The sequence below is a fragment of the Mytilus trossulus genome, unplaced genomic scaffold (assembly GCF_036588685.1).
Source record: "Mytilus trossulus isolate FHL-02 unplaced genomic scaffold, PNRI_Mtr1.1.1.hap1 h1tg000211l__unscaffolded, whole genome shotgun sequence".
Taxonomy (NCBI): domain Eukaryota; kingdom Metazoa; phylum Mollusca; class Bivalvia; order Mytilida; family Mytilidae; genus Mytilus; species Mytilus trossulus.
In genome coordinates, this window is record NW_026963311.1 from 780,515 (window position 1) to 852,400 (window position 71,886).

At 33.1% G+C, this 71,886-nt stretch overlaps 3 protein-coding genes across 3 annotated transcripts; all 3 read right to left on the bottom strand.

Annotated features, from left to right (window-relative positions):
• Positions 1-21,290: 21,290 nt before the first annotated feature.
• LOC134701068 (stress response protein NhaX-like) lies at positions 21,291-34,313 on the bottom strand. The gene is made up of 5 exons (XM_063562214.1): positions 33,763-34,313; positions 25,576-25,656; positions 25,063-25,095; positions 24,263-24,369; positions 21,291-22,980 (listed from the first exon to the last, which is right to left on the bottom strand). The coding sequence occupies exons 1-5, from the start codon at positions 33,866-33,868 to the stop codon at positions 22,735-22,737; spliced, it is 573 nt and encodes a 190-aa protein (XP_063418284.1). The 5' UTR covers positions 33,869-34,313; the 3' UTR covers positions 21,291-22,734.
• A 4,457-nt stretch (positions 34,314-38,770) lies between these two features.
• Positions 38,771-48,691, bottom strand: LOC134701054 (universal stress protein Sll1388-like). The gene is made up of 4 exons (XM_063562196.1): positions 48,235-48,691; positions 41,552-41,632; positions 40,527-40,633; positions 38,771-39,213 (listed from the first exon to the last, which is right to left on the bottom strand). The coding sequence occupies exons 1-4, from the start codon at positions 48,344-48,346 to the stop codon at positions 38,989-38,991; spliced, it is 525 nt and encodes a 174-aa protein (XP_063418266.1). The 5' UTR covers positions 48,347-48,691; the 3' UTR covers positions 38,771-38,988.
• A 3,537-nt stretch (positions 48,692-52,228) lies between these two features.
• Positions 52,229-56,134, bottom strand: LOC134701047 (universal stress protein Sll1388-like). Its single transcript, XM_063562189.1, has 4 exons — positions 56,080-56,134; positions 55,507-55,539; positions 54,183-54,289; positions 52,229-53,194 (listed from the first exon to the last, which is right to left on the bottom strand). Exons 1-4 carry the CDS (start codon positions 56,132-56,134, stop codon positions 52,967-52,969), a joined length of 423 nt encoding a protein of 140 aa, XP_063418259.1. The 3' UTR covers positions 52,229-52,966.
• Between the last annotated feature and the right edge of the window lie 15,752 nt (positions 56,135-71,886).

The window sequence follows — 71,886 nt, forward strand, 5'->3', positions numbered from 1 at the left end:
AGTTTTTTCATCATGGATCTATTAGAGGGCGTTATATATATGATCCCATAGGCGTTCCATAGGATCCATTGTGGTTTAATAATTGTGTATCTGCTATAGGGCATTCTATTGGATCCCCGGGGCGGTCAATAGGATCCCCTGTTGGTTGTGCATCATGTATCTATAATAGGTTGTTGTATACGATCCCCTGGGCGGTCTATAGGATCCTGTTTTGTTTAATAATCGCGCATATTCTATAGTGCGTTCTATATGATCCCCGGGTCTATCTATAGAATCCCCTATTGCATTGTTTAATTACCTTGCATCTGATATAGAGCGTTCTATGGTATCCCTTTTCTGATTTATAGTCTTACCTGTCTGAAAGTTTCAAAGCCATTGTCCCAGTAGAAATCCAAATATATGCATTTTCTCAATGTCGGATATTTTTATTGACTGTACAATCGCTTGCACGTTTACTGTAATATCACTCGGAGCCTTCCTGTACAATCACTTTGAGCTTTCTTGTAGAATTGCTTGGCCAAATATATTATTGCATTGGTTGTTTCTTGCTGTCCTATTATAGTTATGCGTTTGCTTTTCTACATTGGCTGGAGGTATAGGGGAGGGTTGAGATATCATAAACATGTTTAACCCCGCCGCATTTTTGGGCATGTCCCAAGTTAGGAGCCTCTGGTCTTTGTTAGTCTTGTATTATTTTAATTTTAGTTTCTTGTGTACAATTTGGAAATTAGTATGGCGTTCATTATCACTGAACTAGTATATAATGTGTAGGGGCCAGCTGAAGGACGCCTCCGAGTTCGGGTATTTCTCGTTACATTGAAGACTTGTTGGTGACCTTCTGCTGTTGTTTTTTCTATAGTCGGGTTGTTGTCTTTTTGATACATTCCCCATTTCCATTCTCAATTTTATCTATGGTATTTGAAGTGAAAATAAGCACAAAACCAGTCATTTTGACAATTAAGATTCTATCAAGGAACCCTTTTAAGGTGACCATATCAGAGGCAAAAACAAAATGTGTACAATAGATATAAAAAAAGGTGTTGTATGATTGCAGAGAGACAACTTTCCAAAAAAGTCCAAAAAGACACAGAAACTACCAACTATATGTCACCGTGCGGTCGTCAACAATGAACAAAGCCCATACCGCATAGTCAGCTATAAAATGCCCCGAAATAACAATGCAAATCGAGAAAACAAACGGCTTATTTATGTACAAAAAATGAACGAAAAACAAATACGTAACACCTAAGCAAACAACCACTGAATACATATACAAGACAAAAGAAAAGGACAGTACAAAATATGTTAAGAATCTAATCTTAAATAAAAATGAAAATAATCCTCGTAAAAAAATAAATTTTTATATATACCGACAGGTGACTAGATTCTAAAAGAGTAATTCGCATATTTTGAATTTTACTTAATATATTATTTACCAGCAATTTAAAAAAAGATAATAAATACATATTTGAACAATAAAACAAAGAATTTTTTATTAAATGATCGGGATATTGTAACTTGATAAAGGAATTCGAATGTGAAATGGTTGTAGCTAACCACTGATCCAAGAAAAGACACGTATATGTAAATAAACATGATATTAAAATGAAAAGATGTGGTATAATTTCAAATGAGATGTCTGTTTATTACAAGCTATAGCAACTGGTAGAAAAAGCTCCACTAAATCAAATTTTATCTAGGATGGGAGAGGACTTGATATCTGAAAGACAGAGAAAACACAAAATCCTTCAACATGATTTTTTTTATATCAATGTCATGATTCGGAAACCTTTCAATATTCTGCAACTATATAGCATCCGACAAAGGAACGAAACAGTTTTTGTTTTTTAGTGAGAATAACATTTTATCAAACCTCATTTATATTTTCAATATAAAAATAAGGAGATGTGATATAATTGTCAAATTTCCAAAAAATAAATAGATGTAAGCAGTTATAGTCGGCTATAAAATGTCCCAACATGAAAAATAACAATCAATACCTTTCGAATTTAACTGACGGTCTAATTCATAATAAACCAATTTACGAGAAACATATATGACAGACATGAACCATGTAACGACAACCACTGAACTACGGGCTCTTGACTTGGAACAGGTACATAAAGAAATTGGCAGGACGTCCTCAAAATAAAAAAAAAATCGAAAAAAATGGGGTTTCAACCACCGAAATTCCCTCTCCCCGCATACCGGATACCGTCTAATGCAGGCTGCATCCAGTCAAATAAAAGCTTCAAACATCAGTAACACTTTTGAGTGTGTAATTTAGTTTTAACAAAAAAGATTACAATTCCAAATAATTAACTGTAGTGTAAGTTATTAAATCGTATCAGAAAAAGGAGAGAAAAATCATGTCCGACATAATAAAAATAACCAGGGATCCTATAGACCGCCCCGGGATCCTATATAACACCGTATAGCAGCTACACGATTATTAAACAAGAAGTGATCCTATAGACCCATCAGGAGATCATATAGAACGTTCTCTAGTAGATACATGATTAACAAACAACGGGATCCTATAGACAGTCCCGGGGATTCTATAGAATGCCCTCTAATAGATACATGAAAAACAAAGAACAGGGGAACCTATATAATTTCATATCTTAGATGCATATTTTTTTTAACAAAAGGGGATTCTGTAGACCGCCCAGGGGATCCTGTAGAACGCCCGATAGTATAAACATAAAAACAATCAACAGGGCATCCTGTAGACTGCCCAGGGGATCCAATAGAAAGCCTTTTAATATATAAATAATAAACAAACAATATAGGGGATCCTATAGAACGTCATATAGTAGATTTATAATGTAAAGACAACAGGGAATCCTGTAGACCGCCCAGGGGATCCTATTGAACGCCCTATAGAATATACATGATAAACAAACTACATGGGATCCTTTAGAACGTCTTATAGTAGATAAATAATGATGAGAAAACAGGTGATTTTTAAGAACGCCCTATTGTATAAACATGAAAAACAATCAACAGGGGGTCTTATGAACGTCCTATAGTAGATATATAATTTAAAGATAACAGGGTGTCCTGTAGACCGCCCAATGGATCCTGTTGATCGCCCTTTAGTATATACATGATTAACAAACAATAGGGGATTCTATAGAACGTCTTATAGTAGATATATCATGTTGAGCAAACAGGGGATCCTGTAGATAGTCCAGGGGATCATTAAGAACGTCCTTTAGTAGATATTTTTTTTTAAATAAACGGGGATCCTATAGACCGCCCAGGGGATCCTGTAGAACGCCCTATAGTATAAACATAAAAAATAATCAACAGGGCATCCTGTAGACCGCCAAGGGGATCCGATGGAACGCCCTTTAGTATATAAATAATAAACAAACAATATAGGGGATCCTATAGAACGTCCTACAGTAGATATATAATGTAAAGACAATAGGGGATCCTGTAGACTGCCCAGGGGATCATGTAGAACGCCCTATAGTATAAACATGAAAAACAATCAACAGGGGATCTTATAGAACGTCCTTTAGTAGATATATAATGTTCAGACAACAAGGGACCCTGAAGACCGCCCAGGGAATCCTGTAGAACGCCCTTTAGTAAATACTTGATTTACAAAAAATATGGGATTTTTTAGAACGTCTTATAGTAGATATATTATGTTGAACAAACAGGGGATCCTGTAGAACGTTCTATAGTTTTTATATAATGTTCAGACAAAAGGGGATCCTGTAGACTACCTAGGGGATCCCATCGAACACCCTCTAGAATATACATAATAAACGACAACAAGGGATCCTATAGAACGTCTCTTATAGAAGAAAAATATTGATGGGAAAACAGGTGATCCTTTAGAACGCCCTATTGTATAAACATGAAAAACAAACAAAAGGGGATCCTATAGAACGTCTTATAGTAGATATATTATTTTGAGAAAACAAGGGATCATGTAGACCGTCCAGGGGATCCTGTAGAACGCCCTATAGTATATACTTGAAAAACAAACATCAGGGGATCCTGTAGAATGTCTTGTAGTAGATACATAATGTTGAGAAAGCAGAGGATCACACAGACCGACGATAAACGACAACAAGGGATCCTATAGAACGTCTTATAGTAGATAAATAATGATGAGAAAACAGGTGATTCTTTAGAACGCCCTATTGTATAAACATGAAAAACAATCTTATTAACGTCCTATATTAGATATATAATGTAAAGATAACAGGGTATCCTGTAGACCGCCCAAGGGATCCTGCAGATCGCCCTTTAGTATACGTGATTAACAAACAATAGGGGATTCTATAGAACGTCTTATAGTAGAAATATCATGTTGAGCAAACAGGGGATCCTGTAGACCGTCCAGTGGATCATTTAGAACGCCCTTTAGTATATAAATGAAAAACAAACAACAGGGGATATTTAAGAACGCCTTATAGTAGATATATATTTTTAAATAAACAGGGATCCTATAGACCGCTCAGGGGATCCTGTAGAACGCCCTATAGTATAAACATAAAAAAAAAAACAATCAACAGGGCATCATGTAGACCAGGGGATCCGGTAGAACGCCTTCCAGTACATACTTGAAAAACAAACAACAAGCTTAAGGGGTCCTATAGAACGTCTTATAGTAGATATATTATGTTGAGAAAACAGGGGATCCCGTAGACCGACCAGGGGATCCTGTAGAACGCCCTATAGTATATACTTGAAAAACAAACAACAGGGGATACTTAAGAACGCCTTATAGGGGGGCCCTTTGAACGTCTGATAGTAGATATATTATGTTTAGAAAACAGGGGATCCCGTAGACCGACCAGGGGATCCTGTAGAACGCCCTGTAGTATATACTTGAAAAACATACAAAAGGGGATCCTGTAGAACGTCTTGTAGTAGATACATAATGTTGGGAAAGCAGAGGATCACACAGACCGACCAAGGGATCCCGTAGAAAGTAGTCAGTAGATACATCAAAAACAAACAATAGGGTATCCTAAAGAACGTTCTATAGTTTTTATATAATGTTCAGACAACAGGGGATCCTGTAGAACGTCCTTAAGTATATACATGATAAACAAACAATAAAGGAGATCCTATAGAACTTTCTATAGTAGAAATATAAGGTTCAGACAACAGGGGATCATGTAGAACGCCCAGAAGAGCATGTAAAACGCCCTAATAGAACATGTAGCTTCATTATAAACAATTAACAGGGGAAACAAAGACCAGCACCCCCAACCCCACCACTACCACCACCCCCTCACACCTCGTAAAATAAATGTCTAAGAACGTGTAAGCTACATGGTTTTTTTTTTTAATTTGCCTACATCAAAGTACTTTGTTAAGCGGATAATAACAATATTATTAACTCCCATTATATTCAAAGCCATGGGATCACGTGCATGGGACATTTGCAAGTCTTTACAACATAATTAAGGCACCACTACTGTGTGTCATATATATATGTGAAATATCATATATATCTTAAAAAGGAATATATGTATTTGCTTAATGAGGGCACAATGATATATGCTACTGTAATGCGGAACATTTTCCTATTTAAGACACCATTTCACGTTGAACGTGAAATAGTTTCTGACATGAACGTTGCACGAAAAATAAAGACTTTTTGCATGGTGAACCTTTTGTGATTGAGTCACTGTCCTTTTGTGTATATGAACTTTTTATCTTACTTAATATTCCCTATTTAGTGTGTACACATTTATGATACAAATAATTTACAGCTTTTAAAAAAGTATATAAAGATATTCTGAATTTTTAAAATGCAAATTAAGGAACAACATCATTGGCCTTACCGCCTTATCATTTCTTATCACGGAAACAAAATTAAACCAATTTCGTTCTTGACCATGTTGACGATCCCTGTCTAGTGTTTGATTAAATTTTTTTCAAATACTGAGCACGCAAAATAAGCATTTGAATCACGAAGCACGTATACAAATTACATAAGCAGAACATGTTGAACACCTATAGCTGTTTTGCACGACTGAACGTGAAATAAAAAGGTAAAAACACGTTGAACGTGAAATAAAAAAAACGCGATCACGTTCCACGAAAATAACCCTCTACCACTCTCCATGAAAGTTAATGATTTTGCATCGTCTTTTTTTAAGATAGTTTTATATGTTAAGAAAATTCTATTTTTAGCATTAGTATTTTCCGAATCATTTAAAAATAGCCTATAAATAGAATATGCATAATTCATGAATCGTGACGTAGGGCGGTCTACGGGATCCCTTCTTCCGCTTACCGATCATCCGGTAAGCGGAAGAAGGGATCCCGTAGACCGCCCTACGTCACGATTCATGAATTATGCATATTCTATTTATAGGCTATTTAAAAACGATTCGGAAAATACTAATGCTAAAAATAGAATTTTTCTTAACATGTAAAACTATCTTAAAAAAACGATGCAAAATCATTAACTTTCATGGAGAGTGGTAGAGGGCTATTTTCGTGGTACGTGATTGCGGTTCAGTCGGGCAAAACAGCGAGGTGTTCAACATGTTCTACTTATGTAATTTTATACGTGCTTCGTGCTCAGTATTAAAAAAAAAAAATAACACTAGACAGGGATCGTCAACATGGACAAGAACGAAATTGATTTAATTTTGTTTCCGTGATAAGAAATGATATATATATAAGGCGTTAAGGCCAATGATGTTTTTCCTTTATTTGCATTTTAAAAGTTCAGAATATCTTTATATACTTTTTTAAAAGCTGTAAATTATTTATATCATACATGTGTTCACACTAAATAGGGAATATTGAGTATAACAGAGAGTTCATGTATACAAGAGGACAGTGACTCAGTCCCAAAAGGTTCACCTTAAAGTCTTTATTTTTCGTGCAACGTTCATGACAGAAATTATTTCACGTTCAACGTGAAATGGTGTCTTAAATAGGAAAATGTTCCGCATTACAGTAGCATATATCATTGTGCCCTCATTAAGCAAATACATATTCCTTTTTAAGATATATATGATATTTCACATATATATGACACACAGTAGTGGTGCCTTAATTATGTTGTAAAGACTTGCAAATGTCCCATGCACGTGATCCCATGGCTTTGAATATACTATGGAGTTAATAATATTTTTATTATCTGCTTAATAGAGTACTTTGATGTAGGCAAATTGAAAAAAAAAACGTGTAGCTTACACGTTCTTAGACACGAGACGTTACCTTTACGGGGTGTGAGGGGTGGTGGTAGTGGGTTGGGGGGTGGGGGTGCTGGTCTTCGTTTCCCCTGTTAATTGTTTATAATGAAGCTACATGTTCTATAAGGGCGTTCTATGAGATCTTCTGGGCGGTCTACATGATCCCCTGTTGTCTGAACCTTATATTTCTAGTTATAGAACGTTCTACATGTTCTATAGGATCTCATATATTGTTTGTTTATCATGTATATAGCAAAGGACGTTCTACAGGATCCCCTGTTGTCTGAACATTATACATAAACTATAGAACGTTCTATAGGATACTCTATTGTTAAGTTTTTGAAGTATCTAATAGAGGACTTTATACGGGATCCCTTGGTCGGTGTGTGTGATCCATTGCTTTCTCAACATTATGTATCTACTAAAGGACGTTCTATAAGACCCCCTGTTGATTGTTTTCATGTTTATACTATAGGGCGTTCTACAGGATCCCATGGGCGGTCTACAGGATGCCCTGTTGATAGTTTTTTTATGTTTTTATCATAGGGCTTTCTACAGGATCCACTGGGTTGTCTACAGGATCCCCATTTGTTTAAAAATATGTATCTTCTATAAGACGTTCTAAGGTATCACCCGTTGTTTGTATTTCATTTATATACTATAAGGCGTTCTACAGGATCCCCTGGGCGGTCTACATGATCCCCTGTTTTCTGAACATAATATATCTACTATAAGACGTTCTATAGGATCCCCTATTGTTTGTTTATCATGTATATACTCAAGGGCGTTCTACAGGATCCCCTGGGCGGTCTACAGAATCCCCTGTTGTCTTTACAGTATATATGTACTAAATGGCGTTCTATAAGACCCCCTGTTGATTGTTTTTCATGTTTATACTATAGGGCTTTCTATATGATCCTTTGGGCGGTCTGCAGGAAAATTTGGGTGGTCTGCAGGAATCCCTGTTTTTCAACATAATATATGTACTATAGGACGTTCTATTGATTGTTTTTCATGTTTATACTAAAGGGCGTTATACAGGATACCATGGGCGGTCTACAGGATCCCCTGTTGTCTTTACATTATATATCTACTATAGGACGTTCTATAGGATCCCTATATTGTTTCTTTATCATTTATATACTAAAGGGCGTTCTACTGGATCCCCTGGGCGGTCTACAGGATCCCCATTTGTTTAAAAAATATATATCTATTATAAAACGTTCTAAAAGAGGGACGGAAGATACCAAAGGGATAGTCAAACTCATAAATCTAAAACAAACTGACAACGCCATGGCTAAAAAGGAAAAAGACAAACAGAAAAAAAACAATTGTACACAGGACACAACACAGAAAACTAAAGAATAAACAACACGAACCCCTCCAAAAACTAGGGGGATCTCAGGTGCTCCGGAAGGGTAAGCAGATCCTGCTCCACATGTGGCACCCGTCGTGTTGCTTATGTGATTACAAATCCGGTAAATAGTCTAATTCGGTAGGTCACATTCATGAAAAGGAAGAGGATTGTAGTTACGACGTAAGGAACATATCCGATATCATTTGTGAAATGTTTATTCCATAACGGTCAACCAACTCGTGATAGCGTCCGTAAAATTTACGAAGGGATGATTTCAACTTCACCATTTGGAACTCTTGGTTTAAAAGCTTCCTTGTAAGCAGCAACCCTCTATCAAGAAAATCATGATAGGAAATGCAAGCACGGGAATATCGTATCAATTGGGAGATATATACCCCGTATGCAGGTGCTGCTGGAATGTTGCTACTTAGAAATGGAAAGTTCACAATTGGAAAGCTGAAATCATCTCTTTTGTCGTAAAGTTTTGTTTTCAACCGACCCTCATTGTCAATTTCTGGATGTAAGTCAAGATATGAAGCCGATTTAACTGTAGCTGTAGTATCCTTTATCTCTAGTTCGATGGGATAGATGCGTTCCACATAGTCACCAAATTTTGAATTGTTTAGTGAAAGAACATCATCTATATAGCGGAAAGAAGAGTTAAAGGATATTGCTAGCTTCTTATCTTTTTTCCTAAGAAGTTCCTGCATGAAGTCAGCCTCATAATAATAAAGAAACAAGTCGGCAAGTAGAGGGGCACAGTTTGTACCCATTGGAATGCCGACAGTCTGTTGAAAAACACGTCCTCCGCACGTAAAGAATATGTTGTCAATCAAGAAATCAAGCATCTTGATAATATCAGTTTCAGAGAATTTTTTGTTTGAATCAGAGTGATTCTTTACAAAGTAGGATTTATCCCTCCCTAAGACAAGATACTTGTATCTACGTTGGCCATTCTTTTTTATGAAGCAAAGTAATACCAACTCTTTCAATTTGTCTTTTAGTTTGGAATGTGGAATACTTGTGTAAAGAGTGGAAAAGTCAAATGTTTGAATACTGTTACAAGATGAAAGAGAGTTAGATTGTATATACTCTAAAAGATCTTTGGAATTTTTAAGTATCCACATCTGATTCACGCCACCTCTAGAATAGGCAGTTTCACAATAACTTTGAAGCCCGTCTTTGATTGCTGATAAAATAGATGTTAATAATTTAGAAAGAGGTTTCGTGGAGCACTTGGAAGACCCAGCAATATACCGTTGTTTGTAAGGACACTTATGTAGTTTAGGTATCCAATACAGTGATGGAAGATCCAGTTCTTCATCTTTGGTGAAATTCCAAAGGAACATAGAACAGACCTATGATTATCCAGATTTCCTCTTTGGTAAGTGTCGTGAGGGTATATGTTGAGTTTCCAAGTGAATTGTCAATACCTAATTCGTTTATCAAGTAGTTGATGTAATGACTTTTACACACAACAACGATGTTATTTGGGGCTTTATCAGCGGGGACAACAACATATTTGTCATGGAGGTCGGATAGGTCTTTTGCAACATTTGGGTCTTTAAAGATTGACGTAGCATGGGCATTGATGGACCCATTCAGTTTCTTAATTCTGATTTGTATCAACGACCTCACTGCCTTAATCCATTCGGAAAGAGTGTCTACGTCTTCCTTCTCGCGCTTAGCCCATTGCCTGGCATAATCCTCGACTGAATCCATCAAAATTTTAAAGTTGTATTTCCAGTTGATGGATTTAGGCTCACGATATTTCGGACCTTTCGATAACACATTTCGTAGAGAAGTGTTATTAACAATGTTAATGTCACCGGTAATAACGTGGCCAGCAGGATTATTTGTGAATTGGGAACTAGCACAAGTGCTATCAGGAGGTTTAGACTTGAAGTCGTCAATATCGAGATCCTGCAAAACACGTTTGTAATTGAAAATTTTAGTTTCAATAGGTTTGGTATAGGTATAAGAAATTATTGGTACAGACTGGTCTTTGAAATAAGGAGGTATTTTCGATTGAACTAATTTATGATGAAGGAAGTATCATCTGTTGTTTGTTTTTTATTTATATACTATAGGGCGTTCTACATGATCCTCTGGGCGGTCTACATGATCCACTGTTTTATCATCCCCTATTGTTTGCTAATCATGTATATACTAAAGGGCATTTAACAGGATCCCCTGGGCGGTCTACAGGATCCCCTGTTGTCTTTACATTATATATGTACTAAATGGCGTTCTATAAGACCCCCTGTTGATTGTTTTTCATGTTTATACTATAGGGCTTTCTATATGATCCCTTGGGCGGTCTGCAGGAATCTTTGTTTTGCAACATAATATATGTACAATAGGACGTTCTATATTGTTTGTTTATTATTCATATACTAAATGGGCGTTCTACCGGGTCCCCTAGGCGGTCTACAGGATGCCCTGTTGATTGTTTTTTTTAATGTTTATACTATCGGTCGTTCTACAGGATCCCCTGGGCGGTCTATTGAATCCCCTTTTGTTAAAAAAATATGCATCTGAGATAGGAAATTCTATAGGTTCCCCTGTTCTTTGTTTATTATGAATATATTATAGGGCGTTTATGATCCCTCGGTCGGTTTGCAGGGTCCCCTGTTTTCTCAACATTATATATCTATCATAGGAAGTTCTATAGGATCCCCTGTTGATTGTTTTTCATGTTATACTATAGGCCGTTCTACATGATCTCCTGTTGTCTGAGCATTATATATTCTTCAAAATCCCTTGTTTTTGGGAGTTTTTTTAAAGTAAAATTATTGAAATATTCTTCTTAAGGGGTGAAATGTAGATAGCTCGAACTATTGTGTGTTAAAAGTAGCGAGGAATTCAAGTTTAAAGCTGAAACAGCCTTTTTTTTACTTTTTACTTTTTTGATTTTCGGAGGTCGTGCCAGTAAAACAGTATTTCTATCTCTCATTACGGATATCATAAAAGAATCTCACCTGCCGACTGTTTTCTGGACCGTGTCATGATGAAATTGTGAAAGTGATTTAGGGATGTTTTGGAATTCGATTAATCAAACAAATTGATTATAAAAACCGAAAACACAATGTTATAGCTGTTTTTACTTTAACAGCTAAACACCTATTATAAATGTCATCAAACGCAGCTCCGCGTTTGACACATTCCTTTCAAATTATTGATAGAACTTTGATAAAGCGTAGGTCAGTTGATTAGTAATCACGTTGATTCTGTGAAACTGACTGTTTTATTTATACTTTGAATGTTAAAATAAGATTGAATGGTCTCTTCTGATACTTGAAAAATGTTGAAGTCAACCCATGCTTTGCAAATTTTAGGGGGGAGGCGCACGCCCGCCACGCCCCCGCCTAAATCCGCCCCTGATATATAATTGCAATATAAACAGTGACATCAAATGAATTATGTGCATGGACAAAACAAGTGTCGAACATCCTCCACGTTTTAAAATTATTTGGTCGCCATTTTTCAAAATTTTATTAAAATAACAACAGCATGTTTAAGCTTAATCAAATGGAACCAATATTCTGTTAGATGCTGCTTTAAGGTAAGACAATGACTGAAAACTAAATCATCCATCAGTTATTTGATTTTCATTGACAAATCTTACTAATTATATTTTTACCATGTCGCCCCACGCTGTCAATGTGGTCGCCATCTTGAAAAATAATACCAGATTTTCTGAAAATAGCCTATTTTCAAATCAATTTGGAAGGGACATAATAGAAAATTAAACTATTCCATATACGATATTTCAAATATTTATGAATATAAGAATAAGCACATAGACCCACAATTATTCCATCTGTTTTGTTTGAATCGCAATTTAAGGTTAAACACGACAGAAAATCCAATATTTATCGTAGTTGTATGATTTAACAGTGTGAACTATCGAGGCAACAAGACACATTTTCAAAAGCATTTGGAAGGGAGAAGATCAAAATTTAATCTTTTCCAAAAGGAATATTTATATTTCTAAACATATGAGGAATTACCATATAGACCCACACTTTTAGTATAATGAACTTAAAGTAATGTATTTCATCGATTCCAGAAAGCCCCTATGCATTTCTATACATTTTACTTGGGCTTGGTACGGGTGATGCGTGACGTCACAAAAGTCACGTGATGACTGCTATAGTTGGGTGCAGGTGGCAGTTAGGTCCGCTGCTGTATGCCCTGAGGTAATCGGTGCCCTGAGGTAATTGGTGCCCTGAGGTAATCGCAGTAATGCGCCATTGATTAAATACGCACGAAAATATAGTTCTTATTTAGATAGATCTTAATACCAAATTTTAATGTGACCAAATACCAAAGATGTCAACAAACTTCCCAAATGATTTTATTATTTGTATTCACCGATCATTCATTTCTTATGTACGTGTAGGGTGGTGATGGCTGGTAAAATTATAACCTTCTTTTTTTTTTATAACAGTTCAATTAATGATCTGAAGTATTCATTCATGACAAGGTTACCTGAGGTAACCCCAATTATAACAACAAATACAACCATTAAACTCAAGTCAACTAAGGTAACTTTATATATATACCATACCATAAACAATACAAATCTATGAAGTCCTACACTCTAAATTAAGAAATTGTGTAATTAAAATATAAATGTATACACTAGCAACGTATGTACTAGAAATTCTTTCATAACAGGGTAACCTGCGGTAACCCAAACAATAACAGCAAATACAACCTATTTAACTCAAGTTAATTCAGATCACCTTTACATATACATCACACAAACAATATAATTTCAATGAATTCCTACATAACAAAAGAAGAAAGTGGTTTATTACAGCATAAATGCATATACTAGCAAAGTATCTACTAAGTATTTTGTTATGACAGGGTTACCTCAGGTAACCCATAAAATAGCAACAAGTATTATCCATTGATATCAAGTTAACTAAAGTCGCTTTTCCGATATATCACATAAACAATACACATCTATGAGGCCTACATGTAAAATAAAGATATTGTTTGATTACAACATAAATGTTTTCACTAGCAAACCATCTAATAAGCATTCTTTATAACATGGGTACCTGAGGTAACCCCAGACATAATTACTAATATAACCCACTTAACTTAACTGAAGTAAACTGAGATCACCTTTACATGTGCATCACATAAACAATACAACTTTCGTGAAGTCCTACATTTGAAATAAAGAAGTTTGTTTATTACAATTAATGTAAACAATAGCAAAGTATCTACGAAGAATTCATTCATTACAGGGTTACCTGAGAGACAGGGTTACCTCAGGTAACCTAATAATAACAACAAATACAACCCTTTTAACTCAAGTTTACTCAGGTAACATATATCTATACATCGCATAAACAATACAAATCTATGAAGTCCTACATTTTAAATTAAGAAATTGTGTAATTACAAAATCAATGCATATACCAGCAAAGTATCTACGAAGTATTCTTTCATAACAAGGTTACCTCAGGTAACCCCAAAAATAATAGTAAATATAATCAATTCAAATAAAGTTAACTTAAGTTGCCTTTCCTAAATATCATATTAACAATACACATCTATGAAGTTCAAACTTATAAAAAAGTAAATCGTTTATTACAACTCAAATGTATATTCTGGAAAACTATCTACAAAGTATTCTTACATGACAGGATAACTTCGGGTAACCATAACAATAACATCAAATAAAAAATACAAATCTATGAAGTCCTAAATTTTTAAATTCAAATGTATACACTAGCATAGTATCTACTAATATGTTTTTCATTACAGGATTACCTGAGGTTACCCAAGTAATAACAGCAATTACAACCAATTTAACTCAAGTTAATTCAGATCACCTTTACATTTACATCACATAAACAATATAACTTCAATGAATTCCTACATTGAAAATGAACACCATAAATACATATACTAACAAAGTATCCATTAAGTATTCTAAAATAGCTACAAGTATAATCCATTTAAATCGAGTAAAGACATATTGCATTTTCTAAATATCGCGTAAGCAATTTACATCTGTGAAGTCCTACATGTAAAATAAAGAAATTGTTTGATTACAACATAAATGTTTACACTAGCAAACTATCTAATAAGCATTCTTTCATAACAGGGGTACCTGAGGTAACCCCAAATATAATTGCAAATATAACCCACTTAACTGAAGTTATTTGAGATCACCTTTATATATATATCCCATAAAAAATATAACTTCAATGAAGTCCTACATTCAAAATGAATAAGTTGGTTTATTACAATTAATGTAAAGACTAGCAAAGTATCTACGAAGTATTCATTCATGACAGGGTTACCTCAGGTAACCCCAATTATAACACCAAATACAACCCATTTAACTCAAGTGAACTCGTGTAATATTTACATATAATCTCATAAACAGTACAAATCTATGAAGTCATACATTTTAAATTCAGACATTGTGTAATTACAGCATAAATGCATATACCAGCAAAGTATCTACGAAGTATTCTTTCAGGAAACCCCAAAAATAACAACAAATATAATCGATTCAAATCAAAATAACATAAGGTTGCAGTCTTGTTATTGACTGCTCCATAGGCTTACATGCAAAACAGCTGATCTTAGAAAAAAATTCATGTTCATATCATGGATGTACCAAAGTGAAATTGTGATTTAATTAAAAAAAGGGGGTCTTGCCACGAAGAATAAAACGTTACGCAATCCTGAAGTCAACTCATTTTTTTTCTACTTTCTGTTTGCTATTTTTACTTTCCTGGAATGATATCCCCAAAAGATGCAAGATTTGTTCACTGAGGTAACCTGACCTTGCACAAGAGTAGAATGGTTCCCTGAGGTAACCTGACCATGCACAGTTGTACAGTGGTTCCCTGAGGTAACCTGATCATGCACATAAGTACAATGGTTCCCTGAGGAAACCAACCATGCACAGTAGTACAATGTTTCCTGAAGTAATCTGACCAGGCACAGTAGTGCAATTGTTCCCTGAGGTAACCTGACCATGCACAGAAGTACAATGGTTCCCTGAGGAAACTTGACCATGCACAGAAGTACAATGGTTCCCTGAAGTAATCTGACCATGTACAGTAGTACAATGGTTCCCTGGCGAAACCTGACCATGCACAGTAGTACAATGGTTCCCTGAGGTAACATGACAATGCACAGTATTACAATGGTTCCCTGAGGTAACCTGGCCATGCACAGTAGTACAGTGGTTCCCTGAGGTAACATGACAATGTACATTAGTGCAATGGTTCCCTGAGGAAACCTGACAATGCACAGTAGTACAATGGTTCCCTGGGGTAACCTGACCATGCACAGTAGTACAATGGTTCCATTAGATAAACTTACCATGCACAGTAGTACAATGGTTCCCTGAGGTAACCTGGCAATGCACAGAAGTACAATGGTTCCCTGCAGTAACCTGACCATGTACATAAGTACAATGATTCCCTTGGGAAACCTGACCATGTACAGTAGTACAATGGTCACCTGAGGTAACATGACTATGCACAGTAGTACAATGATTCCCTGAGGTAACCTGACCATGCACAGAAGTACTGTGGTTCCCTGAGGTAACATGACCATATACAGTAGTACAATGGTTCCCTGAAGTAACCTAATCATGCACAGTAGTCAGGTTCTCTGAAGTAACCTGACCATGCACGGTAGTGCAATGATTCCATAATTACTTACCATGCACAGTAGTACAACTGTTCCCTGAAGTAACCTGATCATGCACAGTAGTACAATGGTTCCCTGAGGTATTCTGACCATGCACAGTAGTACAATGATTCCCTGAGGTTACATGACAATGCACAGTAGTACAAAATTTCCCTGAGGTTAAATAACCATGCACAGTAGAACAATGGTTTCCTGAGGAAACCTGACAATGCAGAGTAGTACAATGATTCCCTGAGGTACCTTACCGTGCACAGTAGTAGAATGGTTCCCTGAGGTAACCTGACCATGCACAGTAGTAGAGTGGTTCCCTGAGGAGACATGACAATGCACAGAAGTACAATGGTTCCCTGAGGTAACCTGGCAATGCGCAGTAGTACAATGGTTCCCTGAAGTAACCTGACCATGTCAATAGTACAATGGTTCCCTGGGGAAACCTGACCATGCACAGTAGTACAAATGTTCCCTGAGGTAACATGACAATGCACAGTAGTACAATGGTTCCCTAAGGTAACCTGACCATACACAGTAGTACAGTGGTTCCCTGAGGTAACCTGAGGTAACCTGACCATGCACAGTAGTGCAATGGTTCCCTCGGTAACATGACCATGCACAGTAGTACAATGGATCCCTGAGGTAACCAGACCATGCACAGTAGAAAAATGGTTCCTTGAAGTAACCCGATCATGCACAGTAGTACCATGGTTCCCTGAGGTAACCTTACCATGCACAGTAGTACAGTGGTTCCCTGAGGTAACCTGGTCATGTATAGTAATTTACATATGACCTGAGGTAACCTTGTCATGTACAGTAATTTACAGATGACCTGAGGTAACCTGGTCATGTACAGTAATTTACAGATGACCTGAGGTAGCCTGTCCGTGAAAAAAAAGAAAATAGATGTAATCTGGACTGACTAAGCTGACGAAGGGAGTTATGAACATTCAATTGTGGTAACCTGAGGTTTATAGAAAATTAGCGTTTTGCAAATGTTAACTGTGGTAACATTCAGCTGGTACAATGACCATGAAGTTGTGACCTTAGGTAACCTCACCATATTCTTATTCTAACATACAGAGGTATTCTGAGGTTACATATTTATTTACAGTAGTTAAGAAATGACATTAGTTAACATGTACATTTGGCCATGTATAGAAATGCAGAAGTGCCCTGAGGAAAACTAAAAAAAATAGTGTTTTGTAAAGTTTATACAAAGTGTGGTAATACGAGTATGTGCAGTAATACAGAGTAACCTGACCATGTACAGCAATACAGAGGTAATATTAGGTAACCTCACAATGTTCAATCATACAGAGGTGACCTGAGGTAACCTCACCATGTGAGCAATCATAGATATGATCTGAGATACAGGAAATACACCGTTATTTAGAGATGACCTAAGGTTATCTGACCATGTACAAAAGTCCACTGGAGATGTGAGGTTTTTCCTTGAAAATATCCAACATCTCTCAAATAAGATTGATTAAGACAATTTACATTTTAAAAAAGCAGTTATATACTTTATAACCTGTGCTTGTAACTACGTTACTTTCAAAGTAATGTCAAATGAAAAAAAAGTAGATTACTGTTCGTACTGCAATGTTTCTCTTTTTTAATACTGGTGAATCAAATCCTTACAGTTTGTACTGGCTGGTCATCATCGCGTATGATACGATTTTAATACTCATACATAGCTAATGAATATTATGCATGAATATAGACAAGATCAGCACGTGTAGCCATAAACTGAGAGTTGTATATTTGTAGTGTAAATATATAGATTCCGTTTATAGAATACAAAATTAGATCAGAAACATAGTTATTAAAATTGAGAAAGAAAATGGTGAATATGTCAAAGCGACAACCACCCGACCATAGAGCAGACAACAGCCGAAGGCAACCAAAGGGTCTCCAATGTAGCGAGAATTCCCGCAGCTGTAGGTTTCCTAAAAATATGCATAATAGTTCAGTGATAATGGACGTCATACTAAACTCCGAACTATACACAAGAAACTAAAATTTAAAACCATACAAGCCTAAAAAAGGCCAGAGGCTCCTGACTTGGGACATGCGCAAAATTGCGGCGGGGTTAAACATGTTTATGAGATCTCAACCCTCCCCCTATACATCTAGCCAATGTAGAAAAGTAAAAGAATAACAATACGCACATTAAAATTCAGTTCAAGAGAAGTCCGAGTCCGATGTCAAAAGATGTAACAAAAGAAAATAGATAAAATGACAATAGTACATAAATAACAACAGACTACTAGCAGTTAACTTACATGCCAGCTCCAGACCTCAATTAATCTGATTGAAAGATTATGTGTTCATCATATGACTATCAGGCACAATCCCTCCCGTTAGTGGTTTAGTATCATACTATCATAAAATATATGAGAAGAACATAACCCGTGTCATGCCAACAACTGTTTTTTAGAAATAGATGTGTTTAGTTCCGATTCAAAGTCTCTATCAGTGAATCAATATTAAAGCCAAAATATGCAATCTTTAATGACCTGACAACAGTATCGTAACTATATCCCTTTTTAATAAGTCTAGTTAAAGGTTTCGTTAGTTTCTGAGGAGAATACTGACATTTTTGTTCTTTATATAAAATACTTCCATAAAAAATTGGATGTGAAATACCTGAACGTATGAGATGTCTGCATGTTGAGTTATATTTACCAATTATTTCCTTATACTGATGATAAAATTTAGTAAATTTTTTGACCAGTTTGTGATATCGAAAAACCCTGGTGTAATAATTTTTTAGTAATACATAAATTTCTCTCGCTAAATTCTAATACGTTATTACATACACGAGAGAATCGTACAAGTTGCGATATATAAACACCATAAGATGATGACAAGGGAACGTCACCATCTACAAATGGATAATTAACAATAGGAAATGAAAAAAAACATCTCTCTTATCAACAATTTTTGTCTTAATCTTCCCGTTTATGAAATAGATATCAAGATCGAGGAAAGGGCAGTGGTCATTGTTATCATTAGCTTTAATTAAAGTAAGTTCTACAGGATAAATTTCTTTAGTATACATACGGAAGTCGTTATTATTGAGAGCCAATATATCATCCAAATATCTGAAAGTATTGTTAAATTTTTGTATCAAATATTGTTTTTAAGGGTCTTTGCTAATTTAAGTCATAAATTGTAACTCATAACAATACAAAAACAGGTCCGCAATAATTGGTTCACAGTTAGTTCCCATTGGAATTCCAATAACTTGACAATATACGGAATCTCTAAAGCGAACAAAAATGTTATCAAATAAAAATTCAAGCGCATAAATAGTATCAAAGTATGTCCAATTGACATAGTTCTTTTGTTTATTGCTACTAAAAAATGATCGCAAAGAGTTTGAACATGTGTACTCGCATTCCGACTTTTTAAATGCCCAGTTAATTAGGGATGTGAATTTTTTCTTAATAAGAATATGAGGCAAAGTGGTATATAGGGTAGAAAAATCTAAACTTTGAACAGATTTAAAATCACCAATATATGCATGCAATTTATCAAGTACTTCCAACGAGTTTTTGACACTCCAAAAGAAATAATTCCACTATTTTCAAAGGCCTTATTTGAACAATTTATTATCAGGTTTTTTTATTTTACCAAGTGTACTAGTAAGTAAAACAGACAATTTAGTAGTTGAACAATGGACAGTGGTGGGTCCAGGGGTGTTCTGGGTATAGGAACCCTTTTTTTGGAGATCAATGCATTTGAATGGAAACATATAGTTGGAACCCCCTCCTTGTGTCCTGGATTGGGAACCCCCCTTTTTTAAATGGATGGATCCGCCACTGCCCCTCATGTAGTCGGACAAGATGGACTGATTTTCAATAACCTATCTATTAAATGTTATCATTTTCTACTTATGTTACTTCAAAGGCCTTATTTGAACAATTTATTATCAGGTTTTTAATTTTACCAAGTGTACTAGTAAGTAAAACAGACAATTTAGTAGTTGAACAATGGACAGTGGCGGGTCCAGGGGTGTTCTAAGGATAGGAACCCTTTTTTTTTGGAGATCAATGCATTTGAATGGGAACATACAGTTGGAACACCCTCCTTGTGTCCTGGATTGGGGACTCCCCCCCTTTTTTTTTTTTACAATGAATGGATCCGCCACTGCCTCTCATGCAGTCGAACAAGATAGACTGATTTTAATAACCTATCTATTAAATGTTATCATTTTCTACTTATGTTACTTTAAAAGAAGTAACCAAAATCAATATATGCGTAATCTGTCCATATGTAAGTGTCATATATTACCAAACACAATGTAGTCAAAGTTTCAATAGGACATTCACGAAACTTAGGCAGCAATCATTTCATTTTAAGGGGGGGGGGGGGCTATGGGTTTTTTTTTTTTTTTTAAGTTTGTTACTAATTGTTCTGCCACTATATGTAATCCTAAAATTGAAATGGAAGAAAAAAATGTTTTCGACCTGTCTCAAAAAAATATTGTCTTTCGCCGAAGGAAAAAAATCCATAGACCCCCCCCCCCCCCCGAAAATCAAATGTTTGCTGTCTTAGGCATGTGTGGATAACTTTTATTCTTTAATAGTTAGTTTAAATAATTGTATATACATTTATTTACATAAATCTCTATGAACCCAGTTTTTGACAACTATTATTATAAAAGTTTAAAAGCCATTCAAAAAGTGTTTTCTTTTTAATTATTTTAAGTCATTTACGTTTCACTAAATAAATATCTGTTCACGTTGCAATGATCACAAATAAACCAAATATTTGGATTTTTTCGTGAATTATTTGTCGTAACTAATTGAAAAAATTGTATGTGTTCCTGTTTTCTCCTATTTTTCGCACATATACTGTCAGTCGAAATAGAAAGTACAATGATGTATTTTTAGTTTATTCTATTTTTAGATCATGTTATTACTACGCATAATAATGCGGCATATGGGCACTATTGCCACGATTACCTGAGGGCACCGATTACCTCAGGGCATACAGCAGCGGACCTAACTGCCATCTGCTAGTTGGGTATGAAATTTCTCGATCTTTATCCCGGTCTACCTACTTTTAACATTAATTGATAATAATTATTCTCGCCTTGAATCTGCATGAAATATTTGCCATTATATGTTAAGCAGGCTAAAAATCAATCTATCTTTTTTTTCCCGGATATAACTAATATGATTATCTAATTTTTTTTTTTTTTCATTCGTTGTATTAATGTTTTTACGCAGTAATTCGTAAATGCTTCGTACAAAGAAGTAATTAAAAATTCAACAAAAATAAACAAACATATTAAGCAGAGATCTATCTGATCTTACCGCTAGCTCTCCATTGTCAAGAGGTGTTTGCCTATTTGAGCTCACTTTTCTTAATTGTTGTTAAATTAAAGTATTGTTGTTGGGTTGTTGTCTCATTGACGATTACACACCATCTCCTTTTATTCGACAAGTTTACCGATATGACTGGTTAAATATTAGATTGCAACTCCCCAAGCAAAACATATGTCGTGCACGTAGAGCCCGGTATCAAATATTTATTATAATAACCGAACCAGAACCTTCATTTCATTGGGGCTCTTTAATTCAACATGATTGGAAGAGAGGTCTAGTTATTAAATAAATTTTAAAAAAAGGACAGAAAAAAGATGAAATTACACTACCAAGTAATTCACTCAGAAATATTGACGATTTGATATAGTCCTAATGAAAATATATACTAGTATTCAGCATTGGCTTTCATTTTCTTTATGAAGAACATAATATAATCTTAAGTTGACATTAATTGTTTCTATTAATTGTCAGATTAATCGCACTTGGATATAAGACATCTGGTTATTGGTTGTATAATTAAAGTCTGTCGATGGTGAGTAACAGTTAAAGCTAGAATTTTTCGACCACGCTTATAGACAATAATATAAAAGTAGTATTTAAAGTATCTTTGTATCTCTATTCCGGTAACTTTGTCAACGCTTTCATGTAAAACAATTGGTTTTAGAGAACACGTCATTTAATGTATGTACGTCCATATCAACAATTTTCAGCTTTTGGCTTGAAACATGCAATTAAATAATATGTCATCGCACCATACGCATTTGTCATTACTTTACATCTTAATTGTGCTAGAAGATCATTAGTAGTCACATTTGGAAATAAACGCAAGATATCGACTAAAGTGTTGATACATGTACAAATGTTTCTAAAATAAAGTGTTGACACTAATGTTTCTAAGATAACCTTCACCGCGTTCTTCGAGAAGAAAAGTTCGGAACCCAAACACATAAAACTTTTAAGGGAATCAACACCAATACCACCTATATCCAAGAGCCATAGTTGTTTCAGATCAAACTGAAAGATGTACATCTGAATTTGTGTATAATTGCATAATTTAAAAATATACAATGAAATCCTTCAAACCATTTCAGTACCGGTGAAGAGATAACATTTGTCTGTATATCGCTTGTGTCGCCTTATTTCTCTCGCATCAAAATTATTCTTTATGTTTATGGTGATGATGGTGATGGTGGTGATGGTGATCTTTCGGATATGTGACCACCATGACAGGCACAGACGAATGATGTAATATGTAATCACTGACGCTCCCTAGCAATGTCCTTCTGAATCTACCATAACCTCTACTTCCGGTTACAATAAGATCAGCGTTCAATTCATTTGCCACATGTATAACTCCAAGTCCAGGAGAACTTGCATGGGTACTCTTTACTGTGCCGTTCAGCTGAAAGAAAAAAAGTATAAACAAGAAAAAAGTCATGTGATAAACATTTAACTTTGTTGTTTAATCCACCTTTCTTACTAAAAAAAAGTTTTACAACGGAAAATCATTAGACTAAGTTCAGTACAAAATAAAAGTTTCCAAACACTTCGTTTGCATTCTGAAACAATATATTTTTCTCAGAGATTGAAAAAACTGTCTATTGTTATTGTATTCGAACTCTCAGACTATATGCTTTTTCTTTAGCTGATTAGAACATTTTTTGTTGAATAAATTTAAAATGCTATACAATGGATTGTTCTCTAAATGTAATCATTTGATAACTAAGGTACAAGACAAAGGCCGACACTACAGAGAAATAATGTTACCACAGGTGCCACATGTGGAACAGGATCTGCTTATCTTCCAGAGCACCAGAGATCACCCCCGGTTTTTGGTGGTGTTTGTGTTTTTCAGTCTTTAGTTTTGTTATATTGTGTTTTGTATACTGTCTTTTGGTCTTTAGGTATCTTTGCCTCGGTGTTGTCAGTTTACTGTATGTACTTAAAAAAATGAATAAACAATAATCTTTTGACAGAACGAAACAAAAAGAAAAAGATCATTTTGAATTTACATAAATACATGTACCATGGTAAACTGCCTCTAAATGATAAGCAGCAATATCTGGATTAGGGAAAAATATATAAATAGAAAACTCTGATAGCCTTACTTAATGATAAACATAATATAATGTACTTTAAAGGTGCTACAATTTGTCTAAATAAAAGATAGTCATATTACTCAAAAATGGTAAGGCCTTATAAAGATCTGGATGGAGCTACTTTACAGAATAAAGAATAATGAGCAAAACGAATAGAATAAAGGGTAAACAAATCAGGAATAGAGGGAAATAGGTAATAATCAACAAAGAAAAAAGGAAAATAGTCTCAAAAAGAAAAGAAAAAAAGGACATCCATCCAGAACCTCACTAATGTCTTCAACAGTAAGTCGTTATTTACCCAAGATATACAGATACTATCCACATCATAAATATACATCTGTATGTAAACAAACATTACAGAATGTATGATGGTAATTGCCTAGTTCATATTAGTGCTTCTTTATTACTCAAATATAATAATAAATTAGTATATAACTGCTAGGAACATACTTCAAGACCTAATAGATTTTTAAAGTCGTTAAATCATCCTTTACATACGGATGTATGTCAGACAATTTGTGTTTATGAATGATTATACAATGGTAAATCGACAGATACACGTACATAATTGGATAGATTTGGTACCTTAATTTCTTTCATATAAGCAGCAAACTCTACCAGCTTATTCTTAATTCTTCCTATTTCCCTCTGGATTAGATCCTTGAGTTCTCCATGATCGATGGAGATATGTGCTGCAAATAAAATTAATGAACAATCTTATATACTAAATGTAGAGAATCAAGCTGCCTCGGATTTATTGTATTCCATCAATCACTAGTTAATCCATCGAAATAAAAGACGCCATTAAAGTATAGTGCACTTAAAGACATGCATTCAATATTTAATATAAAACACTTTGAGATTATAAGTACATCATGTTCCTTGAATTGCGGCAGGCTTTTTAAAACCGTTTTTCTTATGTATAAATTATTTATACGCCTAGACTAGTATTAACATGGTATCTTATGATAATTAGATAAATGATGGATTTTTTTTTATTGAAGCACCTAAAAGAAACATCGTAGTAAAAAACGATACAGTACAAGCAATATGCCATATGAAAATCACATCACCCAAGGTCGCAAAACACTGAAAAACATCTGATTCAACACATTTGCTTTTTATTTTGTAATAATCTTTATCATCATTGAAAGATATGGTGGATAATGTTTATGAAAAATTCGGGTACCTTGTGCTTACGAGTTGGATGTTTATGTTTGCGTCGAACTTCAGGGCATCTGTTCGTACTTTGTGCGCACGAGTGGTATTTTTATTTTTTTATTAATACTCAAGGGCTTCCATATTCGAACCATCAAGATCCGATAGTTTTTCTTCTATCTTAAACACAGTTGTAGATCATTTAATTATACAATAGAGAGTCTTACCTCCCGCTTGACTTAAGCCATATATTGTTCTTTCTACAAAAAAAATATACTTATAAAACTCTGAAAACATACTGCCGGGCCGGCCAATAAATATCCAAAATTAGAATAGTTCAACCAATGCAACGGGACTTATACACATGATATGATGATATATGAAGTCACGACTCCTCCTCCAAGAAAGACTATTTTAATACTTCATGTATGTACTTGAATAAAGACTTGACAAATAAAAGATATTATATAACTTAACTTGGTTAGCCGTTTTTATAGATATATCTAGTAGATTTTGTCGTCGTTCAAACAGTGTTATTTTTACTTGATTAAAAAACAAACAAATCTGTTTTATATTATAAAAACTAACGGGAACACCCTTATTTTTCAATCATTAAGTAAACAGTTTGTCCTTCCTTTTTTAACAAAATGTATTGTCAAACATTTTATTTACCCCCCCCCTTTTTTCCCAGTAAATCAATGATAGATAAGTGGCTGATTCCTGAATCACATAATCTCTACCTGTTGTAATGACATCTCCAAGTTCAACACAATACACAACAACTACATTATCTGTTGGCAGGTAGATGGTTTCTGCAAAATCTTAAATAATATACAAATATAATAAGTAAGTTAGCCTATAAACATGTACATGTATGTATAAAGACTTTTATGAAACAGAGGTAACATACAGTTACTCAAAATTATGGTCGTGATGCTAAATCGGATACTCAAAATACTTTCTTTTCGTGTGTTGTCTCAAAAAGTAAAATCACAAAAATACTGAACTCCGAAGAAAATTCAACACGGAAAATCTCTAATCAAATGGCAAAATCAAAAGATAAAAAATATCAAACGAATGGAAAACAATTGTCATATTCCTGACTTAATACATGCATTTTCTTATGTAGAAAATGGTGGATTGAATCTACATGTAGTTTCATAGCGCTAAACATCTCACTTGTATGACAGCCGCATCAAATTCCATTATATCAACAACGATGCGTTAACAAAACAGACATAATAGGTAGAATTGTCAAAATAAGGATACAGCAGTCATCATCGTGTCACAATCGCAATCAGAACAAAACAAATAAATATTTAACAAAGAAGCACAAAAAAGCATATATCAAATTTAATAATCACGTTCATTGCTTACATATTTTTGTATATGATTATTTACTATGTTAAAATCAACCAATAAAGGATTGAAATGTTTTAAGTCCTGTTACCATGGTTACCGAATGGCTAGATTAACATCAACTCTAGTGTAGAATCGCGCGGTTGACGTCAAACTGTAAACGTCACACAGGTAGAGAAAAAAACATTTTGTCGTTCAAAGTATGCAAAAATTATAATAGAACACTAACATAATGGTGGGATGTTAAAGAACATAGCCACGTCATATAGTACATTGTACATGTCTCAAAGAAACACAAAAATTTCACGGACAAAGCACACTAGCAAAAATTTAAAAAAGTACAAACAACACATCTTTTTTTATGGCAAATTTCCTCTAAAATCTTATGTTTGGAATATTCTCGCTTGCATTGCATTTTTCAAAACTCTGTGTGTCTGTTGTTATCGTTTGCTTAACGCTAAACAGAATACATCGTTTAATCACTCATTTGACCTTACTAATATTGTAAGCACATGTTGTTGATAAACAAATTGAATGTGATTACCCGAGAAATTGATTGCTACAAAAAAGATACTCTTGAGTGCTACGATATTTTGTTGACAGTTCAGCATCTTTATTTGAAAATAATAATAATAAAGACAGAAGCTTCAGTGATAGATAGGAGGATCATTTTACATACAATTCGGTCATCTGAAACATTATTCCGAGTAATATGTCAAGTTTACATAATCAGTAATTACAACAACAGAAAACGTGAATCTAATTTAAACAAGGTTGAAGTTAGAAACAACTGCAGCATATGTAAAAAAGAAGTATGGACGTCAAAATATACTGCAGTTTTAGCGAGTGAATACAAGTAGTTTGTGTAAATGTATGTAAACTTTGCAAACTTACATTTTTTTTTCGATTTTTGTTTTCGAAATTCAGAATTAGATTTTGATATTCTTATTCCGTACGATCATTCAAAAATGCATTTGACGGGATCCCAGAATTCGATGTATTAAAATGATTCGATCCAATAAAGGCAACGTTAGCAGAACCTACTTTTCATAATTATGCTTATTATGAAGAAGTAAAAACAACAAAAATACCGATTTCCAAGGAAAATCTAAAACGGAAATTTTCTTTTTATTTTATTTTTAAATGGCAAAATTGAAAGCTCAAACACGTCAAACGAATAACTATGTAGAAAATAGTGAATTAATCCAGGTTTTGTAACGAGCAAGTTTCCAGTTTACTACCTGTTTATAAATTTCTAAAAAAAAAAGATTTTGTAGCTAGCTTGTTTCTAGTTAACTAAAATACTTTTTTCTCTAAATTCCTCGATCTTTGTATTCGAATTTCAGAAAATTATGTTTCTTTTAAAAGAATTATATATACTAATAGATATAGGAAGATGTGGTGAGAGTGTCAATGAGACAACTCTCCATCCAAATAACAATTTATAAAAGTAAATCATTATAGGTCAATGTACGACCTTCAACACGGAGCATTGGCTCACACCGAACAAAGAGCTTTAAAGGACCCCAAAATTACTAGTGTAAAACCATTCAAACGGGAAACCCAACGGTCTAATCTAAATAAAAAAAAAAAAAAAAAATGTATGATACATATATCAATACCGAAGCATAAATAATGATCATGAGTGTGTTCATGAGTTTGGTTTGGTTAGATATTTACACCTTTGAATTCCGAAGGAAAAGTATGTTTTTGTTTTGTTCATTTTAATTTTCCATGTATGAGAATTTCAGATAATAAATGAGAAATCACAGTTTTGCCTAAATATCTCAAGGAACTGCATATATATTTTTTAAAGAAGTATTATTTTTCTAAATTAAACACTCCTTATAATTAATTTATACTTTGAAAAATGAATGTAACCTTTTTAAACAAAACATAGAAAAATAACAAGTTTATGATTACTTTATAATACAAAAAAAAAAGATAACAGGAAGTATCAAAAATATAAGTCAGCTTAACAGACCACACCTACCACCAACTTATAAATCCCCCGAAAAAAAAGACGTACACAAATCGACAAATACCGAAGAACGACGAATAGCCTGGTAGAGACACACAATTTCGTGCGGTTAAAACCAACTGTTACGTCATCACAAACCTGCTTAAGTTGAATTATGACATTACAAATAGCGTAATTCTTTTCTTAACCTTTGCAGACCGAAATAGTCTAAACGTTCTGTTTGGGGAAACATCGCTCCTTATTTTATTAGTCTAGCCACAACAATTTATTACATGTAATAGTAACCTGTTCTCAAACAAACTATAATTTAAGATAATGTAATGACGAAAGAATCCCTTATAAATTGTTCCCAAGTGTAAACTAACATAGACCCCAAATATACATGCACTGAAACCGCCTATAAATATATATCGATCCCAATTTTAGTATCTCCAAGAACTTTTACGAAATGAACATTAAATATAAGTTTGATTTATATTCGATAGGAGTCCATACGTCAATATATGCTTGCAAAACATTTCCCTCTGAAAGTCTTCCAAAATTTAGATATTTACAAAATGTAATTCATACTTGTGTTTTTTTTTTTTTTTAAATCAAGGTTATAAAAAACAGACTCATACTACACAAACTATCTATTTGCATTTTAATACTCCAAATATTTTGCATTTTATAAAAGTTTTACATGATATGTCTTTAATAAAAAGTTGAAGTCGTACATGCTTATAAAAAGAGGACCTTACATCAGATGGTGCAGTTTCCCACACATATACATATCGACATGTTATTGAAATGAGAAAAATCAATCGTGGTTCAACTTGATTTGATTTTTTAATGTTGTTGTTTTTTAATTACTAGATATTTGATATAAGATAAGGCTTCTAAAGAATAATAGCCAGTATTGATATTTAAAAGCATTTAAATTTGAAATCGAACTGTTCAACACCACAACGCCGATTCCATAAAGACGGTTATGTTTTGCATGAACATTCAACTGGTGTGTCTAAACACCAAAATGGAACTAGACGTTTTCATATAATAATGCTACATGTAGCATCGAACTGAATGCAGTTATTTTAGGAGTTACTGGGTCGGCTGAAGTACATTTTGGTTGTATTTTGTTTTCAACTAATATTTTATTCACACTCCCTTAATATTGGTGTTGAAAGCAGTACATTTTGGCAAAAAATTCACATAAAATGTAAATCACCGAAAATGTAAATCGTAAACATTATCTTAATAAACTAATTTAAAACCTAATTGGTATATCATATCATTCAATGTAAAACACTTGTCGTGTAAACAACTCGTTATAATAATTCACAAAAAAAAGATATTATGGATTAATTTCTGATAGCTCGAGTGTTACTGATATATGATGTTAAACACTAATTTTGTAAACAACTACACAATATAGTACTAGGTAATTCACTAAAACAAAATAACACATTGTCGATTAATTACTGATAGTTCAAGATACATGACTTGTATACTGAAGATTTATCAGCATTTCTTTTAAAATACATATTGTAAACAGGATCTGTAAACAATTCATACGCGGATTAAGATTTGTGATGCTCTTACTCCAAATTCTCATGAGCCCCCCCCCCCCCCCCTTTTTTACATCAAATCCTGTATTTGCACCTGAGAACTCTACATTACCATGTTATTCATACAAAGAAAGTCAAGTCAGGAATATGACAGTCGTTCTCCACTCGTCAGATGTGTTTGCGCTTTTGATTTTGCCATTTTTTAAGGGCCTTTACTGTATTGAATTTCCCTTGAAGTTCCGTATTTTTGTTATTTTATTTTTCACTTGGTCTCGTATACATAAACACTGACTAGAGACTATTTAAAAACAAAACAAGTATAACTTTATCGTAGACTTCGAAACAAGTAATAGCTTCAAAAAATTATGGTCCTTTAGAATTGTACGACCTTTCAATTATTAGATCAATGATCAAATATGGAACGCCGTAACTGCCTTATGGTACTTCATTCTTTATCATGATGAGGTTTTTCTCTATTATGATGAGCTTTTTCTCTATTATGATGAGCTTTTTCTTTATTATGATGAGCTTTTTCTTTATTATGATGAGCTTTTTCATTATTATGATGAGCTTTTTCTTTATTATGATAAGCTTTTTCTTTATTATGAAGAGCTTTTTCTTTATTATGATGAGCTTTTTCTTTATTATGATGAGCTTTTTCTCTATTATGATGAGCTTTTTCTTTATTATTATGAGCTTTTTCTTTATTATGATGAGCTTTTTCTCTATTATGCTGAGGTTTTTCATTATGATAGTTTTTCTCTATTATGATGAGCTATTATAAGGGAATCATGGGAAATTAAGAGAATCATGGGAAATTTAGAGATTTAAGATCAAACTCCCCCAAAAATGGCAGAAACAAAAATGTTGAAAGTTCTTCGGAATGTTGGCTTGCTCTGTGTGCGGGAAATGTGTGATAAAGAAAAAATTAACACCAAATTTTGTCAGCATGCTTTCACTACATGAACTGGAATATCTATGAGTTACCATTCTAGCGCATATGATGACACTGCGATGGTTACATCAAGTATTTAAACATGAAACCTGTGAAAACTGATAGTTTGGATGGCCATTAAAATACCATGTCGACAAAAATTTAAAAGAATCGTTGTTGGATTGTGACTTAAAGATATCGGACATTGGAAATCTCTTAGAACTCTCAGAGAGAACAATATATTGACGGATGGCTCATGTTGAACTACAGAAAAGAGATTTTTCTCATAGGCGGATCCAGGGGACCCCCCCCCCCCCCCATTCGTTTGAACTGTACCCAAACGATAAAGACCGTTCGACTGTACAGACGTGTATACAACATTACGGCACCGAATTACTTATGACACATAGACACTAACCATAAATTAATAAGATGGAGATTAATTATACTGGGTGGAGTTGATGGGTTCAGTAGGCTTATTATATTTCTACATTGTTGTGACAACACGTACTGAGTAGCTTCCTCTCTGGAGTAGATTCAGATTCAGATTCAATAATTTATTAAAGTCTCACTACTTGTACTACATAAATATACAGTACATACAGAGTATATGCACAATATAAAACAGACAATATACACAAATATAAAATACAAGTACCATTCTTTGAAGAATTATGAGAGTCTGTAAAACAATATTGTTTTTGTATAGGTCCTGTCAGCAGTGGTGAATCCAGAAATTTTCATATTTAAAGTGGGTCCCACTGACTGCCTAAGAGGGGACCAGCTCCGGTCATGCCTCAGTGATTATCTATATAATCAACCAAATGTTTCTAAGAAAAAGGGGGCGGGTCCCTCTCTAAATCCGAGACTAGAGAGATTGTAGAGGGACGTTAACGAAGGTGTTTTCTGCTATTTCTACAACTTATTCTATCCTTAAGGAGACCAGGGAATTCCCGATCCACTTAATGAACTGCATCTGATAGCCCTGCACTACATTTTCAGGGACGAAATTAAAAGAAGACTTGATATTTGAACTCAAGCCTGAGCAAGCCATAGACTGAGAACAACAAAGCATCTCCTGTCAATATTTGGATCGCCGGTCAAATACAGAATCCTGTTGGTACACAACTCAGTGAACGATATTTAGTTTATTATGGATTAGAGTGAAACATTGATGCGGCTAACCTTAAGGACGATGACAGGCCAATTGATGAGCCCATGAACATTTCAATTAATGACAAACGAATAATGAAAGCAGATTTCAATAGGACAGGTACCAACTTCGGCATTGATGACTTTGTGAATGGTGTCGAAATCTTTTCTGCACAATCCCTATTTCAGTATTTTTTGGCGCACAATAATAATGTTATAAATGATCATTATCTATTTCTTGGCCTATTCCCCCCCCCCCCCCAAGTTTTAGTCTTGTCTTTAACGGTTATATTCATCATCATGTTGTATGATTACCAATTGGACAACTGTCCACAAGAGACCAAATGATACATAAAATTAAAAAGTATAGGTCACCTTACGGTCTTCAACAATAAGCAAATCTAATACCGCATAGTCCGCTATAAAAGGCCCCGAAATGACAATGTAAAACAACTCAGACGAGAAAACTAACGGCCTAATTTATGTACAAAAAAATGAAAAGAAAAAAAAACAAATATGTAACACATAAACAAAGTTAACGACAACTGAATTACTGGCTCCTGATTTGGGACAGACACATACATACAGAATGTGGCGCTGTTAAACATTTTAGCGGGATTCCAAACCTCCCCTTACATGGAACACTCACGGGTACAGCATAAGAACGAACTATAAAAAAGCAGACGAAAAGGCTGAACTCATCAGATGGTTAAAAATACAAATAGTACAAATATACAAGCGGACATGGTCGGATTCTTGTACCTAACAACAAAAAGAAGAAAAAACGAATAAATAAAGTCATGCATTTAAGACTAAATAATCAATCAGTACACATCAAACATCCAATGGATTTAGTGCAAAGACGTAAATAAAAAGTCGGAAAAAACCTGACCTTGTGCTTTGCTAGGATACAGGATTCGACATATTGCAGATCGATGAATGTGTATATGTATGTAAAAGAAAATAACCCTTTACCACCCTCATAAAGCTAGTATTTAGTTTGCTTTAAATTTGACTGATAACAAAATCAATATCAGTATCAATAAAACAATATTCAAAGATCTAATTACAGTGCTGAATTGGTAACCTTTTAGAATGAGTTTATCTAAATGATTAATAAGTTTACCAGGATCGTTTGAAAATTTCCTTGCGATTAACAACATTTCTGTAAAAAAAGAAGTATGTGCTACATGTATCCCATTTGAAATAGGTGTTAAGGTACAACCTAACTTTAAAACCTAATCTTTATATCTATATATGGAAGAATTAGGCAAAGGTTTTAAGTATTTGTGGTATCGAAATCCATAACTTATGCATAGTCGTAAGAAGCATAGCTGGTGGCAGACGTGAGGAGCAGTGTCATCATATGCGCTAGAATGGTAACTCCTAGATATTCCAGTTAATGTTTGAAAGCGTGCTGACAATATTTGGTGTTATTTTTTTCTTTATCAACCATTTCCCGCACACAGAGCAAGCCAACATTCACAAGAACTTACAACGTTTCTGATTCTGTCAATTTCTCTTAGTTTGATCTCTTAATTTCCCATGATTCCCTTATAACAGCTCATCATAATAGAGAAAAACTATCATAATGAAAAACCTGATCATAATAGAGAAAAAGCTCATCATAATAAAGAAAAAGCTCATAATAATAAAGAAAAAGCTCATCATAATAGAGAAAAAGCTCATCATAATAAAGAAAAAGCTCATCATAATAGAGAAAAAGCTCATCATAATAGAGAAAAAGCTCATCATAATAATGAAAAAGCTCATCATAATAATGAAAAAGCTCATAATAATAAAGAAAAAGCTCATCATAATAGAGAAAAAGCTCATCATAATAAAGAAAAAGCTCATCTTGATAAAGAATGAAGTACCATAAGGCAGTTACGGCGTTCCATAATCAAACATTGTAAACAAATTATATTTATTGTAATGTATAATTAGTACTCACATTTCATCGCATGTTTCGCATAATCACTTCCATCAAAAGCTATTACAACTGTTTTCCCTCCCGATTCTTTAGCTACAGTAGATTTTACAGCATTGTGCTCGGCCATGAATGACGTCTAAAATGGACGCAGATGCAGTTCTAACTAGACAATTTTTATCAAGCAAACCACTAATAAGTCATGTATCATCGACAATTAAGTAAAATAATAAATGTCGATCAGTCAATGTAATTGGAGTCAGCGATCAAACAATTACACCAATAGCTTACCAAACATCAAATGATATATTATTAACAATAGATGTTTATCACATGTTGTATAATAGTCGCTTCCAACTTTTTTCAGGACGACTAACAGAATTATAAAAACGACGCAAAATCTATATAAAAAACATTACAATTGAATTTTGGTTTTGAGTTAATCAAATAATATGTTTGAACTCGTGTTATTGATAACAGGCTATTAAACCACTTCTCTCGTTTAAATAGCCATGTGAACCACTTGTAGGAGATTTGTTTTAAGCACAGACAGCTGAACAAGTAAACATTCTGTCTTGATAATACAAGAAAACGGTAATTGTTCGTTTGCGCATCACTCGAAACGAATAATAAAAAAGCAACTCATAATTACATTTTTGCATTTAGTGTTTTATAATAGCACTCCATCTTGCTACATCTTGACTTATAAAAAAATAATTTCAAGCCATCAATCTAATGTCGTAGAAAGGAAAGCCACAAAAGAACCTTTAATTAGCATTACATCGATGCTAGACTGTTCGGTGAGGTCAAAACATTAGATTATTTTCATTTTACCGTCTTCGGATTATATAACTTATCGACAGATAACATTTTTCTCTGATCTTCTCTGTTGTATGACATTACGACCACAGGCACTTGTATCTATTTATGTGAAGGTCGACAATCCATTTGTAATATAGTTGCATTTTTTATGGATAGTCGACCTTTCCATGGATAGAACAAGTGCCTGTGGTTCCGATACTCGACATTTGACTTTTATTAACGTGTTACAACAATAAGTATTTGTCAGTTCTATTCAATAACTTTTCTGATTCTTTTATCACATTTGCAGATAAAATAATTTCAACAACAACAGACAAATTATGTTTTAGTACCTATATTTCGTTTCTTTTGATTCCGGACTAGGGACTATGAACACAACTTGTGTTTATATTCGCAACATCAACAACAAACTCTTGCAGCCAACAAAGTATTGTAAATAAATAAATCTAATCACTTCAACTCGAAATTTGCAGAAATGATACCTGTTATCCAAAATACTCCGGACAAGACAACAATTATAAGGGAAATTTGTGCATCTTTGTAAATATTCAATTGCTTATGTGTCTTAACTTCAATCGTACCATAAAAACCTTGATAACAATGCATGAAAGACAAACAAAATCTACCCCATCTGACAAAGCCAAGGGCCCGGAAAATAAAACTACATTTGAAGGATTCCTATTTGGAAAAACAGCCAACGGTCCTCATAAAAATCTGCAAAGTCTTTCAATTCATTTCATATTCGCAGGTACAGTATTTGATGAGCTTTCTGCCAGTTAGTGCTCAAACTTAAGACATGGTATTGCTTTTTATTGTTTGTATATAAAGTTTAACCTGCATGCTATTATAGTTATGTAAAAATGAGAATAGAAATGGGGAATGTGTCAAAGAGACAACAACCCGACCAAATCGCATAGCATTTTGTTACGTCTAGTTGCCTTCACATCAACCTTGTTCACCCTTATCCATTGACCCACATGATACAGATGTGAATTCATGAAGTTAATGTTTCTTTTTAAAACACATAAGCAGGACATTGTGGAAGCCTTTTTTTAATTGCATGATGTTTTAGGTAACATCACAAACAATTATGAATAATGTATATAATTACAACGATAAGTTTGTTTTTCTCAAAATGTTTCATAATGCAGAACGCCAGTTAACTGTTTGTTTACTCCGTATATAATCATTAATGGACATGATAAAATCATTTCAATTACATTCAATAAATGTCTTGAAACATTGTACAATACTGTATTCTTCAATTATTGGATCGGCTACAGCACATTTCAGAAATTTGAAAGCTTGCATTAGACTCTATTGACGGCATGAATTAGAATCTATTCACAAAAGGCATGCATTAAAATCTATTCATAAACCTCTATGAGGGTTAGTTGTCATGCTTTAATGATGTATCGTTTAATGTTCAGTCGCAAATATGTTATGCAATTATCCGTTTATAAATTTATATGTACTTATTAAATACAAAAAGCTTCGGTTTCTATCCCCTAGAAAATATTGACCTTTGATAAATTTGGCTTTTATTTTAAGGTAATTTAAGTCACATAGCTCTTCCTCTACTTCGGTTTTTTAGTTTTCAATTATTCGGCTTGGAGTGTTATTTTTTCATCTTCTTTTTTTATTAAAGATTTCATTGTAAAAATAAAATATGAATTTTGGGATTCGAGTGATGGTGGTTCGTCTCATGTATTGTAGTCTAATAAACTCCTGATATCTTTTTTTTATGAAATTTGCAAATCAAAGAATTCATCTAAAAAAAAAAGATATTTGCAATACAAATTAGGCGTAGTTAAAGCAAACAATTACTGTCTTTAATAATATTTTTACCTTGTCGTTAGTAAGAGGATTGTATATGCTACAACCGCTCTTCCAATAATTAAAACTTGGGTCCAGTATACATAATTGTTTAGAGGCAAATTAAAGCACGCCTCTGAGTACCGTATATTCTTGTTGTGTTGAAGGTCCATTCATGACTTTTTACTCTTTGGTCAGGTATTGTCTGTTTGATGTATTCCCGTTTCTATTCTTTATTTAATTCAATGTACTAGTAGTCTATACGTAGACCTTTAATTTATATAAAACTCCTCTCTGATATTGAGGATAACAGTGATATGTGTATGTATGCATCACTTCAAAGCAGTTCATCATATTTACATAACTTAAAACGTTTAGTGTCACATGTGTTGCACACATGTGGAAACTACGCACTAAATTAAGCTTCAAGAGTATATTACTAATTGCTCGTTTCTTCTCTAATTGTGCAATGTCGTCCATCACTATATTCTCGTACATTACATGTTGTGGGGTCTTATATATTCCCGTTTGATACGGACCTTGACTTTTGATGTTTTTACGCGGACGATTTTAAAGACACCCTGATATTATTTCTTCCTATGTAGCATCAAATGAAATCAATGGTAGTAAAATCTGATTATTTCCGCAGGGGCTTATTTTCGAGTAAAACATATGTTTTAAACACAGTTTGATTTTTAACATATGATTACTTTAAAAAGTTTGTTCCTACTGAATTTTAAATATGCTCACAGTTTTTACCTACTGTTGCATGCCATCTTGAAATCTGATTTTAAAACCTTGTTCCACTTTTTATGGTACATTTGTAATTAATCTTGTCTATTCTGTTTTTATTGTGCTGTTTTGGCTTCAAATTTTAGTCGTCTCAGTCAGCCAACTTCCGTTCCAATCATTGTAGGTGTCGATTGCGTTGAAAATTTCTTTTTTAAATTATTGTTTCATCCATTAAGTATAGCTACTGTTTCATGAGTCATCGCACATATACTTATTATTTATTATCTAACTGTGATGGAACACTTTCCCCCGTACTAGTATCTGTATTCTGCGTTCATCCAGTCAATATCGGAGTCATTGTGAATAGTAGGCGATTAGCTTTTTGAGAATAGTCAAATTCTGTCTTTTATGTCATTGGTTTATGTTTAAAAACTACTCCTCTTTAAAAAAAATCTGCTAAAAACCCGGTTTTACGATATTAATGTCCTTAATATATATAATTTTATTTTCTTTACTACTAACTTTTCGTCGAGATAGACAATCCCCACTTAAAATACAACCAATGACCCTCCTGAACCAAACCAAATCCTGAATCACCATATATTTCGAATTTAGCAAAATCTTCTCATAACGCACCTCTCGCACTAAATAAATAAGAAGAAAATAAATCAAATTGAAAAAAGGATATTTAAACTTATAAATCGACCTTGTCAAACCAAATCCGACATGGCAAAAAAAAGACCAATAAACTACCTGGGGTGTTTTCAGATGCCCGGTAAGAGCAAACCGATTCTGCTCTTCGTGTGACACCCTTCACATATTGCTCACGTAAGTACAAATTCGGCGATAAGCTTAATTCTGTGATGTCACATTGAAAAGAGGTCCGTCGTGATATGTGAAAAAAGATATTCCATAACGGTCAACAAACTAGTGATGGCCTCGTTTGAATCTTTCGTTAAATAACTTTCTTGTTAGCATCAAGCTTCTATCGAAGAAATTGTTATAGCCTAGGAAATGCAAGCTCTGGATTATTGTATTAATATCATCGTATCAAATCTATGTTAATCCTGCAATAACATGTACTTATCTGTGGAATATAGTTGTACAAACAATGTTTTGTGATATCCCTGTACTATGTGAATATTGTTCAAAACGGTGATATTAAAATAACTGTTATACTAATATATAAAGGAATGTGATATGACTACCGATGAGGAAACTATTCACCAAATTCCAAATGACCGTATGTTTACATAAACGATACCAATTATAGTATTGTACCAGACACGCATTTCGACTATAAATGTCTCCTCAGTGATGCTCGAGTCAGAAATGGTTGAACAACTGAAACTTATTGAGGTGTACGACCTTCAACAATTACCAATGACACTCCAAAATATCAAATAATTAAAACGTGAAAAAAAACAACGTCCTTCGAGTAGTAGTTGTCTAATAAGGAAATCATACCACAGGTTTTTATATCTCAAAGTTCATTATACGTTTAGATAAAATGATATGTTGTTTACAATTCTGAGGAAAAAATAATAGTATTACTTTGTCAATTGTAGATTTTCAAACTAGAACTTATCATTTTCAAAACAAAACAAATTCAATTGTTGATGATACGGGATTATCAAGCAACTGATTATAAATGTCAATTAAAGTGCGTAATTATTTAATTTATTTATTGTCGATAATGTTTTTGTTTTCCACTGAAACATGAAGTATAGTAGTCAATTTTGTTGTGAATAATGCGACGGTCTATTATGATTTGAAAGATAAGGCGTTACTATACGTGATGTCAAGGATTCATGTTAAGTGCACGTTTCACATTTGAATATTCATCTTTGTTACCTATTCAATTGGAAAACAATCAGAATGTTAGGTTCTATGTTTGTCATCGACTTCCTTTTGAAGTGTTACGACCAAAACAGGAACCTTCGAATGATGTAGAATGTAGTCACTAACACTTCCGAGAAATGTCCTCCGTAAAGTACCCTGTCCTCTGCTTCCGGTCACAATCAAATCAGCATTAAACTCGTTGGCTAAGTTGACAACACCCAACCCGGGTGTACTTGCATGTGTACTTTTAACTATTCCGTTTAGCTGAAATGTCATAAAGATAATTGTTTATAGAAAGAATAGTCTGCCGTCGGTAATGTTTACAATAAACCGTATTATACATACTTAAATTATAGAAAATTGGTTTGAATGTTTGTAAGTGTTAAATTTCATTGCTGTAATTACACCGTGAAACATAAAGTTCAAACAAAAAATATAATCATAGTTTTCCAGAAAATTCCTGCAAGCACAAATATTTATCATGTTATATTTTCTTTGATTTTACATGAGAACGTAATTAAGCAAGATGGTAAACATGGCATTATTTTCACCTCAATGCCTGATGTTTCATCCGATGTTGGATATAAAGATCTATAAAATTGCGAAACACATTGGAAACTGTTTGATAGATCTAAGATTCAATGAAAAAATATCATATATATTTAATTATTCGCTTGTACTATGGATATATCAGTTTCGTTTTTTTCTTGACCAATCAAGATCAAAGAAGGAGTAGAGTGTGCACTCTGGTATAAAAAATGCTTTCTAGAAATATTAATATCGTTGAGGGAGATATTTGAAAATGCATGTTATGCCCTACAAGGCTTTTAATATCATAAACTTGAATAGGCCAGGAGCCTTTTGAGACTGTACTTGAATAACTTGAATACATTGTTATTTATTATTTAACAGTTATTCTTCAATCATCTAAGTGCAATTCAAAATATATTTCAGGGATAAAACAGAAGAAAATACGTTATCGTTATAAAACCAGCACATTAAAAGCGGAATGTTCATCAAATACGGATATCGGTATTTTAATTAATCGAACCTGTTAAGTGTTTTCGTTATATATGCGGTTGGCAACTCAATCTGATATCCAGTGTTAGTAAATTTATGTAGGATGCAACGGTTGCAACACAGTTCAGCTCTTCAGTAAATGACCTTTTGTATGCTAGTGTTGTGTTTTTTTACTTCACCAAACAAGGTAAAGATTTCAAACGACAGTTGTCAATACGCGATCAGGATGGTTTTTTTTTCAGATGAACCCAGATATACATTTGTTAAATGGTCCCCACTGATACAATGGAGGCGCTGACAGTAATTTAACTGCGAAATAGTTTATCAATATATTGAAAAGAAGTATATGTCAAATCATTGGACATATAAATCTATCATATTTTGCATTAGCCATTCTTGATTGATGAGTTGAATTATTGACAAAGTTAATAGTATAGAACTATAGGGACAAAGTCAAAAACTATGCATAATTGAGAATATAAAGTATGTCTGGAAATTGTCTACGCTCAGCTTGGACAAAAATAATTCATAAGTCGATCATGCATCGTGAATTTTACCTTAATATGTCGCATATACATGGCAAATTCTACTAATCTGTTTTTTATTTTGTCTGATTCATGGTGAATCAACTCCTTGAATGCTTCCTGATCCACAGAAAAATGGGCTGTTAAAAAAAGAATACAATTGTGTAATATAAAAGGTTGATCGATGCATTCCTAAACGTGCACACAACACATAAGACGTGGCACGGTACTTGTCTATCCCAAATTCACATATTTGGTTTTGATGTTATATTTGTTATTCTCGTGGTGTTTTGTCTGTTGCTTGGTCCGCTTCTGTGTGTGTTGCGTTTCGGTGTTGTGTCGTTGTTCTCCTCTTATATTTAATGCGTTTCCCTCGGTTTTAGTTTGTTACCCCGATTATGTTTGTGTCCATGGATTTATGAGTTTTGAACAGCGGTATACTACTGTTGCCTTTCTTTATTCAAAACATAAAACATTTAATTTAAGGTCATGGCAGCGAATTTATACAATTTTTAAAGCAAAATGGAAAGTTCTGACTTTAAATTAAAATAACAATCATACGTACATGTATGATAAAATATAAAATAGACACATATCCATTCAAGAAATTTAAATGAACAAACCAGCACAGAATGCGAATACATATAGTTTGTGCCACTACTTGTTCATACAAAGTAATTCTTCGTATACAAATGCTTGATGCTTCCATGTCAAATCAGTGAGGTTGCCGTTTAAACGCTATTTGAAGAGAGATACAATGTAGGAACCATTTCGTGATTTCATCGGAAAAATGACGGGTTTTCAAATGCCAAAATTGAACATCAGTATTTCACACAATGAATACAGGACATGGCATTAGGAATATGAAGAAGAAAATAATAATAATAAAAAAAACCAACAAACAACAGTGTACACATTAATATATGGTGCAACTAATTGCTTTCAGGACAACACTGTTAATTCGTCTTTAAACAGAATAAAGACCGTTATTCTCTCTCTGTTTTTCGTTCAAATTGTAACCTTTTCAAATGAACGACTTACAATATATTATCCATTACCTGTCCTAATGACATCGCCCAGTTCAACACAATATACAACTATTACATTATCTGTTGTTGTGTGCACTGTATCTGCATAAACTACAAGAGAAGAAATGATAAATTACTTGCTGTGATTACTTCTAATGGGTCTCAGGCTCGCCACAGATGTTTGCAGTCTTGCTATGATAGTGGTTTCCTGATTTTCACACGATATCGCCAAATTAATAATCAGAATCGTGACAAACTACGAGAAAGCAAAGGAAACAGGAAATAATTGTAATGATGTACATGTCTAAAATAAAATCAACCAATAAATGTAAAGACGAAATATAGATAAATTTATCAGCATTTGGATAAATTTTGATTCAAATGTTTGCAGGTATTTATATACTGATGTCACCATAATTTTCTAAAATAAACAAGAAGACACTCAAAAGTGAGGGCTGATATCAGCAAGTTCTAGTTACTCTAAGGTGGTCGTTTTATGAGTTATTAAAAAAAAACCAAGAACTCGTAATTATTTTTATACAAAAAGGGCACCGTCGTCTTTCCTGTTTTCCTTCTCACTTTATCTAACATGGACTTTCACATTCAGTAACCTTTAATTGTTTAATTGAATGGATAAATGACGCCCATATCAGTTAACGTCTTTTGTAAGGTGTCAAACTTCTTATACAATTTGGCGCCTCTGACAAACAAGTTTTATAAAGTGTCATTTTCAATTATTGGACGATTGAATTATATTTGGATTAAAGACGGGCGAATGTGTCCCATAAACGCGAATCTGAATCAAATATACAATTTAGAAGATGTGCAATAATTGCGGATGAGAAATCTTTGAACCAAAGTGAAATCGACCAAGAAATAAGCATTGATAAATTAATCATCACCTTCAATAAGTATAGATTAAATAAATACCGTATAGCAAGATGAGAAAGACATCAACATGGCTAAAAGGAAATTGACATACAGACAAGTTATAGTAAACAAGATACAACATAGAAAACTAAAGAATAAGCAACACGGACCACAAGAACTGGGGTGATCTCAAGTGCTGATAAATAATGGCGGACCAATTTGTGTTCATGTAAAAAGAATGAAAGGAAAAGAGAAACAAATACGATTAATGCTTACTGCAACAAAAGACATCCACTGAATGACACACTCCTGACTTTGGAAAGACAGAAATAAAAGTTTGCAGAGGTAACTTAGTTTCTGGAATTGCAATCCGCTTCCCTGAACCCAGACATGGGACAGCGGTGTACCAGTACATTATTAGAGCAAACTTTAAAAATCAACTGAAAAAGTCTTGACTCATCCGAACGACACAAAGACAACACTGCTATTGGAGAAATGCAATGGCACCAACTGATACTTGAATACATAACATTACCGGCTTTCCTATATAAATGTTTTTACATAGAATTAATAACTTGTTACATATAATTTTTCATCATAAATTATCATATTGATGAGTAATTCTTTCTATCGTTTCTTCCCTTTTAGAGCATATGCTTCAAAGATCATACCCATGTCTTTGATAGGGTTAGTATCTATACTCTATAGTGTTTTATACACCGTTTTTGCCTTTTCGTATGTTTTTTGTTATATGGTTCAAGTGATGCCTCGTTTCTCAATATATGTTGTTATACTTTCAATTTTGTTGTTAAACATTCGTTTGTGAAAGTTTGTAATCAGTTCAGCTTAATTATTTTAACAATGTTCAGTACACACGTAGTGTATACTTAAGCTGTGCGTTATATTGTCCCCAGAATATACTTTACATGTTTTGATTGACCTAAGCAAACTCAACAATTTAAAAATGCTAAATCTTTACAACCTTCAGATTACGTAAATTTACGACCGTATATTTTAAGAAGACATGGCAGCTTCGATATAGGATTGTTTGCAAGTGGAAGTAAACATTTGTTTGCCTTTAGACATTGATTGCGTTCAACATTTATAGTGTTGATAGTATCACAAATGTTGTAGCTAATTGATATACAATGTCTTTCATAGGGAAGAGCTGCACACATTAGTGACAAAAGATCGACGAAATAACCCAAGTATCAATTCACAAAGATTTTATCAGTTTCCGCATTTTGTATCACATTTTACCAAAGAGAAAGAAATACTATACGAATGGTCTATCAATTCAGGACACAAATCATTACACGTCCATGGAAAAAATTAAAGCCAAGAAACAGAGCTGTATAATAAAGTATGTCAATAAAGGTTTTGATTTTGTAAATATAGCCGGTATATTTAACGACCATTCTGTTAAAGAACAAATTCCTGGATATTTTGACAATACTGAGCCACCTCTTATTTGTTATATTTACAAGAAATCTACCCGGAAATTTGTGTTTAATTATAGTCAATTGTGTAAAGATGTTAATATTACTGAAAATACACCTACTTCATGTAATTGTAGTACTTCCGAATATATTCATGGACCCATATCCCATGTTATAACTGGAGATCTTAACATCGTTTAAGACCGAGAGTTAAAATCATTCCTCAGTAAAGGACCTAAATATCGTCCCCCGTCAACTATTAATTGGAATGAGTGTCGTAATATCATCCACGACTCACTCCATACTTACTGTATGAAATGGATAAAACGGGAAAAAGCTGACAAAAAATCTTTGGACTCTTTTTTTAATTCAGTAATGAAGATAGTTGATATACGTATTCAACTTTTTAAAGAACATTTTACTATTAACAATAACCACATTAAACCTATTTCTCGTATCAAACATAAACTAAAAGAACTAGCCAAGGAATTTAGTTTTGTCCCGGCCGATAAAGCTGCTAATAATATTATTATTGTTTGACGAAAATTTTACATTGAGGTTCTGAAAAAAGAAATCACCAATTCACCAACATTCCAACTGACTCCGTTTTCAGAAAACGACATCTGTAACAAACATAAACTTTTAGCTACCGCTTTACAAGCAGAGCCAAATACAATGAAAGTTTCAACTATGTATTGGCTCCCGAAGCTACACAAAACACCATACAAATATAGATTTATTTCGTCTTCAAGCCATTGCTCCACTACTAAATTGTCTATTCTTCTTACCAGCACACTTGGAACAATTAAAAACCTGATAATAAATTGTTCAAATAAGGCCTTCGAAAATAGTGACTTCTAAATTGTCTATTCTTCTTACCAGCACACTGCAACATTCCAGCAGCACCTGCATACGGGGTATATATCTCCCAATTGATACGATATTCCCGTGCTTGCATTTCCTATCATGATTTTCTTGATAGAGGGTTACTGCTCACAAGGAAGCTATTAAACCAAGAGTTCCAAATGGTGAAGTTGAAATCATCCCTTCGTAAATTTTACGGACGCCATCACGAGTTGGTTGACCGTTATGGAATTACCGTTTCACAAATGATATCGGATATGTTCCTTACGTCGTAACTACAATCCCCTTCCCTTTCATGAATTTGACCTACCGAATTAGACTATTTACCGGATTTGTAATCACATAAGCAACACGACGGGTGCCGCATGTGGAGCAGGATCTGCTTACCCTTCCGGAGCACCTGAGATCACCCCTAGTTTTTGGTGGGGTTCGTGCTGTTTATTCTTTAGTTTTCTATGTTGTGTCATGTGTACTATTGTTTTTCTGTTTGTCTTTTTCATTTTTAGCCATGGCGTTGTCAGTTTGTTTTAGATTTACGAGTTTGACTGTCCCTTTGGTGTCTTTCGTCCCTCTTTTGTTACAATTAAAAACCTGATAATAAATTGTTCAAATAAGGCCTTCGAAAATAGTAGAATTAATTATTTTTGGAGTGTCAAGAACTCGTTGGAAGTACTTGATAAATTGCATGCTTATTTTGGTGATTTTGAATCTGTTCAAAGTTTTGATTTTTCTACCCTGTATACCACATTGCCTCACATTCTCATAAAGAAAAAAATTACACACCTAATTAAATGAGCATTTAAAAAGTCAGAATGTGAATATATATGTTCAAACTCTTTTAGGTAATTTTTTAGTAGCAATAAACAAAAAAACTATGTTAATTGGACATGCTTTGATACTATATATGCCCTTGAATTTTTACTAGATAACATTTTTGTTCGCTTTGAGGATTCCGTATATCGTCAGATTATCGGAATTCCAATGGGAACTAACTGTGCATCTGATAAACAAATTGAATAATACTTTTAGATATTTGGATAATATTTTGGCTCTCAATAATGACGACTTCAGTATGTATATTAAAGAAATTTATCCTGTTTAACTTACTTTAAATAAAGCTAATACTAACAATGACCACTGCCCTTTCCTCGATTTCGATATTTATATCACTAACGGAAAGCTGAATACTAAAACTTATGATAAAAGAGATGATTTGTCATTTCCTATCGTTAATTATCCATTTTTAGATGGTGACGTTCCCTTGTCACCATCTTACGGTGTTTATATATCTCAACTTGCACGATTCGCTCGTGTATGTAATAATGTTTTAGATTTTAACGAGAGAAATTTGTGTATTACTGAAAAATTATTACATCAGGGTTTTCGATATCACAAACTAGTCAAAACATTTACTAAATTTCATCATCGGTATAAGGACATCATTCGTAAATATAGCTCAACCTGCAGACTTTTTATACGTTCAGGTATTTCACATCCAATTTTTTATGGAAATATTCTTTATAAAGCACAAAGGTGTCAGTATTCACCTCAAAAACTAACAAAACCTTTGAATATACTTATTTAGAAGGGATAAAGTTACGATACTGTTGTCAGGGCATTAAAGATTGCATATTTTGGCGTTAATATTGATTCACTTATAGGGTCTTTGCATCGGAACTAAACACATTTATAAAAATCAGTTGTTGGCATGACACGGGTTATGTTCTTCTCATATATGTAATGATGGTATGATACTAAACCCCTAACGGGAAGGATTGTGCCTGATGTACATATGATGAAATCATAATCTTTCAGTCAGTTTAATTGAAGTCTGGAGCTGGCATGTCAGTTAACTGCTAGTAGTCTGTTGTTATTTATGTATTATTGTCATTTTGTTTATTTTCTTTGGTTACATCTTCTGACATCAGACTCGGATTTCTCTTGAACTGAATTTTAATGTATGTATTGTTATTCGTTTACTTTTCTACATTGGCTAGAGGTATAGGGGGAGGGTTGAGATCTCACAAACATGTTTAACCCCGCTGCCTTTTTGCACCTGTCCCAAGTCAGGAGCCTCTGGTCTTTGTTAGTCTTGTATTATTTAATTTTAGTTTCTTGTGTACAATTTTGAAATTAGTATGGCGTTCATTATCACTGAACTAGTATATATTTGTTTAGGTGCCAGCTTAAGGACGCCTCCGGGTGCGGGAATTTATCGCTACATTGAAGACCTGTTGGTGACCTTCTGCTGTTGTTTTTTTCTATGGTCGGGTTGTTGTCTCTTTGACACATTCCCCATTTCCATTCTCAATTTTATTTTATTGAATTGTTTCTTCTTAATGTAACATCGATTCCTTCAACATGCAAGGAATAGAACAACAACTCTGTTTCCAGTGCTCGTCTCGTAGTGGCTTTTTATTTGTTCGTTTTGTTTCTGTTCTACTTATTATTATTGTCAGAATGTCTATCTTCTGCGTTTGATTAATTCGCGTCATATTTAGACGATTAATTCGTTGTAAACATATGCGTTATGGATGATTGCTCGCATGTGGACTTGCAGCCTATTTTTGTTTACATAGTAATTATGTTGTTGGAATATTGTTCCATTGACTTTCTCCTAACATTGTATTTATACATTTTAATACTAGAAAAAAGTTGTGCAGTTATATGTTTTTCTTTTTGTTGTAAAAAGACTTTAAACACTTGTTGTGTACCGCGCATTACATTGATTTCTTAATTACTTAAAAATCGATGATTTCATTCTGAATTTCTTAAAAATCGTTGACAAGGTCATCGAAAGACCACAGGTCTTTCTTGCAAATTGGCAGTATAAATAAGCAATGATAAAATGGTAATAAACGTTTTGAAATAGTCGAAAAAAACAAAAGCGAAGGAACATTGCTTTTTCTGCTGTCATTCACCTAAAACTGACAGGACTGTTATGTCATCAACATTGAGCAATAACTTTGCTTTTTGTGCATTTGTAGTCATGCACTTTTGTTTTACTAATTCGTTTTATTTGAAGTTTGTGGTCTTACTTAGATTTCCCGCTTTGTCACATTTCGCCATACTAATATAATTATTATTAGTACAGTTCATATTGTAGTAGGGAATTAACCATGTCAACCTTGACATTATGTCGTTGATGATGACGGCATGTTTACAAACTCTTTGAAAAAAAGGAAAACATTGATGCATCATTTTGTCAATAAAACATCTGGTTAATAACATATGAATAAACAAACCATTACGCACACTGATAAAAACAAAGCATAATATAGATAATTATCATACCTACATTTTGGACAAGCTATAATTAATCATCCACGGCGCAAACTACTACTAGTCGATATTATACATGTGATCAAAGGTCGCGTTTACATTGATTGTCTGTAAACGCTTGCAGATTAGCTGTTATTATTTTATTGATAGTAATTGGCATGTGAATCTGCTGAAATGTGAACATAATTATACAATCGTAGGCTACTTGAGTGCATTATCTTTGACGAAAGTGAAAATAACATAGTACTTGTTACTTACATTTCATTGCATGCTTAGCGTAATCACTCCCATCAAAAGCAATTACTACAGTTTTCCCCCCATCCTTAAGACAACCTGCTTCTGAGGCTGATGCTGCATTTCCATCTGCCATAATTAAATCAAATACCAGATTTGGAGTTAATAAAACCAGTCGAACAATACCACTAATCAGCTCAACGAATATAACACAACATGTCGATTCCAAATTGTAATTGGTAACTATAATCAAACGAATTATATAAAATGTCCGTGAGCAATAAAACCAAATCAGTTATAACTAACGGTAAAGTGTTGTTGATGATACGAAACATGATATATGTATCCGCTCTGTGTCTTCTGTCACGGGACCAATTGATCGATACTAATTTATATCGCTAATATTGAATCTCTCGCATGACAAACCCTGTTTTTCACAGATTATAATTACATTTTGTCGTGAAAAAAAATGATCGATAACTGTCATCATTTCGATATCTGAAGTAAACAAGGTTACCAAAGAGTATGTTATCGAAACGTTTAATATGTTTAATGCAATTACTGAACTTTATATGTTTCCTGCATAAATATTTGAAAAAATAATGAGAGGATTATTACGTCCGGTCCTTGATACATGTTATCCTGTTTTGGTATCGTTTCATTTGTATATATGTGATTTTGGAAGATTTTGTTGCTCAATGATTTAAGCTTCACGGAGGTCCTTCTGTATTATTTCAGTTGCGAAAGTTCTAAACTGTGTTAGAGAATTACTGTTTGAAGATTAGAAGTCGATGTTAAAAATCCCATTCTCTTAGTAGTTCTGTTCATACTTAGTTTTGGCGTAATTGGCTGATTTATTCCTTGTTTAAATATTGAACAGTATAACGTACAATATACTTTTCCTCGAGGTTAAAACAAACCTTGAACGGACGGGGAAAACAAACATGCGCCTACGACAAGGTTAAAGTGAGGAATACCAAACGTCACCATCGTATCCGATTTACCGTAGTTACTTATTAAGGGAAGCATAGTATGAGAGTTGTATCATACACTAACGACTACCTGAGTTAATTTTTTTATATCATTAATTCAAAAACATGATACAAGTATATACTTTGCCAAAAGCAGTAAGCGTTTTCAAAATGTAAAATCTGTGTACTTCAAGTCATATTTGCAGCATTACATTGATAGATTAAGCTCAAGATACACACACGAATGTCATATAGGAATCTGAATAAAATTTTAAAAACAACAGTCGCATACATGTACAATGTAATAGCCTAATTTTCAGTGACGTTATTTATTGGCACAGCTATATGGGATTAAAACTATTGTATTTCTCATTGGTACGGATAAAATCAAGTTACGAATACTAATATATGATATTTCAAGGCTTAATTCAATTGCGGTGGAAATTAGCTTTGACGAACATGTCAATCAGGTGACCCAAATGTCTTGCTTGTTTTGTTTTTTTTTAAATCTGTCAACTTGGGGACTATGGCTATACATAAATATTTTACGGATTAAAGCAATCAATTGGTACTTTTGCTGTGATTGTGTTGGCAAAACATCTTCCTCTGTTAATTTACCAATTGTGTTTGCTAAATATCGGCTCTATAACGTTGAGCCCTTAAAGTTCTGTGAAAATGAACCAGGTGGCTGTAGGATATTGATGCCCACATCATACGCCAAATATACAAACTTCCTGTACATGGCACTAGCTTAACTTTAAATTTTGATATCTGTGTATCCGGGTTTATCAATCATCTCTTTCGAGAATTCGACACCAGTTCTGTTTCAGATATGATAGCGGATATATTTTGATGTCGAAACTACAATCTACTCCACTTTTCCCCAATGTGACCTACTGAATTCCACTTATTACTGCGTTTGTTTGAATCTTCAGTATGTATATATGAGATTTGAACTTCGACAAACTACTGTTACGTCTAATTATATCAGGACAAATTTTTGATATGCAAGAAGGCACGACACGTTTGAACATATCGAAGAGCATTTCTAAATGCTCTTAAAACGGTATATAACATGGAATTCTGATATAGGTGGAACCAAATCGTTTTCATTTTCATCGACAGTTGCTGCGTTTGTATACATTTCTCAGAACTTAACTGATGGTTCCAACAGGTGAACAGAAAAATGAAAACAAATTTTACACCAAACAGCTGGAGAATTATTTTAATCCTCAGTAGCTATTCAGCTCCTTCTATCAATATCGTATGGTACATGTAATTCGACACCAAGACAATTTTTATTTCTAATTTTAAAATTCCGGGAAATGACAAAGCCTATATGAATGCCAGGTTTCAAAATGTGGAGAATAGCAGTATCGATAAAAACTGTTTATTGAACCAAAACAACTTGGAATGTTATCTGAAGCAGAACACTTTTGTTAAAGTATACATATGTTTCTATATATACACACAATCGTAATACAGTACTTGTAATAATCCTAAAAAGAAATAACTGCACTCTTATCAATTTTATTGATATGTCGTGTTAGAACAATATTATCTTGTTTCACCTTTAACAGCTTTGAATCACTTCTAAGCCAGATCTTGCGAATAATACCAGCTGAAATGAAAGTCTTGTTGGAAGTAAGAAATGTTGTGTTGACAAAAAATTTCATTAAATAAAATATTTTCATTTTCATTAAATGTACAGTTTATACAATATATCCTGCACTTTCCGGGAGAGGGTCATCGAATGAATAACAGTTGTAAGCCGAACTTTAACACTAAGTTCATGAAGTTGAAAAGCTTGAATATCAAAGTTCAACAAAGATATGCAAAATGTGTAATCTATGCCGAGGATAAAACAAATTTGTTTGGAACGATTTTAACATTTTATGAACAGAAGCTTTACATAAATTGAATTAATCAATGACAGATCATTTCAGGTCAAAGGATTTCACGGCTGTTATGCACTCATGGATAAAACAAGCAGCAGTTGTATTTAGTACGTCAAACGCATTTCTCTTCATATAAAACTCAACAGTGGCGCTAAAATAAAATAAAAAGTTTCAAATTGTTTGCAAAATGAATATGAAAACATTCAAAAACTAAATTTCTAAAAAGTTGTGCAAATCTGGCTTAAATAGTTATCAAAGGTACCATGATTATAATTTAGTACGCCAGACGCGCGTTTCGTCTACACAAGACTCATCAGTGACGCTCATATCAAAATATTTATAAAGCCAAACAAGTACACAGTTGAAGAGCATTGAGGATCCAATATTCCAAAAAGTTGTGCCAAATACTTCTTAGGTAATCTATGCCTGTGATAAGACAAGCCTTATATTTTCGGTATATTCAAAGTTTTGAAAACAGGAAATTTATAACAATGACTACATTATTGATATTCATGTCAACACCGTAGTGTTGACTACTGGGCTGGTGATACCCGCGGGGACGAAACGTTCACCAGCAATCGCATAAACCCAGTGGTGTAAATAGTTATCAAAGGTACCAGGATTATAATTTAGTACGCCAGACGCGCGTTTCGTCTACATAAGACTCATCAGTGACGCTCATATCAAAATATTTATGAAGCCAAACAAGTACACATTTGAAGAGCATTGAGGATCCAATATTCCAAAAAGTTGTGCCAAATATGGCTACGGTAATCTATGCCTGGGATAAGAGAAGCCTAAGATTTTCGATAAATTCAAAGTTTTGAAAACAGGAAATTGATAAAAATTACCACATTATTGATATTCATGTCAACACCGTAGTGTTGACTACTGGGCTGGTGATACCCTCGGAGACGAAACGTCCACCAGCAGTTAAGCCATCTATCTACATAAGCCTCTGCATTTAACGAACAGCAGATGTACCGAAAATAAAAGTTTTAGTGATAATACATGTGAACAAGTGTACCTTCTGAACTTCAACTAACTATGGAACTGACCCAGTCATAATTAAGCAAGTAGTTATCAAGTGAACGAGACCAACGTTTCACCTGGCCTTACAAAAACTCAACAGTGGTTATACAACCTTCACAAATAATTATGGTTTTACTTTTTTCAAGTAAGTAACACTAAATCATCAACATTTATTTACATACATATATACATATATATTTACCAATATTACATGTTTTTTATATCTTCAATTGGGTACACATCATTAACAGGGAATATGAGTCCATATTCCTTGTGAAGCCCAAATAAAAATTGTATTCCATTGTAGTGTATGATTATTATTACCAGTCTGCTCTTCGTTTTTTTTTAAATTTTCAAATGATTTGAACTTATACTCCCTGTTAAGATTATCCTCAAATTGCACGAAAGTATATTTCACTTCAGTATGATATACGTCGGTAAAGAGGTATTGATGTTAGAGGTAGAATACTTGAATGTATATATCATATCAAGATAATTACTGTTAACTGCATACATTAATCCAAAACAGTCACATTCATTACAAATAATTAACTGATATATATAAAGAAGATGCATGGAATTGATTATTAATCAAACCAATCAAACACGTACTTACACGCACACAAACACACCAACTCATCTGTATCTCTGGTTTTTTATATCATAGCTTGTGCCTTTCAATGTATCTTAAAAATGAAAGTACAATTATATGTGGTATGATTGCCAATGAGACTACTATCCACCGCAGTGTTGGTAAATAGATTAAATAAACTACTAGTATACAAAATTGTTGTTTCCAGCTGCAGCATCGTGGTCGTTGACAGTGCAATGTTCACAAACAAGTTATGTTAAATACTAAGGTTTGTGATGGTGGCCTTCTTTGTGATGTGGATGTGGAATGGTCATGACTGGTATGTGCGCGTGGTGTAGTATGAAACCACTAACACTTCCAAGAAATGTTCTGCGAAATGTACCATGTCCTCTACATCCAGTTACAATCATGTCTGCGTTTAATTCTTTGGCTATATTTAATATTCCTTCGCCAGGAGAACTTGCCTGCGTGCTTTTAACTACACCATTTAACTGAAAGATACATCATTTTAAAAATGATCCGTTGCACAGAGAATTGATAATTTCTTCTTATTTATATATAAAGATAATATGATAACATAATATACAAATATACAAAAGATTACAACGATCTAGCACCTTCGTCCACCTTAAAAACCTGATACAACGTTATGTATTTCGCTACCTTGACATAGACCGTTGATGTCCCTGTTTGAATATTTTTACACTAGTCATTTGAGACCCTTCATAGCTTGCTTTTCGGTGTGAGCCCAGGCTCCGTGTTGAAGTCCATACTTTGACGTATGATTGAATACATTTTAAACTTGCGCTTTACGTAGAGTGTTGTGCCATTGACACTAATACACCATCTACTAAGTACCTATTTCTATTAACGTGAGTCTGACATATAAATTGATACACCTTGTATTTATGGTTAGTTTATACCAAAAGGGAAATGTAAAAGAAATACCAATACGTCTACAGTCAACGGGTGATCATGTATTTTTTGCGAACTGGGAATAAAATCCCTATGCCACTGACAGTCTATCTACATAATGCATTTATTATGACCGTTTTTGTAAAATGTATCATAAATTAATAAGGTTGAGAGTGATAACCATTTTTTAAAGTTCCATTGAGGCATTTGGGTTGAAACATATTATTAAATAATCAGTGTTACGCAGTAGCTAAGGTTCTTATCCAATAGATATTAGCAACACGACAGGTGCAATATGTGTCATGTAGCATGTCGCATGTTTTTGGTAGTTATAAATACTTGATTTAAATGGTTATTGATGAAAGTATACCCGGGAGATCCCTGCAGATCCATATGATTTATATTGGGTTATTTTGATTGTTTGAACTTATTTATATACAAGTTAAACATTCTGAAGCTTTCTCATTTGCAACGCTTGTTTTTTATTTATCTCAAGGCAACTGATATTGATATACAAATACTCTGTATATCGACTTGACAAATATAATTTGCTACTATCTTCACCTTTATTTCCCTCATGTATACAGCAAATTCTATTAATCTGGTTTTTATTCTTTCAATATCCTGGTCAATTAGTTGCTTCAAAACCTCACGATCAATCGAAAAATTTGCTGTTAAAAAAGAAATTGAAAATTATTTAAAAGTAAATATGGACAATCATTGTTGTATTGTTTCAGTTTTGTATACTAAACTACAAGAAACCTTTTTATACAAATCCAACACAATAAATGTTGTGAAGAAAGCAATTGTAATCGTGTGAGGGTAGAACCACTGGTATAGTAGCAGAGTTAAGATACCGTTTGCTCAATCGCTCCAGTATGTTTTCGTTGAAATTAACAAATTGTTTGCACATACTGCCATGCAAAGGATACACATTTCACTAAAGTAATTGCATTATATTGTTCATCAAATTTGCATACCTTTTCCATTCTATAGAAAATTGTATATTATTTGCAAGAAAAGTGGAAATTTAAAAATTTACTGCAATTGAAGAGAAGTTATTGGTTTGAAATATACATTCTTTGCATTGAATCCAAGCGCCAAGACTGTAGTTATGAATTTCAGTAAAGAAAACGTGTATACGGTTTGAGAACAACATGTTGATAATTCTGATTTACATGAATAATCATATATACCCTTGTTATTTTATCAATTAATAATTGTATAGATTAATCTAAGTCTAATATAATACCAGCCAAATATAACAATTGCATTAGGTTTATGGTTCGACTGATTTCTGGTAGACTGTTAGAGCGTAACTAATGCGAGTGAACACATTTAAAAACGTGCGTTTGGCCTCCGCTATCATCTTATGATCTGTTGATTATTTTAAGAAGAAATAGATTTTAGTATAGGAAATGATAAATGGAGCTGTTCTAGAGTGACAAAGGAAACAACATAATTTCAACTTTATTCAAAGTCACTTCAGGTTTAAAAACGGTGTGCTTTTCTTTTAGATTATTATCATTATTAAATGAGCATAGGTACTTAAGTGAAAATTGAACATTAAATTATCTTACAGTATTTTAAAATTGGGGTTAAAATTCATTTAGCTGGCTTCATTTGTCCTATAAAAACTATTCCATGGAACGGATTGTCTAGTGGTAATAATTATAAGAGTATTGAAACCAACACACTTTAATATTGATCAAACGATATCCTTTTGTCTTGTCATGAAATAGATAAAAACTATATACCAGCTACTAGATATAATAAAATAAGTAACTTGTCTATGTTTGAATACAAGTTCGAAAGAGATGCATGCAAGAGAGTAGTTTACATGCACAAATGAACACAATCGAACTTCTATTTGTTTGGAATTTCTTACCACTGGCCTCATTTAAACCACTTATTGTTTTCTCTAAAATAAAAATACTGTGTAAAGTAAATTGATAATTCTATACTAGCAGTTAACTGTTTTGTTTGTATATTCATACACATATTCACTACATATGTACATCCACTAGTAAATGGATTTTAGTACAAAACTGTCATTGGACAACAGCTTTAATAAGGTTTAACAATAAGAATATTAAGCAAATCTTCTGTTCAATAGTTGTTATTTCCCTGTATATACCAACACCATACCGAAGTGTCTGAAACACTACTGAACAGTACTGAATTGGCTACAAGCGAATTATCGGAACAGTAACAAATTAACTGCAGTCCATTGCCCAGTTTGACATTAACATCATCTGAAAACACTACATTATGTTCCGTCTTTTAGAGGATGTAAAAATCGGAATGACAAAAAATCACTTACTAAATTTATGTCTATTCATTTGTTCACTATGAGTATTTACAATCGTATCTTGATAAAAAAAGTTTTGCGTATTTTCGTTATTAAAGTTTTCATTATCATTTTGTGCTAAAACAAGAGAGAAAATGCATTATCATTTACCAGTAGATGTCTTATAGATTTGTATTGTGTAGTTATCTGCCTTATTAATGATCATATTTCGTTTTATTTTGATAACGATTATATACTTTCGAAACACGTGCTTTTTTCTAAATATGTATTTGCAAAAACATTGATAGAATACAAATCTGGTTCAAGCTAGAACTGTCAGCTTATAACCACATTGCAAATATAATATACAGTATTCATGTATTACCTGTAGCTACAATATCACTCAGTTCGACACAGTAACTATTATCTGATCAGTTGGCTTGTAGCACCAATCAGCATAAACTGAAAGGAAAATTACATGAATATGTATAGAAACGAGATCATTATTGAATACAAGGTGAAGAGAGGTACAACATTTTATCTATATTGATTTACGTGTATCTAGCCTTGTAGCTTTTCGTAAAGCAAAACTCATTTGGTGAAATTTAAGTTAGAAATAAACTGGGTTTTTTTTCTAAAGAAATATTTATATACCTATATATAGGTCTTATTGAAACCATTTTAATTTTATAACACTTTTATTTTGCTGATTTATTTTTACGTAATGTAAGCGCTTAATAACTTATTCATTTAAGAGGGAAAAAATCATACTGTCGCCAGCATTTAAGGATGTATTCTTCTGACTTTTCAGTCTCGTTCAGTCTCGTTGAAATCTCGTTCTTAAATTATTTCCAAAACATATGATAGAAGTGGAAAATATCAATGAATTTTAAAAATATTATAATCAAACATAACTCTGTGAAAAAATTGTGTATTTACCATGAACGGTTTTTGAATAATCCAGTTTTCAAATTTTACGACCATTCAAGTCAGTATTTTTAGTCAAAATTTTGAGAAAATGGGTGAGGGATACAAAAAATGAGTTTACAAGATTAATATACATCCCATCTCATTTTGGTCTTTTCAAATTTCTTAGATATGTATTTGTTCAATCATTTATAACAAAAAAGTTGAATTAATATGCATTTTGTTCTTTAAAATGAGAAAAATCATAAAAATACAAAATTGGCAGTATGGTAAATTTTACACAAAAAAGCATCAAAATATGATGAAACTTTCTTATATTAACACCTACCTATAGTTTTTGTAAGTTAAATTTATTCAGATTGGTCCACTTCATCTTTATGGAAAGTATGAAAAAAAGTTTAATTGTGGAACTGTGATTTTTTTCACGATAATAGCCCAAAAATAGGTAAAAATCGATGAAAAGTGAGAAAATCATCAAAATTGGGCATTTTCAAAGGGCCGTAGCAAAAAAAGAAGCACACCACCATATGATTTTTTCTTCACCAATTGTTTTGTTACAGTCTTATAAACCTAAAAATCAGGTTAAGAAAAAAAGTTTAATTCTAGAAATTTTTGGCTCCTCAGAGGTGTACATCCTTAATAGGAAAAACCGCTCACATAGATCTGAAAACGCTACTTTCGAATTTCTGTTAAAAAAAACGTTCGGGATCGATTTGTTTTGTCGGATTTGCATCAATATTCCACAATCTAAAGGCTGAAGTTTAATTGGATGATGTAATAATAATCACAACAGAAACAAAAAACGAAGCTTGGACACATGATCTGTATTTTAATTAGATTCACTCTAGGGTTTCGCAGATGATATTCCAAACATAGCATCAGACAGCTGAAGATATCAAGCGAAAAGAAAATATAAAATAAATCATCATGATCAAAAAGACAATTATCGAACAGGGTATATTTACCGAAGATTGATATATGGAAAACCAAGGAATTGCAATTAGGAAAACAGATCTAAGATGAAGGTCATTTAATTCAACATATTGGACAATTCTGTGTTTATTACACTTTATAACAACAGAGGGCAAATGGCTCGATAATTGCATCTAAGTGATTTTTATCTTTAAAAAATGTTATTGATATCATAGTAATACGTTGACCTTTTTTTACAAGTAATCAATGGAATGAATCTACAGAAAATCAAGGACAAACAAAGATAAAGATGTCAAGACAGGTTTCCAAAATTCAACAAACCGGAGAGAGAGAAAAAGAAAAAACAAAGAAAAACATCAAAAAGATAAATATAAACAAATAAGTGATCATGACTTCTATGCTCTGTGTTTTTGAATGATATTATATGGTCGATATAAAGTTGAAAGAAAAGAAAAACCCACTAGATGATTTCAATCAATCAAGACAGCTCTTTAAATAACTATAATGAATATAAAAGCGACGGGATAATTTAAATAAGTTATCAATATGTTGGATCTAGAGAAATCTATGACAAATAAAAGATGAAGATATCTAGACAGATTTCCGAAATACAACAATCCGATAAGAGAAAAAAAGAAAAACGTCAAAAAGACAAATACTGAATAAATTATGGATCATGACTTATATGCCCTTTGTTTTAAAATGATAAACTATGGTTGATATAAAGTTAAAAGAAAAGAAACTGAAAGCCACTGGGTGGTTTTAATCTATTAAGGCAGCATTTTAATTACAAGAATGAATATAAAAGCCACTGGATAATTTTATCAAGTAATCAATAGATTGGATCTACAGATAATCCATGACAAACAAAAGATGAATATGTCAAGACAGATTTCCAAAAGATACAACAAACCGACAAGAGAAAAAAAAAAGAAAAACACTAAAGAAAAACGCCGACAAAAAAAGCCAATGAACAAATTATTGATCATGACTAATTATATGCCCTGTACATGTTTTTAATGATACAATATGGTAGATGGTAGAGTTGCAAGTAAAGACTTGTAAAGCCACTGGCTGATTTTAATCTGTTGAGCCGACAGTATTTGTTATAACAAGAATGAGACATTCATATGAATACTATACTTTGCGAAACTATTGAGTTCATTAAATAAATGTTATAGTATTAATATTACATGGCAATATATGTAAATGATTGTTGCCTATTGGTAGCAAATGCAGATGGGACCACAGGAAACATATAAATATACACTATAAGTAATTAGCAGCAATCATACTATATGTAAACATGTATACATAAATATTTAACAGCGTCACTTCACATGTTCTATACTTGGTTGATTAAAGCTTAATTGTCCAAAACACACTTTGTTTTGTGATTCAAAGTAAACTATATATATTAATTTCGTTCTTATCTTGACATTTTGTGTAGACGAAATAAAAAAGTGTATGGCCGTGTTCACACCAAACGCCGTGTAGAGTAAACATGTTTACAATTACTTTAGGCCGTGTTCACATTGACCTAAATTCGGTGTTGTGTCAGTGTAACTCACACGTAAACTAAACACAATTGCGTTCCCATTGATTAAACTCAATGTTTACATGTAGTTTAAATCATGTTTTACCTACACACAGTCGATAGTCAATGTAGGCCTTGTGTAGGTTAAGTGTACACAAAACTAGGAATTTAGGACATTAGTTTTATCGTGTATATATTTAAGGAGGAAACTATTTTTGAGTAAATTTGATATTTTTGATAATTATTAGTTGTCTAAATTTTACAGAATTTTTTTGGTTAAAAAAAATTAACGTACTTTATTTACCCCTAATCAAGACTCAAAGCAGCATCTTTGCCGAGCCAATAAGGCAGCAACCAATTGTTTTTCGCGGGGGGGGGGGGGGGGGGGGGGTATTATAGTCGAGTATAAAACATAAAGGCAAGGGGGTGGGGTGGTGAGCTATGGATTTTGTTTTGGAAACAAAAAATGTTTCCAGTTTTTGGCCCTGAAAAAAAATTGTTTGTTTCACCCTTACCTGCCACTATATATAATGCTTAAATTGATTTCGACTTGTCGACAAAATTTGTCCTAAAAAAAATCAATAGCTCACGCCCCCCTCCCCCTCCACAAATTCATTTGAAAAGGTCTTCCCGAATCGACTTGACGTACACAGAAATATTCCCCACTGGTCTTTACTCAAAAAAGATTCACGCATAAATGCATGACTAAAAAAAGTGTGAGGTAAATGATATGTTTGTCTTGTATCTCAGTTCCGTTAAATAACACGTAAAATAAATTAAAAATAAATTAAAAAAACCGTTACCCTATTCCTTTACCAAACACTCCTTGGAGAAGAAATGCCATTTGAAATGAACAGAAAAGATAAAAATGTAGTGATCCCTAATATCTCAATCCTTTTTTTTTCGGCTGTAAGCACGCTGTTGCAGCTAACGTTTTCTAATGCGTTATCGAGACATCTCTAGTATATTCAAACTACTGCAAATTTTTATCTGAGTCAGATTTTTTTTCGCGCGTACGTTTTTTTCGATGCTGGTGATCAAATACTTTTTTTCAATATTTAACACTATAATGTATGGGGAAACTCTTGATTTAGAATTTTTTTTTTATCATCTGTATGACCATTTTTTTAATTTTTTTTTAACAAATTGGGGATCGGAATATTTCCATTCCCATCCCCCACCCCCTTTTGAAGTCAAATGGTTGTTCGCTTACCGCTAGAAAAATTTTCCAAAAATTTTGAATTCAGTTCTACGTAATGAACATTTAAATGACATATAGTTTACAAGTGGGAACAAATCTTATGTACAGGTAGCTAAACAAGGTGTATAGATGTGAACAAATGTAATGTGAAACCAGTGTACACTACACTTAACTAATTGAAAACATGTTTACTCTACACGGCGTTTGGTGTGAACACGGCCTTAGTGTAGTGTACACTGGTTTCACATTACATTTGTTCACATCTATACACCTTGTTTAGCTACCTGTACATAAGATTTGTTCCCACTTGTAAACTATATGTCATTTAAATGTTAATTACGTAGAACTGAATTCAAAAAAATAATTCTAGCGGTTAGGGAACAACCATTTGACTTCAAAAGGGGGTGGGGGTGGGGGTGGGGGTGGGGGTGGGAATGGTTATATTCCGATCCCCAATTTGATAAAAAAAAAAAAAATGGTAATACAGATGATAAAAAAATTTATTTTGAATCAAGAGTTTCCCCATACCGTATAGTGTTAAAAATATTGAAAAAAAAGTATGTGATCACCAGCGTCGAAAAAAAAGGAATAAAAACGTACGCGCGAAAAAAAATCTGACTCAGATAAAAAAAAAATAACCCTCCCCCTTTTTTTAAGTTAAGTGGTTGCTACTTTATGAAAGCCATTTTTATAATTTGCAGTAGTTTGAATATACTATAGATGTCTCGATAACACAAAAGAAAGAAAGATTTTGGCATCAGCGTGCTTACAGCCGAAAAAAAAAAGGATTGAGATATTAGGGACCACTACATTATTTTCTTTTCTGTTCGTTTTAAATGGTATTTCTTCTCCAAGAAGTATTTGGTAAAGGAATAGGGTAACGGTTTTTTTAATTTATTTTACGTGTTATTTAACGGATCTGAGATACTGGACAAACACATCATTTACCTCACACGTTTTTTAGTCATGCATTTATGCGTGAACCGTTTTTTGAGTAAAGACCAGTGGCGAATATTTCTGTGTACGTCAAGTCGATTCGGGAAGACCTTTTCAAATGAATTAGGCAGCAACTATTTACTTCATTTTTTGTGGAGAGGGAGGGGGCGTGAGCTATTGATTTTTTTTCAGGATAAATTTTGGTGACAAGTTGAAATCAATTTTAGCATTATATATAGTGGCAGCTGAGGGTGAAACAATTTTTTTTTCAGGGCCAAAAACTGGAAACATTTTTTGTTTCCAAAACAAAATCCATAGCTCACCACCCCCGTCCCCTTGCCTTCATGTTTTAAACTCAACTACAATAGCCCCCCCCCCCCCCCCCCCGGAAAATCAATTGGTCGCTGCCTTATGGGTTAGCCAATGATGCTGCTTTGAGTCTTGATTAGGGGTTAATAAAGTACGTTAAATTTTTTTAACAAAAAAAAAATCTGTAAAATTTAGACAACTAATAATTATCAAAAATATCAATTTTACTCAAAAATAGTTTCCTCCTTAAATATATACACGATAAAACTAATGTCCTAAATGCCTAGTTTTGTGTACACTTAACCTACACAAGGCCTACATTGACTATCGACTGTGTGTAGGTAAAACATGATTTAAACTACATGTAAACATTGAGTTTTATCAATGGAAACGCAATTGTGTTTAGTTTACGTGTGAGTTACACTAACATAACACCGAATTTAGGTCAATGAGAACGCGGCCTATGTTACGTATACATGATTACAGAAATAGTAAAATTACACAATGTTGTGTGAAAAATTATGTTCAAACTTAACTTGGCGATTTTGACTTTTACCGTTCAGGAGTTATGGTTCTTGAAAGATTGAAAATGGTGTTTCCAGTCGTGTCCGTGCCTTTTCTCATGAACCATTCAACCAAAGCTTTTGAAATTTTGATATGTTGTTACTGATGACAAAATAGAGGTCAAGTTCAATAATGACGATTTTGACTTTTACCGTTCAGGAGTTATGGTTCTTGAAAGATCGTAAAATGGCGTTTCCATTCAAGTTGTTGCATTTACTCATGAAACATTCAATCTAAGCTTTTCAAATTTTAATATGTTGATACTGATGACAAAATGGAGATCAAATTTGATATTGACGATTTTCACTTTCACCATTCATTAGTTATGGTTCTTGTGATATTGCCAGGACACAAATAAATGTTAATAAATCCGGTTTGCTGTCGTTGTGACAGCCTCTTGTTTTAATATGTGATTTAACATCAAGGATGTTATTATTATGGAATCTTTCACCTTTGTACACTTCGGTATCTAAATAGGTCATACTAGAACTAAACACCTCAAATGTGAATTAAAGAAGAGTGTCAATTTTGTTCGCTATGTTAAAGAAATCTTCAACCTGTTTTAATGTGCCTGTGAAGACCATAAAACCGTCATCTCTGTATTGACAGTGTAATTTGATGTTTTCTCTCCATTGGAACTTATCTAAAATATTTATTATTAGCACAGACAGATGTTAATCTGTGCATAACGGAGAAAATATACCACCCATAGGCGCTCCTATAATTTGTTTGTATAATTGTCCATTGAATTCAAATTCATTGTTTCTTAGTATTAATTTAACAAATGCCGTTAAATCTTTTTTGTTGGGAACTTTTAAATTATATTCTTGTGTGTCAATTGATTCTAATGCATGGATAACCGTTTCTTCTATTAAGTTATCAATGTTCATATGTGTGTACATGGACGTTACATCATAGGCAATAAGAATGCAATCTTTCTTGACCTCATGTGACTCTATTCTATTAATGAAGTCTTTTGTATCTTGAATGTAAAAGTTATGTCACTTTTCGAAGAAAAAACATTGACTTTTTTCAATTTATACATATTTTGTCCAATTACACATATCATTTCTTCTTTTTTTTAATAATACATGAAATGATTTGTGTTTCATTCATAAAAAAAACAATGATAACTAGGAACACACACTTTCTGTACAGTTCTAGACATTTTTAAAAGGAAGTTCAACTAATGTAAAATGGTGGTTATGTACTTCTTGATTCCATAAAAAGATAGTACACTGTACAAACCTGTCTGTACAGAGTATTATCTTTTTACCCGGAAGTAAAACACGAGATAGTACTATGTACCAACTTTCTGTACAGAGTACTATCTTTTTACCCGGAAGTAAAACAACAAGATAGTACTATGTACCAACTTTCTGTACAGCGTACTATCTTTTAATAAGGAAGTAAAACAACAAGATAGTACTATGTACCAACTTTCTGTACAGAGTACTATCTTTTAACCAGGAAGTAAAACAACAAGAAAGTACTATGTACAAACTTTCTGTACAGTACTATATAAAGTTGGAATAGTATTTTTGTCGGCTTACTTCGGCCATCGTAGTCTATAGTTCAAAATAAAGTATACAACCATCTCTGTAGTTAAGAATAAAGAAAGAAGATGACGTATATCAAAGAATTGAAAACACATTGATTCATTTATAACTCAGTAACTTAATATTCTAAATGATTCCTTACAAACTTTTAGATGTTTGTGTTGAATACATACAAGTAAAGTAGGCAGTGGAAAGCATACCAATTACGATTAACTGACATTTATCATCACCAGTAGCACAACAGAAATCGATTTTATTGTTCAGTTCAAAGACCTGTCCTGTTGAGTTTATGTAGATTTTTATTCTTCAATGTAACAAGCTGAAGAGGCATTTACGGCCACGTTAAACAAAAGATTTAAAGAATTAGAATATCTTAAAAACAAGATTTCAGGTTTATTTTTTTCATCAAAACGAAGAAAACTGACTTACTTAATGAGCTGGATAACAATGATGTTCTATAAAATAAGATGCAGATTTAAACTATACAAATCAATTGTATTCAGCTATAATCAGTTAAGTTACAAAAACAACTCGACAATATAAAACAGGCAATTGGTTGTCGATCATGATAAAATAGCATCATTTTTATTGCAAATGTATTGCATAAATGGTGTCTAATGTAATTTTTCATAAAAGAAATGTTATATAATCAAATAAATTACTCACATTTCATCGCGTACTTTGCATAGTCACTTCCGTCAAAAGCAATAATAACTGTTTTCCCATCTTTCTTTGTAGTCGAATTTACAATACTACTACAGTGTTTATTTACTTTGGCCATGACAAAATACGGTAGTGAACTCTACGTAGTAACTTCGTAAATAATCTAATCAGCGTTGCCTTCATCAATGAAAAACAACATGAATGCCAATCATTCACAACAGTTAGAAATGATATGAATATTTTGTAGCACTAGATAATATGAATACGATAGTAGCAAGACGATATATTAATTATTGGTTTTTTATTGCTGTAATAAAAACACATTGAAACTGTAACATTGTACAATGTAATGATGATTTGACACAATCATATATCAATTTTATCATATTGATCTCGACCTTAGGTTTGTGGTACCAATATTGGCAATGAAATTCGATTTTTACAATCATTTTAAGTTTGAGCAACAAAAACACAGCAAGTTTCAAACCAAAAACGCCATTAAATTGAGCAGTCCGTTTTCCACTTGTGCCATACACTATACTGCTCATAAAAAACCCAGGTGTAATTAAAAAGTCAATTGTTCATGAACAATTGAAAGGTCTTTCTTTTTTTCTTTTATTAATTGCCTTCTTAGTTCAAAAATATATGGTTTCTAAGGACTTTTATGTTCATAACAAGTGGTTTCTAAGGACAAAAATCATTCCTAAGGATAAAAATATTACTACCAGTATTAAAAATGTCATATGTACTATTTATAGTATTTAAAGTTAAAAAAATAAGTGATTGCTAAGGACTTATATGTCGTTGCTAGGGACAAAAATGTCATTTCCAGTATTAAAAATTTCATATTTATATTATTCATAGCCTTTTAAGTTCAAAAATATTTGATTGCTAAGGTGTTTTATGTCGTTGCTAGGGACTTGACCTCTGACCTTCATCTAACTTTGTAGATCTTATTATGCTGAACATTTTTGCAATTCAACGTTTCTTTCTATCTCTAACCACTTTTGAGTAATAAGCAAACAGTCATCATTTCAGACCCCAAAAACAGTTTTGGTGACCTAGTTCCATAACATTCAGTCCAATAATTTTGAACCCACATAACAAATGTAGATCTCGACAAGACACACATTTTCTCCGTTACATTTTATCAGCCATCTTTTACGGTTATTGAGTAAATCCGATAACAAGCTAAGGTCAAAATCTAGGTCATGGCCTTGACCTTTGACCTTAGGTCAATTTTCGTGGTCACGTGAATTGATGATCATAAGTGATGATCCTAGATGGCTACAACTTACGGTTTCTGAGTTTTAGTGGGCAACCGACATTGATTAATTTTCAAAGGGGCATACATGTAACCCTACCAATGAGTCGTTGAATCTTTTCGATCTAAATTTAACGAAGAACTAAGGTCTGTCCCTGAACGAATTCCACCCTTTTTTTCTACCTATTATGGTTATGGAGTTAGAATGATAACAAGGTTTTCGGTGTTAGGGGAGATAACCGCTATAAAGGAAATGTTACGGGGTCGTGCCCTCACCACAATATAGCTTTTGGTCAACCGATACTAGATACCTAATATCATTTCAACCTGTCACGCACTTTTTTGGGGAAATTTCGTTCAAGTTTGGCGGAAAGAATAATAATAATCAGAAGAAATACAATATGGTCTTTCCTTATAGAAAAAAGGAAAGACCTTAATAAAACTGAAATGTCAATAGATGTTCTTTTCATGGTTATGTTCCTCTCTTATATTTTATGATGATATAATACTAAACCACTAACGGGAGGGATTGTGCCTGATATTCATATGAAGAAGACATAATCTTTCAATTAGTTTAATTGAGGTCTGGACCTGACATATGAGCAACTGCTAGTAGTCTTTTGTTATTTATGTGTTATTGTCATTTTGTTTATTTTTTTTTTGTTGCCTCTTCTGACATCGGACTCGGAATTCTCTTCAACTGAGTTTTACTGTGCGTATTAGTGTGCGTTTGTTTTTTCTACATTGGCTAGAGGTAAAGGGGGAGGGTTGATATATAAAAAAAAAACCAGGTTTAACCCCGCCGCCTTTTTGCGCCTGTCCCAAGTCAGGAGCCTTTGGCCTTTGTAAATCTTGTATAATTTTTAATTTTATCTTCTTGTGTATAATGCGGAGTTTAGTATGACGTCCATTAACACTGAACTAGAATACATACTGTAAATTCAGAAATTTATGCGAGGTCTTTATTATTGCGAAAAAAAGTACGACTGAGTTGTAAACCCAATTATTTAAACTAGCGTTTTGAAATATTTTATCTGAATTAAACAGGATTTTTCTCAAAAATCGTAAAAATTAAAATCGCATTTAAGTCTTAAATAACAAAATCGCAATAATAAATGCACGCAATAATTTCTGAATTTACAGTATTTGTTTAGGGGCGCCTCCGGGTGCGAGAGTTTCTGTCTGCGTTGAAGATCCATTGGTGGCCTGCGGCTGTTGTTTGCTCTATTGTCGGGTTGTTGTCTCTTTGAAACATTCCGAATTTCCATTCTCAATTTTATTTTCAGTTTTTTATTTCTTGAATATAAATTAGAAATCTTCTATTCAAATTTGGTATGCCAGACTTCATAAGAATCACAGTTGGACCTCGAACAAAAAAAAGAGGAATATCAAGTGAACATTCCCGACATTATGTTTCAATACGGTAAGGGTTAATATTTGGATAATGTAACAGGCTTGAAATTGGCGTACTGGGGATTCACTTTTTTCGTGGGTATCAATTTTCTGGCTGAAAACATGCATATTCGTGAATATTTGATTTCGAGGTTTTACCAATCACTGCATATAAAGCCTTTTGAAACTATCTTATTCGCTGAACATTTGAAGTCGTGGTTTACCTGTACCCACGAAACCCACAAAAACGAATAATAATGATTTCTTAGTATGACATTTGCGCCGATTTAAAAATGTTTCAGGCGAGTTTTATATAATCAATATAAACCAACCATTCCGTAAGTCTGTTGTACATATGTAATACATTGTCAATTATAACATAAAATTGAGCACAGAAATGAGGAATGTGTCAAAGAGAGCAGAAAACAGTCCAACTTCACGTTATTCACACTAGTTCTTAGCAGCTCTGGCCTTTCAAAACTATAAGTAGCGAATCACGAATCGTTGCATTTGCAGTCGCATCATTCTAACATTTATAGAATAGACGAGAAAGGAAGGAATACATCAGATGTGTAGTCTATAAATACTCAGGAAGAACAGATTGATAATATTGTATTCCGTTTTTACGGATTTAAATGTTTTGCTTTTGAATGCTGAAAATAGATTTTTACTCCGTGATTATATCTTTTAAATTGACTTATACTGCTCGAAATTATACTTCAACCTTCCCTTGGTGACCAATGGATACCATTTATTATATGCTTGTCATTATTGAAAATTCATAATATATGTACAACTGGATAGCGGAAGAGTTTATAACGACAAATACAAATAAAAATCATTCACCTGTAAATAACATGTAGACAATTGGCGCAAACGCAAAACGCCGCTGTAAATCTTATATCATGGTGAACGTTTTGTCTATATTAATTCATCAGGGGCATTGAATGAAAGTAGTAAAAAAAACAAATCATACAAGAAGTAGTAAAGCTTTGAAAGCAGAAGCAGGGGATGTAAATAAAACAAAAGAATCATATCCGTGAAACCAAATATTCTACAACACTCTATGTTTGATGATTCGCAAACTGTAATTTATTCATGTTAAAACGTATGCAAATAATTGAAGCTCCCGAGAATAATGATATAATCACTTCAACATAATAATTAATATATGTGTTTAAGGTTTTGGTTTGCCATTTGATAAAGGAATTTCCTTTTTGAATTTTTCCTTGGAGTTCAGTATTTTTGTGATTTTACTTTTGTATGGGTCCACATAAAAAGTTAAATCAATTGTAATAAACTTTGTTGTTCATGCCTTTTGTACTTGACCTGAAATCTTGTTTTCGTGCTTATAACCCATCTGATGAACCCAACACTTTTAAGGTGGTTGTAGTGATTTATCATCAGTAATAATCATTTTCGTTTAAATATGCCAAATAGATAGTTTTGTCTTTTGAGTGGCCTTTTACAAAGTTATAAAACGAAGAATCAGCTTTAAATCACAATGTGTTAAAGGAAAGACAACTCAAATACGAACAATTTAGTATAAACATTTTTTATTACAGTTGTAAAATATGTGTTGGTTAATAAACGAGCTTTATAGAAAATTTACTATTGTTTAATATTGACATTGATATAATCAAATACAGTGCACTGCATACTATTAGTCATCAATTTATATGTTATTCAAAGTATAGGGGTATCAGTTATGTAGGATCTTGTTTTGTACTAAGAAATACATGTTACACAACTATACATTTTAATAAAAAAAACTTACCAGTACACCATCAGATGAATTTAATCTATTACACAACTCAGTTTGTATATCAATTCTAACAACACAACATTATTTTGTTGCTGCTATTATCAAGAGGGAAATGCAAATCGTGCAATAGAAACAATGTGTTGGTCGTCGAAAGACATATAACTATGACTAATTTTTAGCGAAAAAGTCATCTTCTATAGAGAACAATACAAAACATCAATGTTTAAGAAATACAGCCCCAATCAAATAACGCGGAGAGTCAAATCATGTATTTAGGAAGGTTGAAAGGTTTTTGTTTAACCATAAGCACATGTAGATTGCAGTTTTTGTAAAGATAATATAAGAATGTTGTGTTTGAAAAAAAATACTCAAGTTATATAATAAATCTTGAAGAATAAAACGTTATTTGTTTTATTTGTTAAAAAAACCAACAACACACTGTCAATTTTACTCAACCAATATTGAAATGTTTAACTAGGCCTGTATTAAAGTGAACCTTAATTAACAATCACTTCATCGCTACAGTATACACCTAACATAATTAAGAGACCAAGTTTTTAAAAACAAACTACATTAATTTTCAAATAATATGTAAATGTACTTTACCCCATTAAAACTACTCGCCTATAATGTAAGTCGTTTTTAATTTTACGCGATTCAGTTTATATCATACTACACCGACAGAAACACACACATTTTACTCTTAAATTTATCTATTATTTGTTTCGGCACTTAACTGACTTTCAGTAACTGCGAGTACTCTCAAATTTGCCTTTTATTGCTTTGATCTGAATGATGAGTTAAGCTCTTTACACCTGATATAAACTGAGAGTGTGCTTTTGTTGTATTGCTACACTTCTTTCCTAGGTAAGGGGATGGTTTGGTACATCCCAAGTCAGAAGCCAGTTATTTAGTAGTTGTCGCTTTTTTATGTATATTATATTTTTTTGTCATTTATTGTTTTGTGAAATATCACGCCTTCAGTTTTCTCGAATGAATTGCTTTAAATATGTCAGTCTGATGTCTTTTAAAGATCACAGTGTTTTATTGGTTTTGCTCATATTTGAAGGTCGAACGTTGATCTATAGATTTTAATGAGTTTCTTATTGGCAGTCATACTACATCTTCTTATTTTTATACAGATGATTACAAATTACAATATGACGTCAAAAGTTTAAGGGAACCTTTGTGATGTCAAGTAATGGCGGACAAAGAGCGATATAGTGTATTCAATGATTATATATTTCCAATATAAAGACACATCTGAGACTTAAAAGGTGCTCTCAAAGGAACTTTAGTTTTAGAATAATGAAACTTTGGTATGACCATTTAATCTTCTTATTGTGTACATCCTGTAAAGGTTTATTTTGTGATGGTAAAATTAGTATTTAGCGCAATGACGTCTACTGGAACACAAATTCGAACTAAACATCATATCATGGTGACCACATTTCAATCCATATTTAGTGTTTACAGAATTAACTTGATTACGTGTCGGTTAGTGTATAGAAAGGTATATAATATGAAACTCTGAGCGAGGGGCTTACCCCGAGCTCTTAGTTTCATATTATATACCTTTCTTTACACTATCCAATTTAGCACATATTTACAACTTGAGTAATCCTGTAATTAGTCTATTGACATGCTTTGGCTGACTAGATGTTGCTCATTTACTTAGTTTGGTAAATCTACTCACTTATATTATTGTAAAATTTGGATTTCAAAAGGCCCTTGACTTTAGAATGAAAAGATGGTAGCTGCTGGTGTAAGTATGTTTATTGATATAAAGCGGTGTTTTACTATACATGTACTCATTTAAATGGTAAGATGACAAAATAAATTGACCAAAAGCAGACAATTCTTAAATTTCAGTGGTAGCTTTACATTCTTGAAAACATTTCACATACAAACTACAAAATATATTGAAAATGTTTTTGAATGAGTACAAACAGTTGGGTCCCCTCCCATATCTTTGATTGAAACATCTTTTAAAAATGGCTGGATCTGCCCCTGGCATGTATCCATAGGTAGTCTAGTGGATAGTTTGCATGCATGAAATATTTGTCATTGGACATTAGGCAACCAATAATCGACCAATTTATGACGAAATATATCAAATTGCTTTATTAATAATTTCCCTTCAAAAGATTCATGGTTGACTCTTTTTGTATACAAAGTAATTGCATGAAAGATAAAGAATTACAAATTTAAGATGGAGTTGTACTTTAATCAAGGTATAAAGAACCATAATTGTTACTCTTTATTTTAATGAAAGAAACTTTTAATTGTCAAAAAAAGTTTTAGATCAAAAGATTGATTAGTGGGATGTTAAAAATCTGTTTGAAAACTAATTACAAACTATTTAGTTAAATTTGGAACACAGAATTTATTTCAAAATAGCCAGTAGCAATTTTTGTTCTAATATTTTGATTACGATACAATGAAATCTTACCCTTGTGGTCATTCATGCGTAGTTACTTAGTAAACGGAAAAAGTCTGAACTATGAAAATTAGAAGGAAATTCAAGCAATTTGATTGAACGAGAAGTTGTAAGTATGTGCTAAAGTGATCACACATTGGAATTTGAAAAAAAAATGCTTTCAGTGACTTACTGTAACTATGAGTACTATTAGGTTAGTACTTTGTGTGTGTTGTGATTTTTTATGTTCGTGTTTTTGTGGCTAGTATCGTCCTTATGGTTTTAGCTTGCTTTTAACGGCTTTGTTGAAAATCCTTGGACCTTTTACCAGTTCAAATGTACCTGGCAGACAAAGGAAGATGCTATATTGTTTAGAAGATTAGTGATCATTCAACAGCTCCATTTTAAATAAAACTATAACTTTAAAAAATATATATATCTGTACAATTGCAGGATAAATGCAAACGACTTAATTCCCTTTGCCTGCGAAATCATTAGATAATTTATAA

Coding starts and splice junctions, on each gene's coding strand:
- LOC134701054 (XM_063562196.1), bottom strand. CDS start 48,346: ATGGCAGATGGAAATGCAGCATCAGCCTCAGAAGCAGGTTGTCTTAAG. Junction 41,633..48,234: donor CGCTAAGCATGCAATGAAAT/GTAAGTAACAAG, acceptor CTTCTCTTGTAG/TTTATGCAGATACAGTGCAC. Junction 39,214..40,526: donor TGTATATGCGACATATTAAG/GTAAAATTCACG, acceptor ATGACATTTCAG/CTAAACGGAATAGTTAAAAG.
- LOC134701047 (XM_063562189.1), bottom strand. CDS start 56,134: ATGATCATTAATAAGGCAGATAACTACACAATACAAATCTATAAGACA. Junction 55,540..56,079: donor AATCTATAAGACATCTACTG/GTAAATGATAAT, acceptor TTTTTATTTTAG/AGAAAACAATAAGTGGTTTA. Junction 53,195..54,182: donor TATACATGAGGGAAATAAAG/GTGAAGATAGTA, acceptor TGTATCTTTCAG/TTAAATGGTGTAGTTAAAAG.
- LOC134701068 (XM_063562214.1), bottom strand. CDS start 33,868: ATGGCCGAGCACAATGCTGTAAAATCTACTGTAGCTAAAGAATCGGGA. Junction 25,657..33,762: donor TGCGAAACATGCGATGAAAT/GTGAGTACTAAT, acceptor ATATTATTTAAG/ATTTTGCAGAAACCATCTAC. Junction 22,981..24,262: donor CTTATATGAAAGAAATTAAG/GTACCAAATCTA, acceptor TTTTTCTTTCAG/CTGAACGGCACAGTAAAGAG.